A 72,089-nucleotide genomic window follows, 5' to 3' on the forward strand; every position below is an offset into this window, starting at 1 on the left:
ACCTTGAAAATTCACTGAAAAAACCATAGGTTATAGACCATATATAGTTAGGAATTAGCATTTACAAAACCTTGAAAATTCACTGAAAAAACCATAGGTTATAGACCATATATAGTTAGGAATTCGCATTTACAAAACCTTATTTTACTCACACAAAACCATTGAAATTCCATATATAGTTAGTTGCACTAACTATATATCGCGCACCCGCAATCCACTGCTGATGATGTCACATATTACATCATTCATGACATGGTCAGTGACATCACTGATGACATCTCAAATGACATCACTGATGACATCACTGATGACAACATCCAGTGACTGTATGTTTCTGTAAAGTTAAAATATGTCTTACATATTGAAGAATGAGTGGATGTATAAGTGTCTGGATGAAGGATTTAGTAGGTGCATGACTGACTGTATGAGTGAGTGATTAAATGTGTCTCACTGAGTGCATGGGTTAGTGACTAAACTGTCTTAATTTGTGCATCATTATGTCTGTTGTTCTGTAAACTGTTGCATGTGTTGATAAGTAGCTATATGAGTAACTATATGGGTTATTGATTGGTTGCCCAAGTATTTGTATGGGAGACTGAGTGTATGTGTGGGTGGCTGGGAGGTGTATGACTCTGTGCATAGAGGTGTGGGCCGTTGATTCACTAGATGTATGGGTTCAAAAGTGCATGTGGAAACAGCTGCATGGGCGGTTGACTGTGTGTATGAGTGTATTGGTGAGTGAATGGATATCTCAGTGCTACATGTCAAAGTAAGTACATATGTAAAACACAGTACATGTGAGAGTTGACATATATAAATAACTGTGCATAAGAGCCAGTGAATGTGTGAGTGGCTGTATGGATCATTGTGAACTTCTATCAGGGATTGTATAAGAGAGTAAATATGTGTTAGTATATGTTTGAATAAGTAAAGTTTGTATAACTGTATAGTTGAGGAAATGGAGGTGTGATTGATTCTTTGCATGACTGACTAGGTGTGTGAGTAACTCCATGGATGAGTGACAGTCTGTGAGTGTCTGTTTACACTGATTGTATCTAAGGTTATATTAGAGTCTGAAGAGGTTCATCGTATTATCACATGAATGATATCATCAGTGATGTGATCAGTAATGTCAAATGAGATGTCATCAGTGATGTCATTTGAGATGTCATCAGTGATGTCATTTGAGATGTCATCAGTGATGTCATCAGTGATGTCACTGACCATGTCATGAATGATGTAATATGTGACATCATCAGCAGTGGATTGCGGGTGCGCGATATATAGTTAGTGCAACTAACTATATATGGAATTTCAATGGTTTTGTGTGAGTAAAATAAGGTTTTGTAAATGCGAATTCCTAACTATATATGGTCTATAACCTATGGTTTTTTCAGTGAATATATATATATATATATATATATATATACATATATATTATATCCATTTATAAGAATCAGCAGCAGGGGGATCTTGCTTGCTTTGCATGTGGGACACGGTACCTGAAGCCTAGACGTTTGCTCTGCTCCCTGTCTTTCTGAGCCTTGCAGTCCTGCCCTCCACCTCCTCTCTGCACTCGGCCGAGCGCGTGGCAAGACCAGTGTTGGTATTGATGCTTCAGGGGTTCAGTCCATGGCTGTAACTCAAATCCCTTTTTGTTAGGTTTGAATCACTTTTTAGGTCAGACAGAGCGAGCTATCTGTTGCAAAAGATGTATTGTGGGCTTACCAGTAATATAGAGGGACCTGCAGCCTGCCTACTGCTTACTATTGGTTGGCTTTACTGTCACTCTTATTTGCTTTCTTTCTATTGGATGGCTTCTTTGTTTCAAGCTGCCCATCATGTTTTTGGCCCTCCCATAGAGCATAGCCTCTTTACCATCTATATGATTAGTTGACTTTTATGCTTCCTCTGCTCGCTTTTAGGGAACTACTTTTTTCTTTCGATTAAACACTCTAGGAGAGTGCATGTGTCATTACAACTGTCTATTTCATTTACTTTAATCCCCCTTAACATTTCTCTCTCTCACCCATGTGCTTCTCTCCCCCATCTGCACTTGTGTTGCTCTCTCTCGCCTGTGTGTGTTTCACCCAAGCACTCAACGTTGCTCTTTCGGCCTTGTTCTCTCCCTCATGTGTATTCTTCCCCACCGCATTACTTCTCCTACACTCACACCTGCTGAGTTGCTTCATCCCTCACCCGCTGCATGCAGCTCTATGTACAGTGCTTCCTACAAACCCAAAATGAACAAAATGCCTTCACCCTGTGTTTTGACAGTCTCTGGATGCACACACCAGGTAGGTAAATGGGAAATGACTCACAGTGAACTTATAATGAAGGAGACTGCATGGAGATTTTACTGGTGTCCCCCTGGCTTGTCCAGGCGGCTGCGCAGCAACTGGAGTATGGGGCACCTCGCTGGTTACATGCCGACACATGTGTACATGCGTGTGCACACGTGTAGGGGCTGCCCAGGGGAGATTCCTAGCTTGCGCAGTCCAGAAGCAGCCACAGAGTGAATGGTGTGGCAGGACTTATGCAGAATTGGGTGGTGACATGGAATAGGCTTTATACCCTGGGAGGAAACAACCAGACCCAGGCTGAGGGTTGACCTCAGCTGGATGGATTGATAACCTTTCTTCCACAATCTAAGGCCTCCTCTCCACAAAGAAGAAGATGGGTGGAGCTACAGGCTCATCCATTAGCAGCTGTCACTGGGTGCCAGGCACCAGGCTGCACCAAGGAGGGAAGGCAATGAGGGGGAAAGGAGTTGGGTTTCAGAGGTCATGAGGCCAGAGACACTGGACGACTCCATTTTGAACAACCCAGAGGCTGGACAAGAAGGAGGGAGCAGGGGCAGGGAAGTGATGTGTCACTGTTTGATAGGACACACAGAAACTTCCTGCCAGCCCCCTACTCAACTTTTATAAAGTACCTGCACAGGAAGAGAAGCTCTCTGTGGGGTGTGGTCTGCTGAGGCTGAAGGTGCAGGAGCCTGGCAATGGGCAGTTGGAAGGAGGACCCCCCTGACTGCTACTGAGGCCCCTAATAGCACCAGAAGAAGAGCCCAGGACTGGTGTGCAGAAGCAGGTGACTCTGCGCAGGGAGAAGAGAGGCGCAGGGTGCCAGTGAAGACCACTACCTGTAGAATGGGACCCTCTTGGAGACCCCGAGGGTGAAGGAGAGTGCTCCCAGTGGCTGGGGGGCGCCACCAGGAGCAAGAAGAGCCGAAAATGGAGAAGATCAGACCCCAGGGGCTGAGATTTGGCCCCTGGAAGGTAGGCGACCTTTGACCTTTCATGAGACCAGCAACGAAGCGCGTGGGGCTCCGCCGCTGGTCTGTAATGGGCCCCCGGGTGGGTTAGTCCCAGGGACTGCCCCGTGAAGCTGACCCCGCGGGGTGCCAGGAGCCCACCCTGCCCCTGCTAAACACTAAGCCGGGGAGCGCCGTTGCACTCCCCTGGAGAGTGTGAGGAGGAGGGTCCTGGGAGCCCAACTCCAGGCCCCGTGTGAGGGGGTGGGAGGTGCCATCGCGCCCCTCACGAAAAAGACTGGAGGGGGCCTGGGACCCCATCCCCGGACCCCGAAGTCAAGCCGGGGGAGCGCCGTCGCGTTCCCGACGGAAATGCCCAACCGGGGGCCAGGAGCCCACCCTGGCCCCCTCTGAAGGTGGAGGAGGGGGAGCACCGTCGTGCCCCCCAAACATATCCAGGGGCCCGGGACCCCATCCCCAGGCCCCGACGGAGAGGAGAAGGCTTGGGGAGTGCCACCGCACTCCCCCGAGGTCCCGTCAGGACCGCTGAGTCTGCGTCTGCCCACCGGAGCAGGCAGACCAGAAGTGCTGGGTCGGCTCCCGCGGCAGCACAGAAGAGTGCTGGCCACACGGGGAGCCGGAGGGGGCAGCCGGGGGTGGGCTTTTCGGGCTGCCCTCCAACGAAGAAGGCATGCGGGGGTCCCGGGTGGGACCAGAGCCCCCAAGGAAGACTTTCAGCGGTGCGAGGGGCCCGAATGGGACTGGCCCCTGGAGAAGAGGAGGGGCGGCCGGGGGTGGGCTCCCTGAGCCATCTGCACCCACATGGGGGTCCGGGTGGGATCGGGCCCCCCAACAGGCCCAAGAAGCGGCCGGAGGCCACATCGCGGCTCTCCCCGGAGCAGCGGGAGAGCCGCTCATCTAATATGAAGCAATTCCCATATTACCTTGCAGGCCAGGACCGACCTGCTAGGTAAAACCATCATTTCCTTTACTTGTGGTGGCCCCAGGAGGATGGGGTCACCACCACATGAAGGTGCAGGTGCTGGAGGAGTTGCTGGAGAAGAGCAGTCTCCCCCCTGCACGAAGAGAAAAGTCTCACCCTAAGTGTCTTGGGGATTGAAGAGAATAACCCCTCAAGGGCTCAGCATGCATTTTAAACCTTCTGGGCTGGAACATTTGTTCTTCAGCTGAGGGTGATTGAAAAGTGCTTCATGAAGTGAAGGGCTGAGGTGGTGGATGTCTGTAAGAAGGCATCTCTTGGAGGTGAAGAGGTGTAATTGCACCACAAATGCTTTTAAAAATGTTATTCCTTATAGAGGGACTGAAGGTCATGTGCGATGTGGAGTACTGGTGCAACGTAATGGCATATGCAAAGTGGTGTTATGTATCAGACATTCCTGCTAGGGTGTTTGGCTTATATGCATAATCCTGTGATCATCTATGATGCCTTTCAGGCCTGTAATTGAAATGCATCGTTAATGATATCCAAATGTTATGAGTATTGTCATTCTAAAGTGTGCGTAAACATGTATTCTTGCTGCTGCGCTTAGGTGAAGACCCCAAACTGTTAGCCCTTAAGATGCAGAGGTGCATACTTTATGGTCAGTAGGAGATGCTCAGTCAGGGTCATGTGTCACCAAGGCATGGGCACCCCTGTTTAATGCTTGTTGAGGTAATGGCAGGGGATGCCACTGGGAATGGTGCCAGTGTGCAGGGTCCTCACTCCAGGTTATGTTCAACTAATTGCATGGGGGGGGGGGCAAGATGATGTGCATACATGGGAGTGGTGGTACCAGACCCACCCCCCTGCGGGAGGGGTGGAGATGTTTTGCAATGCGACAAATTAATTCCATCAGCTTTTTTTGTATATTTGTAAATTGGTGCATAGTATTGAGTAGTGTGTGTGTTTAAGAAATGTACTCTTACTTTTATGAAGCAAAATACAGACTGGACAATCAATTATTGAGTGTTATTTTTGTGCACCTGCAAATAGCGATTACTAGCCCACACCACCTCCCTTGAGTAAGCCTCAGACTGCTCTGCAACGCTACCCTCTGAGAGTCAGGCGCTACAATTGGGTGTTTGGTTCCCAGTTATGGACAAATGTAGTCATGTTATTTGTGCAGGCCTCACAGATGCTGCCTCGTGTTCCAACACTGCATATTACCTTTTCCATATTCACAATTTCCTTATGACTGTGTACTAGTATTCAATATGTGAAAATATGTTATGTTACAGGTAACCTTCATTGTCTTTGATACAACTGACCAAGCTCATAAAAGGTTTTGCTAGGCCTGAGAGATGGCAGAGTTTGCTGAGTTCACTTTTTCTCTTCTACACTTTTTCCGCCTTGGGTGTATCCATTCACAGCAGACTTCAACCCAGATATGGATAGAACCAGAGGAGGTATAATTGGGACAACATTGAATTCCACTGCCACTAGCTTGTACCTGATTGTTTGACAGACCCCACACAGCCAGTATGAATCTGGATGTAAATCGGTTACAAGCCGTGGTGCAGGCAATTACAACATGTTAGAAATGGGAGTCTCTCGTTGGCAATGGTTTGCACCTTTGTCCAAATATAGACCCTTGCTTCTAGTCAGGGAAAGGGGGATATATTCCTAAAATAACCCCAGCTCACCCCCTTGGTAGCTTATCACGAACATACAAGCTTATCTCAGAGGCAGTGTGTAAACCATTTGTGAACACACACAGTAATACAGTGAAGACACTACAAATGGACACCACACCAGTTTAGAAAAATAGGTATCTTTATCTAGACCAAACGTCAAAAATCCAAAATACAGAATCAAAAATAGGCAATTCAATGGTAGAAATAGTTCAGTTCAATGCAAGTTGTAAATGCAACACTTTGCCCACAAAGTATCTTAGATGCGTAATGCAAAACAAACAAAAGGGTCGCAGGGAAGACGAGGCATCAGTTCCTTGCTTCGGGGGAGGCGGCGCGCCTGTTCCTTACTGCAGCACAGGGGAGGCGATGCTTCTGTTCCTTACCGGAGAGGAGGCGATGCGTTTGTTTCTTAGTGCGTTCCGGTTACGATGCGACAAGGTGGCGCCTCGATGCAAGGCGACTATCCGGTGCAATGCGACAAAATGGAGGCTCGATGTGATGCGACGATCCGGTCGATGTGTGAACGTTTGCAGCCGCACTGCAGGTGCTGCAACGTTTTTTTCGGCAATGCGTCGGGACCTGGTGGGGATGCGGCGTGCTTCTTTTCTGTGGCTCGGCGATGCGTCGGGACCAGGTGCGGATGCAGCATGCGTCTTCTCCATGACTCGGCGAGGCGTTGGAAATCGGTGTGGATGTGACACACTTCTTCCTCGTTGCATCAATATTCCAGCTCCCAACAAAAAACTGTCTCTGTAGGTCCTAAATAGCAGCAGGCACCTCTTTGCAGGTTGGAATTCCCAGCAAGGAAATTCAGGGAAGCTGGTGGTGAAGTCTTTGTGTCCCTGAGACTTCATACAGGAGGCAAGCTCAGTTTCAAGCCCTTGGAGATCTTCCTCAAGATGACAAAGCAAACAGCAAAGTCCTTTTCTCCTTTCCTTGGTAATAAGTAACCACTGCAGGCCAATCCCCAAACAGCAAACAGCACAGGGGCAGTAATCTTCCTTCAGCTTCTCTGGTTCTTCTTCTTGGCAAAGGTTCCTCTTGATTTCCCAGAAGTGATCTAAAGCTTTGGGGTCTGGGTTCCCCTTTTTATGAAGGAGCAAAACTTCATTGTTTAATATTCCCAGCTGGGGAGTAAAAATTTCAATATTATTTAATTCTTGTAAAGGTAGTGCCTGCATGATAGTAAGAGGGGACAGGTAAACTACCCAGGGGCCCTGTGTGGCCTACTGTGTAGGATAGGCCACGTGGTGTGGATTTATGAGATCTGTAGAGACAAATCTTTTGTGTTTACAACCAGCAAAGGGTGGCTAAAGTACTGTTCTAGTACATTCAACTGCCAGTACTGGCAGTGATGCTCTGTATAATATCCCCCAACTCCTTTTTGTTGACAATCTTCTCTCAAACTAGATCCCCAATCTTTGGAACCCTGACAAGAGTTCCTGGTTGCACCTTCACTTCTCCAGTGGCAGAACACTTCATGTGTTCGTTCGAACAGTCATCTCCGAAGTCTTTTATTTCCTGCAAGACATCCAAACATTTATTGATGTTAAAAGGCATATCTGTTACCATTGTACCAGGATTATCAAGGTCTCAAACTCATACCTGGACATCGAACAGTACCTCATTGGGAGTCTGGCCGCCAAGGATCTTCTAGGCAGACTATTTAAATCTCTCTGGACTCCATACAGATGATGGATCGAACTATGACCTGAACCTAATACTCGAGCTGTTAAAGACTGCTTTAAATTACAGTTTTTCCCTCTCCACTATTGAATTCACCTCATAAAGATATGGGAAGTAATAATACACAGCAGTAGCCAGGATGCCCATTGTATCCCAGTAAGTCCTAGAGGGAAACGCTAGTCCCTGGTCCAAGTGGAATGCAACTAATGCTTATGTTCCGATGAAGACTTGCAGATCTTTTATAACAGTTCAAGCATCAGCCGATCGCTGTGGCCATACCCATAGGAATCTAGAACACAAATCCACTGCTAACATGACGTATTTACAGGATCTGTCAGAGTACAGTGGTTGAGTTACACACAAGCAAAGGGTTTGTTTGAAACTAGGAGAGGTGTCTGCAGTGGGAGTGCTACTGTGGAAACGTTTATTTGTTGACAAATGTCACAGCTAGGGACATTTTGCTTAGTCTGTTTGTAGAGACCTGGCTACCAATAGCGTTGCTGTAGTACTAAAACTGTAGCTGCCACACCTGCATAGGCAGAAGTTAACCCCTCATGAACAACTATGATCAATTCTAGTCTGAATTCTGAAACACTCAATCCCCCACTCCATGAATATGAGCAAATGGTATGGTTTTACGCACTCAGTAGGTAGGAGTATTTTGCTGGATATTGTTTAGGTAATGGAGTGAGTGCTTGAAGCATTGACAGCTACCATGATGTCTCCATCCACTCTCGTATGAGAATGAGTAATTACAGCTATGACAGAAGTCCTGACTGCTGCCTTTGTGGCTTCATCAGCCAGTGAGTCTCCAGCAACATATATTCAAAGACATTTGTGACTCAATGTATCTATTACATGAGCCCGCGGCAGGCATTCTTTTAAATGTGTCACCTTTCCCCAATGCAACTTGTATCTGATAGTATTCCCTTTAGAGTCTCTGATTCCATTCAGGCACCAATAGTGTAATTGCTCATTGAAAGACTGGACACAATATTCTGAATCACACACTATCAGTGTGGAGAATTCAGGATCAGTATTTTCTAGTGCCAGAATGAGAGCTTTGAGTTCAGCCAGCTGTACAGTACAATCACCTAGTGATTGTGTACAGATTTGAAGAGGCTGGAAGACTCCAGCCCTCTTTTTTGCCTTTACCTCTGCACAAGCGGTGAAGAACCATTGTTTAGTTCCAACTGCAGGCTGTACAGAACCATCAGTTTATCCAATTAAGTCATACTAGTCAAGAGGCAAAATGTCACTGGGCACAGGGTATTCTTGGTCATAGTGTAGGAATTCTTGTGTTTGCAGTGTAGGGTCAAAGACATATACTACATCAGTAGCTGTTATGAAGGTGGCCCACTGTATATATCTAGTATGTAAGGCTTTCACGTTACGAATGCAGGTCTTTTTGACAACCTCTAAGGGTGGGATGGGAGTCGCAACAATTATGCGTTTCCCTTGAGCCAATGATCGTTCCTTTATAACAGCTGTCTGAACTGCAGTCTGTATTTTTTCAATAGGTGCAAAACACATTTCTACATTTGAACTCAAATATAATTTATTTGCAATTGGTAGATGTCAACTTCATTGAAAGTGACATATGTACAGCCTTTGGTTCTTGCAATTACGCAGATCACCAGGTTTGTGATGTTAACACATGTGTGTAAGTGTTTAGATGCAAGCATGTGTTCAAAGTGTGCTTGAGAAGTCTGGACGTATTAAATCATAAAACGGTTTTACCTTCTGTGCATAATCTGATATGCATGTTCAACCAAAGCTGAGAAAGCCCAAAAGTGAGTGTAGACTTTTTATTGTATGGTGATTGTAGGAATGCGGTGCTAGGCTTTTGCCTACATTTGATAACTCATATTCTAAGAACAGGACACTGACATAGGCAATTTTTGTTTTTGAAAGTTGAATTTGTAGCCATTTTCTGCAAATCCTACTAGATGTGCGCTTAAGCCATCATCCATAAGGTTTATATAATTGAAATAGGACAATGCCTCTGGATCAATTTCTTGTAGAATTGATGTTACATGGGCAGAGAACAAGCCTGGGCTACTCTTGTACCCCTGTGGAAGTCTGCAAAATCATTTTTGCGACCCAAGCACGGGGAACCCAGTTAGATACCTTCTTTCAGGCACTATGTTTTGGCAGAAAAAGCCCTTTGAAATGTCTAATATTGTTTTGTATTTTATGCATACAATGTTGTTAATTAGTGCTGCACTGTGTGAATTTTGTATTGCATGTATGACTGTTTAAATGCCTGTAGTCTAAGACTAAGGAATATGAATGATTTAGTTTTGCTGCTGTAAACAAAGGATTGTTCATTGGAGAGATGCAAGGCTCAATTATGCCTTAATATTCAAGTTGTTTTAGAATTTCCCCAACATGTCGTTTAGCTTCATATTTAATAGGATATTGTAAATGCACTTGCGGGCTGCACCTTATGCACCTTATAGGTAGGACATGATAAGGTGAATCTTGATCCCAGCCTACATAGTTGCGGTATACTGCCAGGGCTTGTGCAAGGCCCCACTCCGTGGGATATGCATGTTTAATTCCTTCAGGAACGAGAACGGAGAAGGACGATATTAGTATGTCTTCTTTTTGTGGACTTTTCCAACAAACCCAGGTGACTAAACCCTTCAGCCAAGAAAATGTCATATGTAAGTGTTACATTTTCCCAAACAAGGACTTTAATGGTGCAGGGTATATCACCCTCAATTTGGATGTCCAAATCATATAATCTACCTGGAGAACTAACTCTCTGATCTGGTGTTTTCACCTGAACAAAATCATTAGTTGCTCTCACCACCAGAAACTCTTGAAGATTCTGGCTAACCATCATGACCTCTGCTGCACTGTCTAGCAAAGTCTGTTCCCACTTCCTGTTCCGAAGCAGCTCCCTCAATATGTGTGACATATTTTGGCGAAATACCTTCCACTTTCTTCTGCTTGAATTGAGACTTCAGTTGTGGAAGCTTCTCTTCATTTTTTAGGATGATGTCAGATGAGCATAGTAAGTTCTTTGTTTTTGGTTTCACACACTCTTCTGATCTGCGCTCTGAATGTCCTCCTCTCTCTGAGAGTTTTTCAGATGTTTCCTGATAGGAACAAGATGGACGTGTATCAGTATACTGATATCCATCAGGGTGTTTAATTGTTTCACTGTTACGCAAATTATAGCATTTTTTAGAGGACGCCGGCTGTGGCGATCCACTTTGTGACTATATTTCTTCTTTATTTTCTGTTTATCCCAGCATGTTTTAGAAAACTTTTCGAGCTATCCTTTTCAGAATTACTCTTCAGTTGTGGTTTATAACGTCTGTCTCCCAAATTATCTCGACCTATAGATGCATATGTTTCAGCTACTATTGTCAGTAGTTTGCGCTTCTGATCTGTAAAAGAACCTGCGTGAGTCATTGGCCTACTGCCAAGAATTCTGTTTTCCCCTTTATGGTACTTACAATTATTGAGGCTACTGTGGCATAGTTGCCAATAAGTTTCATGTACCTATCTCCCGTGCACACATACATTATTAAAACATGATGAATAAATGTTAGTTAGAAACAAAATTTAACAGAATTCTTTGTTGATGTCTTGGGTTCTGTAATACTAGTTGTATAGCGCAGCCAGCCGACACGTGTTTCGTCAGGGAAAACAGGTAGTCACCCGACTCTTCAGGGCTGGGAATGATACAAACACTGACTTAAGAACTTTGCACAGAGTGAAAATTAACTGGAGGACACATATCACTCCATCACTTGTGGAGACCAAGATGCAAAGAAACCCATAAAAGCATTGTGGGCGGAAAAAACGCACATATACAATTGACTATTCAAATAAAATAATCGCAACAATTCAATTTCGGTCACACATGTTATAGAGCACACACACCAAGGAAAAGCCGCCGTAGCTGAGGAATACGTTGAGAGAAATATGGGGCGAGAGGTGCACAAGGGAACTAGCATTCTATAGGAAAAGCAAACATATTGAATAAGGGGGATACAATGAAAGGTATGGGAAACAACAGAAAATTACGAAACCTGGGCACACTCATACCCCTAAACCAGTGATAATTCCAACCCGGTGGGGCACCAGTAGCGATGTTTAGAACTTGGTGGAGGTGCTGGTAGGTGGCTGGAAATAAAGAAAGACAAACTGTAACGGCATGTCATGAGTTAATGGGAAGAAGGAACAATTTATTACAGGATGAAATAGAATGCGGACTACCTGTCAGGTGAGCCAGCAATCGGTGTAATCTGTGGACCAACAGGAGAGAATATAAGGATGGAGCCCCAAGAGGAATTAGGGACAAAAACAACAAAAGTACTTATACAAAAGTCACAAGAGGTAATCTCACCGTAATGCCGGTGATAATTCCAACCCGGCACCACTGTCCTAGGTCTTATAATGTAACCGGAATGTTTGGGTCAATCTAATTGAAATGGGAATATAACACTCAGATTGATTAGGAAAAAATACTAGATCAAGAGTCTGGTCTAAAATCTAAGAAAATCTAAGAAATGCCAGGGAACGGGACCACTAAAATCTCACCTTAATGAGTCTGTAGAGACATGAATACCGCCAGTAAATGTGTTGGTCGATTGCTAAAGTCGTCTATCTAGGGTTAAAATTACAAAAGACAGAAAAGGGCAGTTGTTAGGTAAGGAAATGTACGTCAAAATGGAAAGTCCTACTGTCCCACAGGTTGGGGGGTACAGAGACACTTACATAATAATAAAGCCGGAGTTGCCGGGCTCGTCTAGGTCAGACACGTGTGTGTGTCTACCTAATCCATCTGCAGGTTGGACAAAAGAAAAGAGGTACGGAGCCACACATTAAAGCAGTACGGCACAAAGAATCAACGATGCCCCACAGCAATTGAACACTAGGTCTGCGTACCCGACTGGGTCCGAACACTTACTTGGGAAGGTGCAAGTATCAGGCATCCTGGTGGCTCTGCAGTTTTGTAGTGAGTCACAGCGGGGCCGCCCGGAATTGACTAAATAGTCACAACATCGTAGCCACTAGACCGCGTACCGAAGTTAACGCGGTGCACATGGACCTGGACCTGCACATGGACATGGAGTATACTAGCGCGAGCGATTATGACAGTATCACATTTAACGCAATGCTACATACATGTTGTATAAAACCCCGTGTCGGATCTAAATGAATCATTGCCTAAACTATCCCGAGCATATTGGTCCATAAAATCAGTGGGCTAAAAGATAGAGACGTATCATTGATCCTGAAGTATCAATCATGAGTGTTGTGGCAGTCTTGCATGTAGTGTGAGGCTTCATGACTGTGATCATGAAATGGTCCTACACAAGAGTAGCTGAAAAATAGGATGGCCAATAAAATTCGTCTAAAGTATGAGGGAGTTCCTAATCCCTAGAGCAAATCGCCAGGATACACTGTAAGTCCAAAATGGGTGTAGTGCATCCCATTTACTAAGTTACTGCTACAAGCATAAGAAAATCAGGCTGAGAAATGAAGAGGAAGTACAGTGAGAGAGTGGGGCAATGCCGAGACCCTCTAGTCTGAGGGAAAATATTTGAAAAATCCCAGTAAAAAAACTAATGGTAGCTTCCACTGGTGTGCCTGTACACTGTACATTCTTAAGTGAGAAAGTCACAAACATCATGGAGAAAAAAAACAATGTCACAGTATTTCCATAAGAAAGTTTAAAAAGGCAAGTCAATAAGTTTCATGCCCAAATCCAGGGTAGGGACCAGCCCATATTTATTTTGAATCTGCTTTAGCACTTCAGGCAAAATAACTATGGATGGTGTACCTTGCGTGAAGGCATATATTGCAGCAAAAACTATGCCCCAAGTGGTTTAGTGATTTTACTTCTGGGCCCACTTTGGTTCTCCCTAAGTTTGGCATTTTACATGTTTTATGCTGCCTCTGCTCGCTCTGCCTAGCCACATATAACATATTTGTTTTTGTGACAGTATTTTGAAAATACGGTGAGCATGTTGTTTGTTATTCAGGGACTTTTCTTGGGATTTTGCCTACACGTTTTGTACAAAGTTGCTGGGATTACCTAACAACATGGTGTACCGTTTTTCTTTGCTTATTCAGCAACAATTTCTAATGTTTAGCCACACAACTGTATCTCCAGCAAAACTGTTTTATCATATAAACTGTGTTCCATTCCCTTGGTGGCCAGAGATGTGAATTCCAGCAGAGACAACTGTTTTACAACAACAGCAGTGCCTGACATGTTTCCCTGTGTAAACTAAGTAAGTTTACACTCATGATGCAGACCTCCTAACTGCAAACACAGCAGGTATGAGGTCCTAGGCCAATCCCAGAGATTGCAAATATATTCTGTGCTCATATAGTAAGAGTAGACCTAGATAGATATATAATTTGTCATGGTTGGGGTGTTTGTCCTATGCAGTCTGTCTGTAATGCTAATTACTTTGTTTAGTTGCATTTGCCTAATGATTGCAGCACATTTGCTTCATAATAGACTACTATGGTATACCTGTGGCCTTTTTAAAGTTAACCTTGTATTTTGGGCCCCTTACTGGAATTTGTACTTGAAGCATGCTGTAGCGTATGTTTCCTTGAAACCTGGTCAGAGTCACTTATAGTACCAATCTATAAGAAAGGAGATTAACCAGCAGAATCCATGCAACAGTGGCACATTCATCTACCACGGGAGCTGTCCCTAAAGGAATGCACGCTGTGAGAATTATATGTTTATCTTGGGGTCCCATGTGGGGAAATACTGCTTCAAGCTGGCTTGTTGTTGTGCAAACCATAATGGAATTTACTCCTATCTGATGAGAACCTTACCCATAAGTGCGTTAATAGTAACTGGACTAATTGCAGGCATTACTAAATGCGGCTGTGCAGCTTGAATATCCCTTGCTGGATTAGTCCTGTCTAAAGCGTACAAAGTTCTACTACCGTGAGTGCTCCTAATTGTGGATATGGTGTGTAGCCGGCTAAGACTGCCCTAGATTGGCCGTGTTGCCCCGTCATTGCTGAAGGGACCCAGTCATACATTTGCTAGTGGATGGGGTAGGGTGCCTTGGAACCAATTTGTTTATTCCTGAAATGTTAATGTATTTCTAAATCTTCATAAGCTCTGTATTGGCCTGGTATCACTCCTTCTTTGTATGTATGAAATACTCCAGTGTTGGCATCTGCTGCAGGAACAGTGACCCATGAATGTAATACATCTGTTGTATATGCTTCATAGGCCTCTACCACAAAGGCAATGTCTGCTCCAGTAAGAGGAAGCAGTTGGAGTTGCAACACCTGTGTTCCTGCATGTCTGCATTTTAGTGCAATAACCTCTGATACTGATTTCGCCATTTTAAAGAACACAATTCCTAGAAGGGAAAAACTATAGTGGGGTGATCCTTTTAAAGGTTAAAGCTTGAACAACCTACAGACAAAAATAGGTGTTCCCTGTTTAGCTGAGGAGAAATATTCCCTAACACCACGGACGTCTCCACATAACGTGACTAGAGGCATTTGGCACGCATAAAAACTACTCATGAGACCCATTCAATAAATACCTGACCTATAACGTTGGTGGTGCCATATCATACCGTTCCTACTAATTAAGATTGTTTGTTTGGACAACATATGCACCAAAATATGGGGACTGACTTCACACATATAATCAGAATATATTAGCCTGATTCCCGGGTAGCTCACAGTGCACCATCTGGACCCCTAAACCTGACAGGGTACCGGATGGTGTTTGCAACCTCAGAACATGACCACTCTAATTCCACCAGGAAATCGTGTAAACAGATCTACATTTTCATCGTTATCTTAGGCATGCTCAAAGGAAAACACAAGAAATACACAAATTGGCATTTCAAACATTTATTGAAACAATTGAATTCTTGTGTAAAACACATGAGCTGCAATTATTAGTAGAAGGAAACAAAGCATTGTTACCAGCATTACAAGAATGACGAGGAAGATGAATAATTTAACCATTATAATTATTGCAGTGGTTATGTGAATATATGAATGTATATCAAAATCATACCCCTGCCTAACATTACATATACTATCGAAAGCATAGTGAGAGAAGCATTTAGCCAGATCACTGGGAGCAGCCAAACTCCCTATTTACCTGTGTGTCTCAGGAAGCCAGTCTGGTGAAGAACAGCCCCCCATCCTTTGCAGAATAGTGATGGAAGACAGCAGGGCTGGCAATCAGTCATGGGCAAACATCCAGGATAATCCATGGAAGTGCTTCTCTGGCGAACAGAGTTCATAAGCAATTTATATAATCAAAAACAGTTCCATTTGCACTGTGTCGGAGGTCCTTTGCTAGTGTTATTGTTTGTCTTTCTGATTCAAAGCTGTCTCCAAATGGACAACAAAATACAAGGGCAGCGTGCTAAGTGTACTCTATCCTTGAACAGAATACACAGTGTCATGATAAAGTGCTTACTAAGAAATGTGTGTGCAAGCAGAACACTTTCTGAGCACATTATCAAGTTTAAACGTAAAATGGAAGCCTTTGTGCACGGGCCCTAAAAACCTCATTACAACAGCACTGAAACACATGCTGCCGAAATTGCTGTGACCAGGATCACTGAAGTGCGAACAATGTCAAGACAAGCCTCAGAGAGCAACTCGCTGGAAGCAAACCACATTATCGCTAAGGAGTTGGAGCCAGAGCGCACCTGATACCCGGCTAAGGAGGAGGCAACCTGAAATAGTGAGTGAGACCACCCAGTTGGTGTAACTGAAGGCAGATGGGAGATGATCTGCAGGAACTCACGGTATCCCTGAGGGAGGTCAGTGAGGCCCAGGAATTAAACATAGCGGCACAGGCCTGTATTGAGACCGAGGCCTCAGACGCCCGAATCAAAGAATGCCCTATGGTAGGAGGGAGAGGTGAATGCCGGCTTAGGAGCACGGTGGCATCCTGGTGACCTACCTTGACTTCCGATAATGACTATGTGGTATTGGACAAAGCAAGGACACAAGTAGTAAGGGTGTTAAAGAGTATAACTATTCTTTTGTTTATTGAGGAAACAAAGCAATCAACAAAAATATTGAAAGTAAAGACCAAGTCCCAAGTAGCCTCTCAGGTTCACAGGGGCGTTGAGGGGGCTCCCTTCTTCTTCATGAAGTTCTCAGTCCTCGCACGTCGTGGTCAAGCAAACAACAACAAAAAGAAAAGAATCCAAAAGAAACAATTAGAATGGGTCAGATCGGGAAGGAGCGCTTCACATGTGTGTCACTGTTACCAGGCAGGGTCGGTCATGCACAGGAAGGGATTCGAGGTGGAGGGTTGAACTGTACGCCCAACCTTCATGCACCAATCTGGTATGTCACCTGTCACCAGCGTGCTCTCTATTCTCTGGTGCCCCACCAACCCCACCAACCCCACCAAAAGCACTGTTTGTTGCAGTACTTGTCTTAGACCATGACCCGTCTCCTGGGTTGTGGTGGTTGGGACTACGCTTTCGGGACCACTGAGACTACAGTTAACACCGCAGGCCAGCTTCTCCTTGGGGTCTTCTACTCAAGGCTTCTCTCGGGACTCGGATGCCACCCCTGACGTGCTTTCCGTTCGGGTTGGAACTCAGGGGCACTCCTCTGTTCTCGTCGCCACCTTCTCTGTTCTCGCGTCTTCTTTTGATTCACCAATGCCGTCCTTGCCTCCTTCTTCCTTCTCGCGCAGCGCGCCCTCTCTGTCGTCAAGAAAGGGGTGTGGCCATCCACCCGCCCTGTCCTCCGGAGAAACTAGAACGCTCTCCTCCTCCCTGATGTACGGCTAAACTGTCGGCTGTATTAGAGTTCCGCTGTTTCTCACAGACTACCAGCAGCTAATTCTGTGCAATTGCAGCCCGGGCATGTGAACTCAACGGCATTGGCCAGGGAGGAGAGACAATGTGAACTGGTGAACCTGGGAGTTGTTAGGGCTGCGGGTGCTACAATCCCTCCTGTAAACGAAAGTAAGGGTCACTGCAACGCATTATTGACCACAGTAACGGACTGGGTGGCGCCCCCTATGATGTCTTGAGTGAGGGCTGTGGCGGCTCGGGCTGCTGCTTCCTGTGGGTTAAATACCATGTTAATAGATAAAGGAGCCAGAGGTGCGGTAGCCCAGGGCCAAATAGATAAATACACCAGAGCTCTGTCACACACTGAGCAGCAAAAGGGAGCAGATTCAGATGGCTGACCCTTTCAAATGTTCTCAAAGCAGTCCAAAAAATGAGAACCTCACTGTAAGTGTAAGGTGGACACAATGACACAATGGCAATAGACCTGAACTTAGTAAGGACGATCTCTGCAAAGTCACAGAGAGAGTTGCACAAATGGAACAGCAGATCACAGATACAGAGAAAGATCTGAGTGACATAAAAAGAGTGACTGATTAACTATTTCATAGAACAAAACAACTGAAAGCATGAGTGGAAGATGCAGCAAGTAGATCTTGCAGGAACAATGTATGCATTGTGGGCTTGTCCATACACACGGAGGGATAATGTTTGGAACTGTACCTCTAAACTTTGAAAAATAGGAAAATAGGTGACTATCACGCTATTGTTCAATTGAGAGAGCCCACAGGATGCCTTCAAACTCCCTGCTGCTGGGAGCCCCCATCTCCGAGAACTGTCATCTTCTGCCTGCTCAACTATAATGATTGACTGCTTAAGGCAGCAAGACATAGTCGTGAGCTACACATGTTGTTCCTAGATTACACACAGCATGTGCAAAAACCCTGTCGCTTGTTTGTAGCAGTAAAAAGGAAATGCAGAGATCATAATGTGAAATACATGATGTTCTACCCAGAAAAACTTAAAATCCTTCACAAAGGCAAGTCATTATTTCTTCTTTGAGTCAAACCAGGTTTGGGATTGGTGGGACACTCGTGACAGCACTGTCGGTCAGAGGGGCCAGCAACCATGGCGGGTTCTGCCACCAAATTACTGGTCGTCTGATACAGATGATGTGGCGCCGGCTCTGACTCCGCAGGAAAGCACGGTTACTCCTGATAATATACACATGCTACTACGTGCACTGGATAACTTGATGCAAACAGATATGTATTTTTGAAAGTTTACAGAGTGCATTATGCCCAAGGGTGTCTAAGTGCCAGCAAAGAGAAACTACAAGAGAGACGACCAAACCTATCCATCTCAGAAGGGAAAGAAGCCAAGTTTTCAACTGCTTGCAAAAGGCAGCATGGATGAAAAGACTTGTAATGTGAGTGGGTAGCGTATTCCACAACTTGGCAGTGGTGATCCGAAAGCACCCCCATCCCCCCACCTGGCTTATAGAAATCTGGGGGAAACATCCAAAACCACAATGCTTGAGCAATGACTCACTTGAACAACGAGAAGAGAACAACGAAGACTGCTCAATATCGAAGGCCGGAACCTCGACGGCCGGAACCACGACTTGGGTGTTCACGTGGGGCTGAACAACGAAGGCCGAAACAACGACTTGATGCCCACGTCACTTCTCTCCGATGTCTTCCGCCTACCATCCGCTTACGTTCACTACGATTGGGCTTTGTTGGAGTGATACATCACTCATCTCTGCCCAATCACAATCATTTGTCTCCCGCGATAGGTTTGGAAATAAAAGTTACCATTGCCATCGTTTCGTCTGCACCCTGGTTGGCGTTATCGGTTATACGACCTTGGAAAAGTGACCATGGAATTCTCTGACATTCAAAGGTAGGTCATTTCTTTAAATGAATGTTTTTTTTTAAAACATATAATTATTTTTTGGAGTATTATTTATAAAATGAGTTGTTTTACATTTCTATTTAATTTGACATATAAACACTTTCAATTCTTGCAACACATTATTAAGGTATTTTTGGAGGGTGTGGGGGGTTTTCCCCCCACAAATAATGACTAATTAAAGGATTTTCGTTGTACAGGAAGTCGTTCTAAAAAAAGTAGTTGTAAAGAATAGATCGTTGTTGAAACTTTCGTGGTTTAGGAGGTCGTGGTTCAGGCAGTCGTGGTTCAGGCAGTAGTTATTAAGTCATTCAACCAAATCTGGGTATCTCCACCTTCCTAAGAGAGGCAGGCCTAAGCTGTTTATTGGGAATGTACCAGTGGATGGCCGTTCTCAAGTGCAATGGCCCCCGGCGGTGGAGAGCATTTTGAACTAGATAGAGGGCTTTAAAAGTGCCACGCTTCCTGACCGTCAATCAATGAAGGGACCGAAGGCCCTCTCTGACCGACAAACGTTTTGAAACACCCAGGACTAAGTTAGCAACCACATTCTGAATAGTCTGAAATCTATTTAGGGTGGTTTTATTGATATTTAAGTACAGAGCATTGCAATAGTTAAGGCATGATGTAATGAGCGAGATGACCACTGCAACTCTGAGCTTGGCTGGAATGAGAGGAAATGCCTTTTTAAAAAAAAGTTTTGATAAAAAAGAAGCGGGAGCTCACAGTCCTCTTGGCCTGAGTGTCAAAGGAAAGGAAGGTGGCAAAAAAAAACTAAATGTTTTGCCTTGGTAATTGGAAGAGGTATGGGGCTGCAAAATTCTGGCCACCACAGTTAAGACCATACAAATTTTTGTGCTCCAAAAATCAAGATCTATGTTTTGTTGGCATTCAGTTTCTACCAATTCTCTTTCATACAGTTGTTTATATCAATCATGCAACATTTAAGCCTTTCGGCCACCACCGGGATGTCATCAGATATTGATACAATGATCTGTGTATCGTCCATGTAAGATAGTACTTGAAAGCCAAAGGACCTAATCAGTTAAGCCAAGGGGGCAACGTGTAGATCAAACAGAGTAGGGCCAAGAAGCACCCCCCATGGTAAATAGAAAGAGTCTGCCCTAAAGTGCCTGCAACTCACAGTGTGAGACCTGTTGGTAAGAAAGAAATCCATCAGGGCCAGGGCGATGTCCCTCAACCCTGCCTGGCTTAATCTATGGACCAGGCATGAGGGGGACGCTATGTCAAATGTTGCTGAAAGGTCCAGCAGCACCAAGATGCCAACACTTCCCTGATCGACCTGACAACTAAGGGCATCAGCGGCAGCCAGCAGAGCGGACTCCATGCTGTGGCCACTTTGAAACCCCTTCTGCGAAGGATCCAGAAGATTCTGGGAAGACATGAACTCCATCAGTTTGTGATTAAAATATTTTTCAAATATCTTAGCTGTCGCAGGTAAAAGAGAAATAGGGTATAGATTAATTATATCTACAGGGTTACGATTAAGCTTTATTTTAAGGGGGACAACTACTGCCTCCTTCCAGGATTGGGGCAAGATTACCGTTAAGAGAATTTGTTTATAAACTTTTTCGAGAAAGGGGGCAATCTGATCCAGTACCAACTGTAAGATTCTGGGAGGACACGGAACATGTGGAGAACCGGATCTCAAATTAAGAAGAAGCTGCTGAACATTCATAGGCAAAATAGGGGGGGGGGAGACGGATAGTGTGGCAATGAGGGTGAAATTAATCACCTCTTCATCTTTATCTGTGGAGAACCTATCCTCATTCAAATTAAAACAGGAAACAATCTTCAGAATCTTTTCCCTAAAGTGAGCTGCTACGCTGCTACAGAAGCCTTGGGAACATCTGATGACTTGCTGAGTGGAAAGATTTATAATCACTTTAAAGAGATCCTTGTGATTATTGGTGGCCGACCTTGTTCACATAGTGAAGTATGAGGACTTAGCTAACATTATGGCATGTTTATAACTAAGCATCAGTTCTTTGTGCTTATCTGTTTATTCAAGAGGGAGTATGTCTCCACCTCTGTTCTTGCCTCCTACACAGTCGTCTGAGCTCTTTTAAATCCTCTGAGAACCAAGGAGCAGATGTTCTAGTTCTAGTCCCAGTCTTAGAGTTGGGGTGGGGCAATCTGATCGATGGCAGTCTCCACCCACATGTGAAAATTCTATATAGCATATTCCAGTTGATTATTGTTTCTTTCTAAGGATTCACACAATGCCACTTCTAAATTTTCAGCTGAAATTGTATTCCATCTTTTGAACGTGGTGATAGTGCTCTGCATCTGACCTCTGTCCTTCTGTATAGTAATTTTAAAAGGTACCAGTAAATGGTCAGTCCAGCACAGCCGGAGAATATCTCCATTCCCAAAACCCCATGATTGACAAAAATACTGTCTAAGGTATGTCCTGCTGTTTGAGTGGGTGAGTTCACCAATTGCATGAAACCAAAATCCATCATAAGTTCCAGAAACCTAGTAGAGTCAGTGCAATTAGTGTTCTCCATGTAAAAATGAAAGTCCTCCAGAATGTTAAAATTGATGCAGCAACATAGGGTTCCAATGCTAGGCTCCATGCCTCAATAAACGCAGTACGAGAACTCATGAGTGATAGACCAAGATAGACCAAGTGCCCTAAAACTTGGAATTATTAGCTTTAATTCTGAAGTGTGCCATCTCATAAATATCAGGTGGGCCCAGGCAAGTAAGGTCTAGGGTGCAGTTAATAGGCTTTTTAAAAATCATAGCCAGCTCTTCTCCTCAGCGCAGGGGTCTATCCAACCTAGGGATAGCATAATTGGGAGTGAGGCTGCTACTAGATCAGGACCAGAATTCTTTCTCGCCCAGGTCTCTGTAATAAACAGACAGTCTAAGTCCTGGGAAAGAATCAACTAATGGATTTACATGCTATGCTTAACCATGGACCATGCATTAATCTTGGCACAGGAGAACTCCTTTAGGGATTCCCTGGGCCTCGCCATTGGTGGTTTGTACTGGTGAAACCATAAGCAACTCCACCACCTTTGAATTTGAACTACTGTTCTTCCCCCCACACACACAACTGGGGCCTTCCTCTTGTGGTGGGGGCCTAGCACAGTGCCCACGCAGACCAGATGGATAGGTCAGCATAAGCATAACAGCTACCATAACTATGAAAGCGCTTGCAGTTAGCATCTTTTTAGGTCTCGCCTAAGCTATCGCGTAAGCAATGCTTTGGCAAGATATTAAGTAAGGGGCTTTTAAAAGTGCTCCCAAAGGCTGCAGGCGGATCGGGTACAGTGTATGTGCACCGGGCGCGTGCACCATTTGTCCGCCTGCTGATCACTTTCGTGGCCGCTTTGATGGTCTCAGTGAGCCGCGCGGCCACTGAGAACATCAAAGCGGCCGCGAAAGTGATCACAACATTTAACTAATTGGAATCCCCTCTTGTTTGGGTCAGCCATCTGCTCAGCAGCTATCAATACCTTTGACAAATAAACACGGTATTGCTTGATTATTTTGAGACATGGACAGATTACGCCATTTGCCCAGAATCACAAGAGGTTGAGCGGAGCCGAGAGTCGAACATGCTGTCCCGGTTCCAAAGTCGGCAGCTCTGCTCGTTAGGCCATACTCCCTCATTCAGTTTCTCCTCCTTTTATCTGTTTGGAAATGCTTACAAACCTTACAGACATATCGGACACAACCACACACACAACCACACAGTCAGTGCACACTTTCAACAGGCACAGACACCATCAGTCGTCAGTGCACGCTTTCACCGGGCACAAACACCACAAGACGTCAGTGCACACTTTCACCAGGCACACACACACCACCAGCCATCACTGCACACTTTCACCAGGCACACACACACCACCAGCCGTCAGTGCACGCTTTCACCAGGCACACACACCACCAGCCATCAGTGCACGCTTTCACCAGGCACACACACCACCAGCCGTCAGTGCACGCTTCCACCAGGCACACACACCACCAGCCACACACCCACCAGCCATCAGTGCACAATTTCTACAAGCACACACACCACCAGCCATCAGTACACACATCAATTGTTAACGCATCCACAATTAACTATTGTAGCAATCGCAGTATGGTGCACTTTACTTTTAAACATATTAATCTAAAGGGCAGCATGCCACTATTGCTACAAAAATAAATACACATTTTTTTGGCCTACAATTTATAGACTTTTGTTGCAATTGATGTTGCAATATTTAGCAATGCCAAGAGCTCAAACTTAATTAATGCGAGACCTATTGCATTGCAAATGCTTGTTTTATGTTACGTTCTTACTTTGGTTTGTGTATGTTTTGCTGTTCTTGTTGGTTGGGCTATTAACCGCATCAGTATCTACAAGCAGGAGAACGTGACAAAACACACAACTTACTTGTGGAGGCTTAGGCACCTGCAGGTGTTCCCGAGTGCAATGTGGCAGTCCTTAGTAAATAGTGCACAGACAAAAGTGAAGCAGTGTGACACAGCGAAATGGGGGATTGAAGCACAAGCGACGGCTGGGTACATGACACCCATATAAGTGGGGCATGGACAATATATACAATCAAAGCCATATATAAAATACTAGCCTGATAACCCCACATTCAACCCTCTTTCCATCCGCCAACTTGCGTGTTGTCCGTTCTGAAAAGAATCATATCCCTCTTCACCTTCCTGTGCTGGTCTGAGTACATCTACCCTCAACATAGGTGGGCAAATATGGCTTAGCATCAAGTCCCACATCACTCAAAACAGCATCCAATGACAATGTACCATATTTCCCTCGGTACACAGTCAAAATATCGAGTAGGAAATATCGACCTACCATAATATCGAGTCTGAAATATCGAAGGAGCATAATATCGAAGGCAAGAATATCGTAGGACAGAATATCGACCCAAGGTAAGTAATATCGAAATACTTAATATCGATGTAAGTAATATCGAAGTTAGTAATATCGATAGCATATATATCGATGTTACTAATTTCGATGACACTAATATCGATATTTGTATTATTGCATAGTTTTTTATTATGCATGTGTTATATGTTTGATTTAATTATTTAAAATAATTACTATTATATGTGTATAAATTTTATATAATAATAAATACATTTTATGTTTTTGTACCGGAGCGGGTTGTGGGTTTATAGGGGAATAGGGTGGGAAGTAATTTAATTATGGTAAATTGATTAGTAATTAGTAGGATTTATTAATAAATTATAATTAATTGGTAATTATGTGAAAATAATAGGAAAATAATTTTAATTAATTTATTAATTGATATATATGTTCTGTAGCGGGTTGTGGGTTTATAGGGGAATAGGGTGGGAAGTAATTTAATTATGGTAAGTTGATTAATAATTAGTAGGATTAATTAATTAATTATAATTAATTGCTAATTAATATTGATTAATTGGGATAAAAATTAATTGATTAATTGATATATATTTTCTGTAGCGGGATGTGGGTTTATAGGGGAATGGGGTGGGGAGTAATTTAATAATAATTAATTAATTAATATATGTTTTTAAAAATTTATATTTAATTTATTGGGAATTAATTATTATTAATTAGTTAATTAATTATTATAATTTTGTACATATTTTAAATTATTAATTAATTGGTAATTAAATAATATTAATTAGTTACATTAATTAGAGTAATTTAATTTATATATATAATTTTTAGTTACTGTTAATTAATTAATTGGGGAAAAATAATATTAATTATTAAATTATATTAATTACAGCTAATGTGCTAATATATTTACTTTATTTGTTATTGTTAATTAATAATTAATTGCTAATTAAATAATATTAATAACGTTTTTAGGGTTCAGGGTCAGTTTTGGGTTTTTGGGTAAAGGGGTATTTTTAGTGTTCAGGGTCAGTTTTGAGTTTTTGGGTAAAGGGTTTTTTTTAGGGTTCAGGGTCAGTTTTCAGTTCTTGGGTAAAGGGGTATTTTTTGGGTTCAGGGTCAGTTTTCAGTTCTTGGGTAAAGGGGTATTTTTTGGGTTCAGGGTCAGTTTTCAGTTCTTGGGTAAAGGGGTATTTTTAGGGTTCAGGGTCAGTTTTCAGTTCTTGGGTAAAGGGGTATTTTTAGAGTTCAGGGTCAGTTTTCAGTTTTTGGGTAAAGGGGTATTTTTAGGGTTTAGGGTCAGTTTTCAGTTTTTGGGTAAAGGGTTATTTTTAGGGTTCAGGGTCAGTTTTCAGTTTTTGGGTAAAGGGGTATTTTTAGGGTTCAGGGTCAGTTTTCAGTTTTTGGGTAAAGGGGTATTTTTAGGGTTCAGGGTCAGTTTTCAGTTCTTGGGTAAAGGGGTGTTTTTTGAGTTCAGGGTCAGTTTTCCCTACTGTTGCACTCTCTGGAGTAGGAATAGAAATTTTTACCCTTACGCTATCCAACGTTTTATTTAATTAATTGTTAAAATATCAAATGTTTATTTTATTTTTTTATATTAATTACATTTTATTTATGTTATTGTTTTATGTTTGTAAATGTGTTAGTAAATTAGAATATATTTCATTAATTTATAAATTAGTAAAATAATTATTAATACTTATTGTTGAGTGCATATATATTACATATTTACTGTATATATTTAATTAATGTATTCTTAATATATGTATTATTTATTACTTTTAAACATTATTAGATACTTTTAAATATGTTTATTTTATTTATTAGTCTTATAGACTTAATTTTACATTTATATATTAAAAAAAAAAACGATATTTTTAACATCGATATTTTTTACATCGATATTATTTTTTCGATATTTTTGTACTTACCATGTTGTAGATAGGATGTCGATATTTTTGCCCTCGATATTGTTGACTCGATATTCTTGTAGGTCGATATTTCTGTGGTCGAAATTCTGTCAGTGATTCATTTCCCTCTTTGTAAGAGCCCCTGCCCTAGCACTCATGGTGGCTTATCACCAGAACGCTTGCTCAGGTCAAGTAGTAACATATTCCAGGCTGATGCAGAATCACTAACACCCATCCTGTATGGGCAATCAATGATCGCTACGTGCTTTCCTGCAAACAATTTATGATCATCCATTATCCGTCGTTGAAATACAGGGTTGACATTTGACGTTCAGGACATTTTATCCCACGGTTTTTCTAGTATCAGGCCTACAAATCCATACCTTAGCTTCTCGCATTTCTGGTGTGGAACACGACCTCGCAGGCAGGCTTTGGCATGTGCAAACTGAACCTCTCCGTTGTTATTGTGAGCATTATGGTGATATCTTCCCAGATTGTTTGATTCTCTAGTCAGGGCCAGCCCACATACACCAACATGTCTGGGGTCGATTTACACCGGCCGCAACGACTCTCTGGTGTGTGATACATCATTTCACCTGCAACTTGAGTGCAGCGAGTGTGGTAGTGATCAATAAATCTAGAATCTGTGGTATGCCTACTCTATATTCTTCTCCTTTTCTGAAAGCTCTGTCCCGGCATTCCCTACCTCCATGTCTCGCAGTTTGGAGAACTCAAGGAGCGTCCTCGCCCAAGCATGGCATGCAGTAGCCAGTACTGCACAACTAGAGGCACAAGTCAAACAACAAAAAAGCCTACGGGATAGATGGTAGTAGTGCAGCAAAAAGGAACTGGAACAGCTATAGCATGTAGGATATTTTTCCTTATGAGTAAGAATGCATACATGGAACATGGTTGTAACTCGGATGGTTAGTCAGCAGGAGATCACACAGAACAGACTGAGCTATACATCAGCCCTTTGACAGGAATGAATCTCATTCTGAGCAGCTAAATGCGCTGCAATATTCCCTTTAAAGTGAATCCCTCACTGCAACCGGCCATGATAAGGTATACATCTAATAGCAGCAGGTTGTGCTGCAGGACAACAATCTCTCACCAAAGCTATTTTACCTTAATCCATTTACCTTTAGGATCTTTGAATCAGGGCGGGAGGTAGCTGTTATGACCAGCTTTGCATGGAAATGGCTAAATCTGATACGAATAATGAGGGAATTAAATAGTCCTCTTTTTGCAAGGCTAGTGAGGGTGGATTTATATATGGAACCTGACCTGTAGTATCACCTATCACCTTAGGGTGAGTCTGGATGGGCTGGAATGCCTCACCGTTTCTTGTGTAACTGCACATGCTGCAGAATATTTTTGCCCACGGCAGGTTGTGCTGAATAGTCAGTATAAAATATTGACTTTGTGGGGTTGCTTGTTGGTGTTGCCAAAATTCGTGATTCCGAAGTGTAGGATCATACTCAAACTATACATCTGAAGATGGCTGTAAGGACGTGCAATAAACCCAGTGTAGATGAAGGGCTCAAACCCTGGGAAGGCTTGCTTTTGTGGCTGCTTCTAACGCTGGTGTGGGTGAGACTCGACTCTTTCCTTATGCACTAGGTTTCTCTTTAATGATGGGGGCTTGAGCTGCTGTGAATGTATATTTTATTGGGGTGAAATACTCTTCCACCATTCAGTATACCTGCAATCAGGAAGCTTCGGGGGTAGTGTGTCCTTCATCATATACTAAGTAATATTCCTAACATGTCGGCTTGCAGGCTGTGCAATATGGCGTAATGCATAATCAAGTACTCTATTGGCAAATAGCCTCCTGTTGTCACTGGTTTGGGCTAGAGTAGGGTAAGACTGGAAATTCTGAAACTGGATATTGAACGGGGGACTGGGCCTCCCGGATCTTCATCTCTATTATTTTTTTTTTTGTAAAAGATATTTTTATTAAGGGAACAGAAAAACAGGAACAATAGAAAGGAAAGGGGGGATGAAGACACATGAAATGCAAATCAGAAATGTACCCACGCAGGGGTCAATACAAAGAGGCCAGGCAGCAGGAAACGTTCATGAAGGGCTGAGCAGTGTCAACACACAGGGCAGAATGCAATGGTGCAAAAAAGAAAGAGTTCCAAAAAATGCAGCTCGGGAGAGCGTCAAGCCCCCCGAGAAGTCCGGAGGAGAAAGCCTGCATGGCATCGGGCAAGTCAATGCAATCCAGAGGCTAGGTCGACCAGGTCCGTGCACGCCTCCTTGCAGTGCGGCCTCAAGGAAATCAGCATACTGTGCAAAACCATAAAAGCAAATCGTCCACATCCCCTGGCAGAAAAGAAAAGAAAACCCCGAAAAAAGAAAAAAACCCTCTCCCCAGAGACTCCAACCTCCCCTGTGCGCCCACCCCCCCGATGGTGGCAGCCAGACAACAACCGTTCACACAGGCACGGATCACACTTGAAACAGATGTAAAGCACGTATAGTGGGTGGGCATACCGCAGACGGCAACCCACGAGAAAGAAAGCGGACCAGTGGGCCCCATCTGAAAGCAAAATTCTTAAAGTTGTTCCTAAAGATATCTGCCATCCGTTCCACACTCAGCAGCCTCCAGAGTCTAGCAAACCAAAGGGAAAGAGCCGGGGCCTCCTTCTTTTTCCATGAGGCAGCCAGAGTGAGTTTAGCCGCCCCCAGGCAGAGCCAAAGGATGTGCTTGTCGGCCCTGGTCTGGTGCTCCAGAAGCGGGTCCCGAAGGCCAAGGTGCACAAAGCCAATGGAATCTGGGACCGGGTGGCCCAGGATCTCCCTAACATGAGACAGTATCTCCTCCCAGTAGGGGCGTATGATGGGGCAGTCCCACCAGATATGGCGGAAGTCCCCCAGAAGTCCACAGCCCCGCCAACATCTGTCAGAAGCTGAAGGAAAAATCCTTTTCAATCGGGTCGGATATAGATACCAATCTAACATGGTTTTCATATGCGCTTCCCTAAGATCGATTGAATGATTAAATGAGTGTAGGTCGCGCCAAAGATGTGACCATTCTGCATCGGAGATGTCTCTTCCCAGGTGCCCTTCCCACAACTCCATGTATCTAGGGCGAGGTGAAACAGCCATGGTTAACAGCAAATCGTAGAGAAAGGAAATCACCCCCTTCATGGAGGATGTGCGAGTAATGTAGGACTCAAAAGCAGTGGGAGGCCTCGTCGCAGCGTCCCTCACCTCAGGAGACAGTGCCCAATGCAGGAGCTGGGCATGTCAGTAGCGTTCAGTAGGTGGCACACCATAATCGCGCATGCAGTTGTGGAAGGTGAGCGGCTCATAGCCATGAAACAAGTGTGTAAGTGCATGGCAACCTCCCGCTTTCCATCTATCAAAAGGCCCCTCAACTAGCGCCGGCGGGAATGCAGGATTAAAGTGAATAGGTGTGAAGGGGGAAGGAAAGGAAGTCCATCGCTCATCATGAGAGACCGAGTCCCAAACCTTCAGAGTGGTGCTAGTAGGGGTGCTAATGTATGCGTTGCGAGGCCGATCCCCTTTGGCCTTCCAGACCAGGTCCCAAATAGAGCGGCCCGCCACACTCCTGTCCATGTGCAACCAATGCTTCTCCGACTCCATTTGAGTCCATTCAGCCAACACCTGGAGTTGTGCTGCTTTATAGTAAAGGAGCATGTCCGGCAGGCCAGCCCCACCCTTCCTCAGAGGTCGGCGAAGTGTAAGAAAGGAGAGTCTGGCTCGGCCCCCTTGCCAGACGTAGCGCAGAATCATGGTTTTCAGTCGCCGAAAGAAACCCCCGTCCAAAGGGATGGGGAGGGCTTGGAACAAGTACAGAAGCTTGGGAGCAGCGTCATCTTGACGGCATTCACACGTCCAAGCCAAGAAATAAACATAGGCTTCCAGCGAGTCAGCTCAGCCTGTATCTGAGACAGCAGAGGAGGGAAGTTAGCCGCATACAGGGTGGCGATGGAAGAGGTCAGCTGGACCCCAAGATATTGAATGGAGGAGCCCGCCCAAGCCAGGGGAGTGAGCGGTCGGATGCGCTCTACTTCAGAGGGCGGAAGCGTGAGATTAAGAATGTACGATTTGCCGGGGTTCACACGGAACCCTGCCACCGCTTCGAATTGGGACAGCACGTCCTGCACCCGCGGGAGGGAGGTCCCGGGGTCAGTTAGCGACAGAAGGACATCGTCAGCAAACAAAGAGATTTTATGCTGCTCCCCGGAAAAGGGGAGGCCCACAATATCCGGATCCTCACGAACCCTAATAGCAAGAGGCTCTATGCTAAGAGCAAAAAGTAAGGGGGATAGGGGGCAGCCCTGCCTCGTGCCTCGAGAATGAGAAAAAAATGGAGAGACATGGCCGTTCACCATGACCATCGAGCGCGGGTCGTGATAGTTGGCCCTAAGCATAGTTATAAACGTGGGGGAAAAGCCAAACGCCTGCAGAGTGCTAAAGAGAAAGTTCCAGTCCACCCGGTCGAATGCCTTTTCGGCGTCAAGGCCGAGCAGGACAGCCGGGATCCGAAAGCGTTCGGCCTTCTCAATCAGGTGGACTAGGCGTCTAGTGTTATTGTGGGTCTGGCGACCCTTTATAAAGCCTGATTGGTCCGGATGGATGAGAGCTGGCATAAGGTCCTTAAGGCGGGCGGCCAAGATAGAAGAATACAACTTAGCGTCAATATTCAGGCGGGCAATGGGTCGATAGGATTCACACCTGGAGGGGTCCTTCCCCGTCTTGGGAATTATCGAAATCATAGCCTCCGCCATAGAACCCGAGGTGTGGCCCTCATCCCTCATGGCGTTAAAGAGGAGCACCAAACGGTCCCCCAGCTCGGATGCGAACGTCTGATAAAAGGAGGCTGTATAGCCGTCCGGGCCCGGCGCTTTATGCGGCTTGAGAGACCGAATGGCAGAGAGTACCTCCTCCCTAGTAATCGGGGCCTCCAGAAGGTCATTCCACTCTTTGGAGACCTGCGGTAGCGCCAGGTTCTCCAGGTATGCTCGTTGAGCGGACGGCACCAAGCGATCCGCCGAGTACAGAGCAGCATAGAAGTCACCAAAAAGCGCAGCCTTATCCGCGTCCTTGTGTTCCACTACCCCGAAGGGGTTCCGAATACCACCCACATATTCTCTCTCACGTTTATCACGGAGCTGCCGTGCTAAGTGCTTCCCCACTTTGTTGCCCTGAGCGTAGGAGAGGCGCCGTAAGCGTAGTAGAGTATATTCTGCTCGGTTATTATAATGCGCCCTGAGCTTCCCACGTACCGCCGCTAGAGGGTGAAGCGTTCTTCTAGAAGGATTCTGCTTATGTGCAGTTTCCAACGCGGTTAGTTCCGCCTCCAACGCCTCCCTCTCTTCCCGCCGAAGCCTATTCAGGGCGGAGTTCAGAGCAATGCACATACCACGTGTCGACGCCTTGAAGGCGTCCCATTGGGTAAAGATCGAGGTGTCGCCAATCCTATTCAGCCCAAAGAACTCCCCAATGGCCGCCCGAAGCTTCTTGCAGGATTCCTCATCCCGCGTGAGGGATGCCGGGAAATACCATTTGCGATGAGGGGACGAATCAGGGGCCCAGTTCAAGCATGTCGCCAAAAGGCTATGGTCCGAAACTGAAAGTGGAAAAATGTTGCTATCCCGCAGGTCACCCTGTAAAGATTGATGCACAAAGATATGGTCGAGACGGGAATATGTGTGGTGAACATGTGAATAGAACGTGTAGTCCCTAGTGCGGGGGTGGAGGGAGCGCCAGCTATCAATAAGGCCCAAACTTAACAAAGTATCTCGCAGCTCCGGGGAAAAGAGACCCGTCTCAGTTCTCTGTTGATGCGAACAATCAAAATCTTTATCCCAAACCAAGTTGAAATCCCCCAGCACAATCAACGCTCCCTCCCCAAAGTCCCCAATCACATTCAAGAGAGACTCAAGGAACCCATGTTGCCCCGTATTTGGTGCTTAGACCACCACCCATGTGCAGAGTTTACCCAGGAGCATCCCCTTCACCATCAACCACCTCCCGTCTTTGTCCCCCCGCACCCCCACAGGTTGAAACTGAAGAGCAGATCGGAACAAAAGTGCCACCCCACGGTGCTTAGTAGTGGCAGATGATTTATAAATCAGGGGATACTGCCTGTGCTTGAGCCTGGATTCATCTTTGCGGGCCAAATGAGTCTCCTGCAGGCCCACCACATCCAGTTGATGATCCAGAATATATTTCCAAATCTTTTGACGCTTCTGAGGCGAGTTAAGGCCTTTAACGTTCCAAGAACCTATCGTAACAGGCAACATCGAGACCAACCTCCACACCCAGCGCTTCTATCAATGCAGCCCAACTCTAAAGACATACCAGACACACCACAGCCACACCAGGTTCCAATCCACCACCACCGGGGTCCATCCCCAACAAGCCCACAGGAGCCCTCAGGAGTCTCAAAAACAAACCATAAAAAGAGGAAAACGAAAAACAGAGAAAGAACAATGAAAGTCAGACATGACCGTAAGGGTCGGGGGTAGAAGACCCAGGTAATGCCCCCCCCCGATTCCAGGGCCGGGGTAACCCTCCATTGGAGAAAAGTCCCACAGAGTACCTGAGGCGGTAGAGCCCTCCGGCTCCCACTAGCCGCTGATGACGGGGCCTAGGCCGCCGAGGAGCTGTCCACTCGGCTCGATTCAGTCACCTGGGCCACTGAGGCCAAAGCATCTCCCCTCTCCGTCTAGCTCGCTGACGGGGAGGGCCCCTCCGTTGTGCGCTATCGGCCCGCTCTCTGCCAAGGCGGGGATCGGGAGCGGCGACGTCTTCTCGGTGAGGCAGTAGCGTCCGCCGAAGCAGATGTTCCCTCCATTCCCAGCAAGTCCCTGGCAGCCGCCACAGTTCGCACTTGCACCAATCTATTCTGCCATCGGAAGATTAGCCGAAAGGGGTGACCCCAGGAATAGGACACCCCGTGTTCCCTCAGGAAAGCTGTGACTGGGCGAAAGTCCCGTCGCTTCTGCAGGGTGGTGGCCACCAGGTCCTGAAAAAGTTGGGGGCTGTGTCCGCGAAAAAGCTAATTGTTAGTGTCCCTCGCCTTCCGCATGATTGTCTCCTTCAGCTGAAAGTCGTGGACACAAGCCAAGATGTCGGGGGGCGGCGAGCGCGCGCCACGTGGCAGGCCCACCCGATGTACCCTGTCCAGCTTGATCTCATCGCGGTCGTCCTCCGCCAAGATGTGTAGAAAGAGAGCCTCCACATATTCCCGCAGATTACCACCGTCTCCATCTGAGGGCACCGCTCTGATTCGAATGTTATTGCGATGGGACCTGTTTTCCAGATCCTCGCAGTGGGCCTGGAGATCCAGATTCTGCTCACGAAGCTGGAGCAGGTCCTGCTGTAGCTGATGGACATCCCCACTGAGGCCCAAGTCATGGTCCTCCAGGGTAGCCACACACTCGCCAATGCCGTCTACATCACGACGGACTTCACGGAGGTCGGAGCCGCCCAGACAAAGCCCCGTAGGCCGCTCCGGAGCAAGTGCGTCACCAAGTTAACACCTCGGCCAAGTCCGCCGTCCCGTGTCGTAGCTCGACGGGAGAAGGGACAAACCAATGCAGGGCGCCTCAGGAGACCCAGGAGAATCACAGCCGGGGTTTTAATCGCCCCGGTACCGCTACACAAAGCTATGAAGGGCTCGGGGTGCCGGAGGAGCTCGCAGGCACGTCTTACTCCGTCGCCATCTTGGCCACGCCCCCATCTCTATTATTTTGCCGCCCTTCTTCAGTATGCAGTGGGCCCTAATGTGGAGCAGGACCTCTTGGCGGAGTGGAGGCAGGGGAACAGTCTGCCGAGGTAGCTCATGATGGGATCTCGGGCACCACTGGAGTGCCCGTTTGTGGTACGTCAAGAGTTGCTGGGGCCTGGGAGTGGGCAGTCACGTTGGTATTACATAGGGCACCATATGCATGAACGCTACCATTGCAATGGCTGTGTAATTTTTGCCAAATAGAAACCGTAATGGATTAGACAGGGCGGTTTGAAGGGGGGTGCCTAACTGTGGGTGATCTATATTGTAATGGACCTTTTCTCTCACTTGCTGGAGTGCAGGATTGCTTTGGGGTCCGAGGGGGACATTTCCTACAATATGCAGAAATCTCGCGCACTATGCAGGAGATATGGACTGACTTCCCTGAGGAACCTATGGAGTCCCACACCTTGATGGTGATCTTAGACCCAGACACCCACAGGAGATTGATATCCCTTTTATACTAAATGCTTAAGGCGGACTGCAGCGTCAACGTTTCCTGCATTCGAGATAAATGGTTGGCAGACCAACTGATACCCCTCACAGACAGAGAATGGAAGCGATAGCTGCACAGATCCTGGAAATGGCCAGCAATGCTCGATTCAAGTTCTTACAGTTTCATTATCTACACTGCACATATATGACCCCCCTCAGATTAGCATACATCAAAGCGGCGCCATCCCCGAGGTGTCCGTGCTGTGGGACAGAACCTGCTGCATTCGCTCACATGATGTGGGAACCGGCGCTACTGGTCGGGGTGTTGGAAACCCTCCAAGAGGCAACAGGCCTCTGGATGGAAGACACAATTAAACATTGCCTTCTAGGAGTCCTACCGACCCTAAAGGCGAAGACTAGGATGCAATATAGAATTGGGAATTTGGGACTGGTGCTTGCTAGGCGCTGCATAGCAATACATTGGACACTGGCAGTGCCCCCTGGACTTCCTAAATGGATAGCAGATATGTGTGAATGGGTGGTGGCTGAGGAACGACGTCTGTGTATAGTCCTCACAGACGAAAAGCCGAATGGGATTTAGAGACCTGGGGATTATTGCTGGACAAATTGCAGACTTCCGGGAGGAGGGCTGTGGGACCTGATACTCAGATGCAGGCACACAGACGAGGGGTGATGGAGGTTCCCCTAATGGTCCAGATAACACAAACTGACATAGATGTTTGTAGGCTGCTCGGGTGATGGGAGAATCAGCCCAGTTACATAGGGAGAAGAGACCTGAGGTCATATTTTGCAAGGGGATTTGCTGTCCCCCGTGGCCCAGGATGCCGCTCAATTATACACTGTATGGGACACACAGAGTTAAAGGCCCAGTATTTCATCACCAAGTACACCAACGATCCATTGGAGGTAGAGGAGGGATAGGTATAACAGTAAAACCTTATTGGTCCTTGGTGTCAGAAGATACAGAGGAGTGCTGCTCTGCCAACTGCTGCCCAGTTTAGTTTCTTTCCTTTATAGCTATATGTATAGCGATAATTTGTAGTGCTCTTGCTTAGTTGCCAAAAAAACAAGCATTTACAATGCAATGGTCTCAGCATTATTAAAGGTAGAACTATTGGCATTGCTCATGACATTTTTTTTTCTTTTTAAATAAAAAAACATAAATGGTATTGTCATTTACAATGGCAATACTGAGCATTAGAGAGTAGTAGAGAGTATTCGCGGACACAGAGCCACACACACACACACAGACAGAGCCGCGCACACACACAAAGACAGAGCCACGCACACACAGACAGAGCCGCGCACACACACACACAGACAGAGCCACGCACACACACACACTCACACAGAGCCACGCACACACACAGACAGAGCCACGCACACACAGACAGACAGAGCCACGCGCACACACAGAGCCATGCACACACACACAGACAGAGCCGTGCACACACAGATAGAGCCGCACACACACACACACAGAGCCACGCACACACACACAGAGCCACACACAGACAGAGCCACGCACACACACACAGACAGAGCCACGCACACACACAGACACAGAAAGCCACGCACACACACACACAGAGCCACGCACACACACAGAGAGCCACGCACACACACAGACAGAGCCACGCACACACACAGACAGAGCCACGCACACACACAGACAGAGTCATGCACACACACAGACAGAGCCACACACACAGAGGCCCTGCTGGCATATTTACTCTTCTGAGGTTACAGTGCCCAAAGTGTGTACATAAACCCCGACTTTCCAATGTCCTGTTGGTTTACTTATTTTTCTGACGCCACAATGTCCTGGTTGGTTACATAACCCTCCAACGTAATAAGCTACAGGGATGTACTTCTCTTACCTGGCAATGTCCAAATGTTTACTTACTTCTCTGACGTCACAATGCCATGGTTGTTTGCATGACCCCCTGTGACCAATCCTCTGCTTCTTGACGTAACTTGTGATATCACAGTGGACATGTTGTTTACACCACTGCGGTCGCCGTTGTCCTGGCTCTGCTGATGCCCTGTGTAAACATAGATCTAACGGAGAAAAGCTAGCCATGGGTGGCAGGAGTGGGCCGGGTTCAGTCCAAACTACACACACGGAGTTGGTTTAATCAGATGCTTTCATGTGTGGAAAGGACAATCGGTTTTCATAACAAGGGTCGGTGGGGGGGGATCGCCTTGAGGCACTTTGGTACTGATTATAGACTGAGAGCTCTGGGTCCTAACATTCTAAACTGCGAATGTGTCATCTCCTCCCCCAGCGTAACCGAACTATTCAGGAAAGTGCAGCGCGAGTTAAAACCTCATTCCCATACAACCACTGGCCTCTCCGCAGAGACTGCTAATGGTGGCACTAGCTGGCCTCTTCAGGTGCAAGGAAGGTCCAGTGCCGAGTAAAGGCCTCCTTGTTTCATTCTACTTGACAGGGAGATCTAGACAACCATAGTCTATGGTTTACATAATATAAATAATTATGCTCTACCTGAAATTTCCTCATTTAATTAACTACCTCTGCCCGGAGAAGTTGTACCTGTGGCCACTATCGTGAAGAAGATGCCAGGAGGAGCCTTGCAGCGTTGAAGAGCAGTCAGCGGCAGAGTAACGGTCTGGAGGAGTCAGCGGGAACCAGCTGCGGAAAGGTTGGACCGCGATGCCGACTGAAGTCCCCTGGCAGAACACATCTAAGGCCAATGGGTGGCGGCGTGTACACCAGCACCCAACAGAGTCTGCTTCGCTGCTGGATTGTTCGGGGGGCACAGAGTGAGGGAAAGCACATCCGCCTTTCTCCGAGGTCAAGAAGAAATGCCTCGGAGAAAGGCACCGTCATTTTGGGATTCGGGGGCGTGTTTTTAGATTTGAATGACAGATGACGTCACTGTGAAAAAGAACGCAAAAAACACGCCCCCGAATCCGAAAAAGACGGGGCTTAAAGGGAGTGACGCCCCTCTCGTCCAATGGATGGCCAGCATTTACGAGGCCAGCCAATGGAGAAGAGGGGCGGGTTCAAGCCCCCCTTACTAAGACACATACAATCTCGGAGCTCAGCCCACACTGCTACGCAGTGCGACGCAGTCCTCGACCTAAAAAGGGATGTGCAGTCTGTTTTTCAACATCTTGACTATAATGCATGTTTTGCACTGAAACTGTCTCATGTTTTAGAAATTCAGTGAACTATGAATATGAGATATATGCTTGTACAGTATACTGCTGCTAAATATATCCCGAAATAAAGAAACAAGTGTAAAAAAAGTACTCTATTGGCATAATGTGGCGGATACTCTTTTCCTAATTTCAAAAACCCTATAAGAGCTTGTAACTTTTGAGGAGTTAAAGTGGCACATTTATCTAGGAATTCAGATTCCAGTACCTCACCTTTATTCAAAAATTCAGTTCCTAAGGATATCACATTCAGAAAGGCAATCGCTGGCTTTCAGAAATGTCTTTTTTACTGACTTTTTGCTAATAAATCAGATTTGTTGCTAACGAGCTTGTCAGCCCTATTTAGGCGTTTTTCTAAATTGTAATCAGTAAAGGAAATATCCCCTCCATATGAACTTGATTTGAGGTCCTCCTCAAGAAGTTCTGTGATTCTAGCTTAAAACAATCCATGGCCATTCTTATAATTTTGGGGGGTGCGGGTATAGATGTACTAAATGTTACATAAGTTAAAGGCGGTCAGATACACTGATTTGGGCATTACATTTTGATTGAAGAAACCATTACCTCATCAAGAGTTGTTTTGTATTTTTTCCGTACCCTGGGTTATCATACTTCCAGTACTATGCATGTTCTAATTGTGATTGTGAGGATTTAAATGCCTATATTCCAATATGGTCTTGTTTGACCCATCAGGTTTAACCATAGGAAAAATAGGGTTGTCTGCTGTAGACTGACAAGGCACTATAACTCCTTGATATTGAAGTTCTGTAACAATCACTTGCACATCCCGTTCAACTACTGGATTAAAAGGAAACTTGGCTTGAGCCTGTGGCGCACTCCTAAGAGGAATTCCATGGGGAGATGATTCCCCGTGGATGTATGACGTTACGACGCGTACTTTGACAACGCGTACCGTTACAACGCTACTTTTACAACGCAAGTTGTTACAATGACTTGCGTTGGGGGGCGCTGGATAGTAAATAGTTGTATTTACTATTCCAACGCCAGTCCCCGTGGACTCTAGAGAAGGAGTTGGATAGTAAATTAAACTATGCACTATCCTGGAGCGCCCCCCAGCTCAAGTCGTTGTAACGACTTGCGTTGTAAAAGTAGCGTGGTAACAGTACCGCGTTATTAACGTTTTGTCGTAAAGGATGTTCCCCATTCCCCGTACTACCTCGTTTCCGTATTATCTAGAGAAGTTTCTTGCTTAGAACCACCACACACTCATAAGCATCTCTCACGAAAGGCGGAGGCCAATCATCCTTGGCTAAAATTATATTATATGCAATAATAAACACAAAATTGCGTGAATAACTTGTGGCTTTTCACCTTCGATTGATCTGCTTTATGCATTCGATCTGAAGAGTTAAAGCGACAATCAGGGGTTTCCACTAGAATATACTCATCAGCTGCTGTTGTGGCCAGAAATGGCTGGGGATTCTTGGAGGCTGGTGCTTTTGGTCGTATTGTTGTACCACCAAATTAATTTTAGTCCTAGAGTCACTCCTGAGGATGCATCATGTTCATCTTTCGTTGTTTCAGAACTTCTGGTATAACCACACTAGATAGTCCTGTGTGTGATAATTCATGTATTAGGAAACACTTGAACTAAAGACACTCTTAACCAGAAGGCACCTATGAAAAGCACATGGTTAATATTCTGTTTCTCTTTGTGTGCTGCTTGAGGGTATGCCGGGTCCTGTTCATGGGTCCTACTGGTGATCCCCACTAACCTAGTACAGAGCATTTAGGGGCCAGACCACCTAGAACATAAACCACAAAAAGTTGGAGCGTTTGTGGAACCTCAAGTCATAAGCAGATTCAGGTGATTCCAGTTCAACCACACCTACTCAGGGCACCACACCTCTGCTGTTTCTATGCGCGGTGAATAACAGGTGTGCCTTCTTCACAATCTGTGCACATCTGCAAGGAAAGCTTTCATTATGCACAGTAAGCAGGCGATCACTTTAAGGAGGAGTAGGTCTCTTATTTATGAACAGCAGTGCATGTAGGGTCATGAATAGCACCTCAGAGGGGCAACCAGGATCAATCACTGCCCAGTCTCCTTGGTCAACCCTCTGAATGCCAGCCCCCATCAATAGCGACCACAGCGCCATTGCAAAGCTGACCTGGAATATAACCCCCCCCCCCCCCCCCCCCCCAGAAGACAGACTACTACATACGAATATTCATCACAGTTTACTATCTCTGGAACGATGTGCCAAGGCTTACAGATCAAAGCAGATGTGAGTGGGGAGCGTGTCACTTAGCCTGGCACCTGCCAGTGATACCAGAGCCTGTTCAGGTTACTTCGCTTTGGGGTCTCTGTTGACCCGTGTCTCACAGACACCCACGAGTGGAGTCAAGGACGTCTAATCTCAGAGGAGTGTCAGGATGGACTCGGTATACATAGCTAGTCGAGTGGAAATACACATTATTTGTTGGCAAAAAGCGCAGCCTAGGAATGTCACTGGGAAACCGCATTGAAAGCGTGCGGGTTTAAATTAGAATGTACTTCAATTTTTTGCTCATCAATTTTCTTCAAGCTAAGACCTGCCCCTTTATGAGTTTAGAAGCTGGGGTTGCAAAATCGATTCGTGCAGACAAGGTTCATTGCCACTTCATCCAACTTCCTCGTTGCATTTACGGTGGATTACGCACGTTAAAAAAAAAATTACATTTCAGGTCCGTTTACAATTCCGTTTACGATTAACTCCAGTCCAAAATCAAGGCTAGCGTTTTTAATTTTGTTATTTTATACTTTCAAATGTTTGATAGGCGTGAACTTGACTTCCAAACCCACCGGACTCAGGACAGGAAGTTGCTAATTGTTAGACTGGAAATTACGTTTAAAGGAGCGACTGGCCCTGACACTGTGAGTACCTGATAGTTGTACGAAACTGACACCTGGATCGCTGAGTATGGAAATATCACCGAGGGTTTTAAATGCAGTTCACTGCACTTCTAACACCAACTGCAAAATCCCCATCATTAACTTTCCTAATGTATCCCAGCTGGGACATCATTCTTTCAATAAAACTTTTACTTCTGTTCCAAATCCTCCAAATCTCGCTTCTGTGGACATTTGGACTCCGGGCTCTCTGGAGCACTGCGAATTACCATGACTAACTGGTCAGCCATTCGCAATCTTATCACTGGATCAGGTCCGCACCATTGTGTTTTTCGGCTCGGTCCAAAGTCACTAGGCCTCAGGCTCCGGTACAAGCAGGGAGTAACCAGCCTGCAAACTCAAAGGGCCGCACCTTCGCTTGTCTGCTCGACGAGCTCTCGGGCGATCTTATCAGCTCCTGTAAACACCCGTGGCCTGGGCTTTCCGAGCGCGTCCTTCCCCGCTTTCCACCACTTTGGCGCCATTTCTTCACAGTGTGGGTCTGCAGGAGATATTACTACACCCAGCAGTACTGAGCCGATAATGGTTTATTGACTGCTAGCTGTGCACCAGTGATTGTTTACACAGTGCCTGCTACATTGTCTGTAATTTCTAAGGGTTTAGCAGTAAGTCATGTCATCAATTATATTTTTTTGTTTATTTAGTGTGCTGTACTGACACATCTTTTGAAAGTGTGGTGTTTGTAGTTACAGAGCAACAGCATTGGGTAAAAGATAAGCGTATTCCAGTTAGAACAAGGATAAGCTATGTGGTTTTACATTAAGCGCATACATTTCGGCCTTCGTTTAGAGTACCTACGCATGTTTGTGCCCATCACTTACCGGTAATCTGCATTACTCTTAGTCTTAGTCGTCCTCGTCTGAGTTACTACTCGAGAGGGGATCACCTTGAGGTAGAAAAACTCACAGGCGTGCAGGAGTGTAATCCCCGCCCAACCTGCTGGGTGCCGTATCAGGTCTAGCATTCCAAGCATTCCTCCCGACACACCAAATCCACACCGAATACCAGGCAGTCAAGGGAGGGGTGGGTGGGTCACATGACTGGAATGCAGATGAGTAGGGCCATGAGTAATGAAAACTACCAGGAGATTATTGTTGCGTGAGCACTATGTCCCTTGTCGCAGTCGTTACGCAAGAGGAATACAAAAGTTCCCCATTGGTCTTTGGAAACCAATAGAGACCCAAAAAGTCATCCAGCTAAAAACAACCAGCATCTTCATTAGTGACAAGCTCAAGACAGCCTGGCACTGAAGCCCCCAACACCAAACGACATCTCCTCAGAAACCAAACCCTACAGATTCTAATGGAGAATAGAGGCGACGGAGAGGGCCCAAGTTGTCGCTTGACAAATCTCTGCCAGATGGACACCCTGTAACGCGTCCAGGAAGCAGCAAGACACTAGAACCCAGATTTACTAACATGGGGCGCAACGTAGCAAGGCAACTTGCTAAATGGGGAGAGTAGGAATGCACCATATATATATTAAACTATGGTACATTCCTGCTCTCTCGCTGCACTGGCGCACCGCGTGCTGCCTAGCGCCAATGCAAGCACCCTTGCGCAATGGTGCAAGGATGCCTGCGTTACAGGCAGGATTGTTTTGTGCAGCAAGGAACACCTTCCTGCACCAAAAAAACTCATCAGAAGCATTTTCCTCTTTTTAAGTGTGCTGCAGAATGCTGCACAAGTAGAAAGAGGAAATAACAAGAAGTAAACATATTTATTCTCGTTACACCTTTGATGATGAAGGTGTTGCAACTTTGACACATTCAAAGGTTTACTATTCCTAGTAAATCTGGGACTGCGCCAGAATCCATGGGTCAATGCATGGGAAGGGCCACAATCCACCATGAAATGCCTTTCCAGTGTAGAGTAATGGGCTGTGCTTTAATGTTACACTGCCTGACAGTCTCTCGTGAAGGGGTCTCGACAAGCACTGGGCTTCCTTTTTGCAGAGCGGGGAAGTATCCATCCCTCCTCTTTCAAAGTTAAGTGCCTAGTGACGTAGTTAGTGGGGGGGGGGGCAGACCACACTGGGCAGCACTGTTTATGGGGGCTGCGGAGGTGAGCAAATTGTGTCTGTCAACTACCATCATCTCCCCTGACCCAAGAAAAAGTAGTCCGCCGGCCACCAGGCATGCGCCCGCTGGAGAAGTCGTCTGTCGGCTGCCTCCCCACCCCGCTCTCACCTGCACCGTTCGGCAAGCTTAGGGTCCGCCCCGGGTGGCAATAGATCTCAGACATTCCAAAAGAGACAAGCAAATGCTCAGAATGGCAGACTGATTGACAATGGTCCCTGCACACCCCTAAAGAATGCAGCATTTCATTCCTCCTGAAGATGAAGGAGAGGGGACAGATATAGGAAAACCCACCTCCTAAGCCCAATGAGTCGAGGTAGCAGATTTGGGCAGAAACCCTGAGTTAGGCTGAACCTCAACTCCTGAAGGTTCCTGAGAAAAGGAGGCCTGCACCTCAGGGCAACCGGCTCAGTAACCAGATGAGCAGAAGTGGCAGTAACCAAGAAGGCTGCTTCGAGTGCTAAGAATGTAAGGTCCACTAACTCAAGGGTCTTAAAAACAAGCACCTGAAGGGCTGGCAGGACCCGAGGTAAATCTCAAGAAGGAACAAGGAGTAGAGCCACTGCCTGAAATAAGCAAAACTCTTCAGAAGATGAGTAGCAATCAATTTGTCCGTAACAGGAGTTCTCGGAAAGCCTTGGTAGGAGGCCATGAAGCCTTCAAAGTCGAAACAGTGAGAGTCAACGCAAACCCCTCTGATGGACATTGCAGGAGAGAAGAAAACCTTTAATCCACAGGAGAAAATTAATGGGATATGCACCACCACTGAAAAGCTCCTTAGAGGAGAGAGTATGATTTCAAGGTAAAGAAATGTTGGGACCTCTTGATTACCTCATATATGTGCCTAGGGAGCCTTCTGTTGTTCAATCCTACCCTCTCAACCTCCACACCAAGAGGCAGAGGTGCCTCAGCGACAGACATCGTGGAGACCGAAGTTGTGATGGGAGCAAAGGAAGCATCCTTTCTGGACGCAGATGGAAAATCACAGCTGGTGAAGCCAAAAAGGGGCCACCCCAGTCACCCTGCCTGTTTATATCCGAGTACATAATAGCAACCTTGCGATCAAGGAGAAGAGAGATAAGGCAGTCATAAGATGATGTGACCAGGAAACGGTCATTGCCTTGAGCCCCAGGCCTCTATCCTGAGATAGGAAAGTGGCCCCAAGTGGAGCTGAGCATTCTCTGGGGAGATGAACAGAGCTGGAAATGGCATCCTGAACTGACAGCAAATGGCCATGAAGATAGCTGGAAAAACCAAACAGGTTTTGGCTCTAATCAGCACGGCTGAGCCCAAACTCATAACAACATAACCAATTGCCAATACTGATCTATAGTTCAAATCTTCAAAAAACAGTACATTGAGAGGAAACAATGTCACTACATACCTCTTTTTCGTATGAATTAAATCTCAATGTATTACCATAAAATTTACAAAAATAAATCCAGACATATTTGAAAACATTTAAAACTGTTGGACAACACCAAACATTTTTTGGATCCACATTATTTTGGAAAAAATGTCATCCCTCTAACTCAAAACTCCTCATTCATCCCCTTCACTCAAACCCATTCTTACAGCCAATCTACTCATGCACTCATTCTGTTCATCATACAAATCAGCACACCCATCCACATCCCGCCCTACCATGTGTGATATTAATTTGAACAACCTTGCAAACAAATTTCAATTCAAAATATTCCTACGTCCAAACAAACAATATTTTCTTAGCTTCACAATCTTATATTTTATCCAAATACAACACTTGAATGGCCTCAAAAAAGGTCTGCGCATTTCGAACCCCACCAAGTATGGGGTTCTCTTCAGGACCAGAAGACGAATATTTCGAATTGAAATTTGTTTGCACAGTTGCAGCGGCAGGGTAGGTTGTGGGCTTAACGCATTCTGAAACGATGGACCCAATTGGAGTCCATCTCACCTGCTGGCAACTGTTGCAAATAAATACTTGAGAACAGTGTAGGTTACCAACCAGACAATGTGGTATGTAGATTTTTACGGTATACAGTCATAATATTGAGAAAAAAATATAGAATAGGCAAAATATTGAGTTAAAAATATAGAATGGGCAAACTATCGAATGGACAGAATATAGACTACAAAAATATTGAATCGAATAGCAGTAATATCGAATCCAAAAATATAGAATGTACAAAATATCGAATGGACAGAATATAGACAACAAAAATATTTATGGACAGAATATAGACATCAAAAACATCTAATTTTAGGTAAGTAAGTTAATATTTATTTTTTAATAATATGTAAGTGTTTTTTATGTTAGTATATGTGTTAAAAGTGTATTTTTATTTTATAATTTATTTTAATTAATTAATTTTATAGTATTTAATTTTTGCGTAATGTAGTTCTGGAGCGGGTTGTGGGTTTATAGGGGAATAGGATGGGAAGTAATTTAAATACAATTAATTAACTATTTTAATTTATTGGTATTTATTTCGAATTAATTGTTACATTTTTAATTGGTAATTAATTCAAATATAATTGGTAATTAATTTTTATTAATTGACAATTATGTTAATTTTATTTATTTATTTTCCGTAGCGGGTTGTGGGTTTATAAGGGAATAGGGTGGGAAGTAATTTAAATATAAATAATTAAATATTTAATTTATTGGTATTTATTTAGAATTATTTGTAAATTAATTTTTAATTGGTAATTAATTACAATATAATTGTTAATTCATTTTTATTAATTGATTAATTGATAATTATGTTAATTTTATTTATTTATTTTCTGTAGCGGGTTGTGGGTTTACAGAGGAATAGGGTGGGAAGTAATTTAATTATAATTAATTGAATATTTTAATTTATTGGTATTTATTTTGAATTAATTGTTAATTAATTTTTAATTGGTAATTAATTAAAATGTAATTGGTAATTCATTTCTATTAATTGATTAATTGATAATTATGTTCATTTTATTAATTTATTTTCTGTAACTGGTTGTGGGTTTATAGGGGAATTGGGTGGGAAGTAATTTAATTGTAATTAATTACATTTTTAAATTTATTTATTGGTATTTATTTTGAATACATTGTTAATTATTTTTCAATTGTTAATTAATTAATTGTTATTGGTAATTAATTTGTATTAATAGCTAATTATTTTTTAGTATTTTTATATTACTTTTAATTGATTAATTATTATATTATATTAAATAAGTAATTAATTTTAATTACTTTGTTATTGGTATTAATATCTATTTTTTTAATCATATATGAAGTATTTACTTTCCCTACTGTTGCTCTCCTTGGAGTGGGGATAGTAATTTTTACCCCTACGCTAACCCCCAAACCTCTTCCACAAATGTCCTCACTACCACACTTCACTAGTGACCCTCATCTCTCCATAGCCACTCTCTCTCTCTCACAATCATTTCATTTGTTTTATAGCGCTACTCATACCAGTGTAGGATGTCACAGCACTTTAAATCACACACACACATCATACAGAGCCAATGAATCATATGTGCATAAAGCAGTCTATATGAAATGTTACATCAGACAATGCAGACTAAAAGGTTTAGGAGTCACATGTCACATACACTAGTAGGCAGTATATTTTAAGAGTGTTTATTCGGAAGAAGCACACATTCAGGATTTAACAAGCATTAGAAATGCAATAGGTCTCGCAGCATTAGAGTTAGTGCTTTTAGAATTGTTTATGGGTTTTTTTGTAAATCTTTAGCATGAGGTTGAGGGTGAGTGAGGGTGAGGGGTTGAGGGTGAGTGAGGGTGAGGTTGAGTGAGGGTGAGTGAGGGGTTGAGGGTGAGGGGTTGAGAGTGAGGGTGAGGGTGAGGGTGAGTGAGGGTGAGGGGTTGAGGGTGAGGGGTTGAGGGTGAGGGGTTGAGGGTGAGGGGTTGAGGGTGAGGGTGAGTGAGGGTGAGTGAGGGTGAGTGAGGGTGAGGGGTTGAGGGTGAGGTGTTGAGGGTGAGTGAGGGTGAGTGAGGGTGAGGGTGAGGGTGAGGGTGAGTGAGGGGTTTTGGGTGAGTGAGGGGGAGTAGTTGAGGCTGAGTGAGGGTGAGTCAGAGTGAGGGTGAGTGAGGGGTTGAAGGTGAGGGGTTGAGGGTGAGTGAGGGTGAGGGGTTGAGGGTGAGTGAGGGTGAGGGGTTGAGGGTGAGTGAGGATGAGTGAGAGTGAGGGTGAGTGAGGGGGAGTAGTTGAGGCTGAGTGAGGGTGAGTCAGAGTGAGGGTGAGTGAGGGTGAGGGGTTGAGGGTGAGTGAGGGTGAGTGAGGGTGAGTGAGGGTGAGTGAGGGTGAGTGAGGGTGAGTGAGGGTGAGGGGTTGAGGGTGAGTGAGGATGAGTGAGAGTGAGGGTGAGTGAGGGGTTGAGGGTGAGGGGTTGAGGGTGAGTGAGGGGTTGAGGGTGAGTGAGGGGTTGAGGGGGAGTGAGGGGTTGAGGGGGAGGGGTCGAGGGGGAGGGGTTGAGGGTGAGTGAGGGTGAGTGAGTGAGAGTGAGGGGTTGAGGGTGAGTGAGTGAGGGTGAGTGAGGGTGAGGGTTTGAGGGTGAGGGGTTGAGGGTGAGGGAGTGAGGGTGAGGCGTTGAGGGTGAGGGGTTGAGGGTGAGGGGTTGAGGGTGAGGGGTTGAGGGTGAGGGGTTGAGGGTGAGGGGTTGAGGGTGAGGGGTTGAGGGTGAGTGAGGGTGAGGGGTTGAGGGTGAGTGAGGGTTGAGGGTGAGGGGTTGAGGGTGAGTGAGGTTTTGGTTCCCCAGTCCTGCCCTGACAATCAACACTTTACTTTGGGACAGAAGATCTGTTCGAAGTCTCCTCTGGGTGGGGTGATGAACAGCTGCTTGGCTACACAAAAACACACCCGAAAGAAGCAGTATTCAAATATTCCAGGAATTTCCCGATTCTGTAGCAAATACCAGGATAAATAAAACTGCCAAAATGCCAACATTTCCCAGAGAACCTCCTGATTACAGCAAAATGTAACTTTGTATTATGTGGGTAGACTTCAAAATCCACACAAATTAAAAGAGCAGACTAACTTGCACAACAGCCGGTAACAGCATTTCACCCGAGCTTACATGCGTGAAGAGATATTTACAAACAAGGAGGCAGATCAAGAAAGAAGAGAAACACCTGACCTCTTCAAAAGAGCTGGACAAAGCAGAACTGATGTAACAAAGAAATTACTGTGGAAATAGTAAAAGGCGCTTTAGGCGGAGATGTGCAAATTACAACGTTAAAATTATCAGAACTTGACCTCGTGTGAGTGTGTACCACGACAATCGACAACACGACAAATGCACTTGCAGGGAGGGGAGGAGGCGGCAATGTGGCAGGAGACTTTAGAAACCAACTCAGCCCTGTGCTTTACCTCATAGTAAAGCAAAAAGCAACAAACAGCAAAAAATGCGTGAGCAAACGCAGTTCAACCTCAAATCCGAACAAGAAAGGGTGGAGGGGGCAGGGGAGGAGGGGTCCGGGGAGGAGGGAAGGGCCAGAGGGACTTGATGGGAGTGGTGGGGAGGAGGGGGAGGGTATAGAGAGAGAGGAGGAGAGACAGGACAGGGGGAAGCAGCAGAGACACGGCGGGTAAAATAAACAAATAACACGGCGGGCAGGGGAGGGGGCGGAGAGGGGAGAGGAGAAATGCGACACGGAGGGAAGGGGAGGGGGCGGAGCGGGGAGGGGACGGAGAGGGGAGAGGTGCGACATCAGTGTGCATCACACCCTGCAGGTTATAGCGAGAGTGTGGGGTGAATTTAGGAGAAAGAACCAAGTGTGCTTTTATGGCTCGCTGAACGAATCCAGGGTAGACCATCATGTTGTGTCGGCACAATGGAGTCTGCAGATTATAGACCTGGGTAGTGAGCGATGAGACCCCTGGTGAGGAGGAGACCTCTGTTGGATGTTTAACTGTCGAGGTTTTGCATTGGTTTGGGTCCGCAATTTCAATGAGGAATCTGAATGCTCTGGGGATAATCTCAGCGTTTATTTTCCTCTCCTTTGGGGCCTGTGTGCACTTCAGATGCCTGCAGGCCAGCATAGAATCGCCCTGTCATATTTTGCACCAGCTGGCATTTGAAAGAAGGATGTATGGAAAGGCCTTCGAACTGGGCACCCGTATAATTCAGTTTGGGATTTATGGAAAAGCTGATTGCTGCAGTATGGAGCTTGGTGGAATAAACAAATAACACGGCGGGCAGGGGAGGGGGCGGAGAGGGGAGAGGAGAAATGCGACACGGAGGGAAGGGGAGGGGGCGGAGCGGGGAGGGGGCGGAGAGGGGAGAGGTGCGACATCAGTGTGCATCACACCCTGCAGGTTATAGCGAGAGTGTGGGGTGAATTTAGGAGAAAGAACCAAGTGTGCTTTTATGGCTCGCTGAACGAATCCAGGGTAGACCATCATGTTGTGTCGGCACAATGGCGTCTGCAGATTATAGACCTGGGTAGTGAGCGAGGAGACCCCTGGTGAGGAGGAGACCTCTGTTGGATGTTTAACTGTCGAGGTTTTGCATTGGTTTGGGTCCGCAATTTCCTGTGTGCACTTCAGATGCCTGCAGGCCAGCATAGAATCGCCCTGTCATATTTTGCACCAGCTGGCATTTGAAAGAAGGATGTATGGAAAGGCCTTCGAACTGGGCACCCGTATAATTCAGTTTGGGATTTATGGAAAAGCTGATTGCTGCAGTATGGAGCTTGGTGGAATAAACAAATAACACGGCGGGCAGGGGAGGGGGCGGAGAGGGGAGAGGAGAAATGCGACACGGAGGGAAGGGGAGGGGGCGGAGCGGGGAGGGGGCGGAGAGGGGAGAGGTGCGACATCAGTGTGCATCACACCCTGCAGGTTATAGCGAGAGTGTGGGGTGAATTTAGGAGAAAGAACCAAGTGTGCTTTTATGGCTCGCTGAACGAATCCAGGGTAGACCATCATGTTGTGTCGGCACAATGGCGTCTGCAGATTATAGACCTGGGTAGTGAGCGAGGAGACCCCTGGTGAGGAGGAGACCTCTGTTGGATGTTTAACTGTCGAGGTTTTGCATTGGTTTGGGTCCGCAATTTCCTGTGTGCACTTCAGATGCCTGCAGGCCAGCATAGAATCGCCCTGTCATATTTTGCACCAGCTGGCATTTGAAAGAAGGATGTATGGAAAGGCCTTCGAACTGGGCACCCGTATAATTCAGTTTGGGATTTATGGAAAAGCTGATTGCTGCAGTATGGAGCTTGGTGGAATAAACAAATAACACGGCGGGCAGGGGAGGGGGCGGAGAGGGGAGAGGAGAAATGCGACACGGAGGGAAGGGGAGGGGGCGGAGAGGGGAGAGGTGCGACATCAGTGTGCATCACACCCTGCAGGTTATAGCGAGAGTGTGGGGTGAATGTAGGAGAAAGAACCAAGTGTGCTTTTATGGCTCGCTGAACGAATCCAGGGTAGACCATCATGTTGTGTCGGCACAATGGCGTCTGCAGATTATAGACCTGGGTAGTGAGCGAGGAGACCCCTGGTGAGGAGGAGACCTCTGTTGGATGTTTAACTGTCGAGGTTTTGCATTGGTTTGGGTCCGCAATTTCCTGTGTGCACTTCAGATGCCTGCAGGCCATCATAGAATCGCCCTGTCATATTTTGCACCAGCTGGCATTTGAAAGAAGGATGTATGGAAAGGCCTTCGAACTGGGCACCCGTATAATTCAGTTTGGGATTTATGGAAAAGCTGATTGCTGCAGTATGGAGCTTGGTGGAATAAACAAATAACACGGCGGGCAGGGGAGGGGGCGGAGAGGGGAGAGGAGAAATGCGACACGGAGGGAAGGGGAGGGGGCGGAGCGGGGAGGGGGCGGAGAGGGGAGAGGTGCGACATCAGTGTGCATCACACCCTGCAGGTTATAGCGAGAGTGTGGGGTGAATTTAGGAGAAAGAACCAAGTGTGCTTTTATGGCTCGCTGAACGAATCCAGGGTAGACCATCATGTTGTGTCGGCACAATGGCGTCTGCAGATTATAGACCTGGGTAGTGAGCGAGGAGACCCCTGGTGAGGAGGAGACCTCTGTTGGATGTTTAACTGTCGAGGTTTTGCATTGGTTTGGGTCCGCAATTTCCTGTGTGCACTTCAGATGCCTGCAGGCCAGCATAGAATCGCCCTGTCATATTTTGCACCAGCTGGCATTTGAAAGAAGGATGTATGGAAAGGCCTTCGAACTGGGCACCCGTATAATTCAGTTTGGGATTTATGGAAAAGCTGATTGCTGCAGTATGGAGCTTGGTGGAATAAACAAATAACACGGCGGGCAGGGGAGGGGGCGGAGAGGGGAGAGGAGAAATGCGACACGGAGGGAAGGGGAGGGGGCGGAGAGGGGAGAGGTGCGACATCAGTGTGCATCACACCCTGCAGGTTATAGCGAGAGTGTGGGGTGAATGTAGGAGAAAGAACCAAGTGTGCTTTTATGGCTCGCTGAACGAATCCAGGGTAGACCATCATGTTGTGTCGGCACAATGGCGTCTGCAGATTATAGACCTGGGTAGTGAGCGAGGAGACCCCTGGTGAGGAGGAGACCTCTGTTGGATGTTTAACTGTCGAGGTTTTGCATTGGTTTGGGTCCGCAATTTCCTGTGTGCACTTCAGATGCCTGCAGGCCATCATAGAATCGCCCTGTCATATTTTGCACCAGCTGGCATTTGAAAGAAGGATGTATGGAAAGGCCTTCGAACTGGGCACCCGTATAATTCAGTTTGGGATTTATGGAAAAGCTGATTGCTGCAGTATGGAGCTTGGTGGAATAAACAAATAACACGGCGGGCAGGGGAGGGGGCGGAGAGGGGAGAGGAGAAATGCGACACGGAGGGAAGGGGAGGGGGCGGAGCGGGGAGGGGGCGGAGAGGGGAGAGGTGCGACACGGCGTTAGAAGGAAGGAAGAGAGGGGAGGGGGGAGGAGAAATGCGACACGGCGGGAAGGGGAGGGGGCGGAACGGGGGCGGAGAGGGGAGAGAGAGAGTAGGCAAGGGTAAACAAACACGGACGTGCACGCGCCCGTGACTTTTACGGTCAATGCGCATGCGCATAAGCTTAATGCGCATGCGCATTGACCTTAAAAGTCACGGGCACTGCAAGGAATCGCCACGATTCCTTGCAGTGCAGATAAAGAGTGGATAACTCGCAATACTCTCGCCTTGCTCGATGCGCATGCGCATCGACAGGCGAGACCTAAAAAGTACCACAGTGGTTAGCTTTACTAATAAGAATGTATTTCTACTCAAATGGACCCTAGCAACATTAGGATAATCAAAAACTGCAGAAAAATACTTAACGTTCTAACCTATACCATGCAGGTTGCATGCATCTCTTTGATAACATTTCATAGCTCATTGTGCTTTATTAAAGTTGTAACTTATGAATTACAAGTAACAAAAGATGCACTGTGGCAAAAGCAGTAATTTACAGCAATATCTACATAAAATACAGTTAATTGATCTGCATGTTACACATTCTTTACAGCAGACATATTAACATTCTGCACTACTTTATGATGAGTCAAAAGTGCCACTAGACAAAACTCAGATCTCTCTTCAGCAGGAGCATTGATCACCAGAGTTATCTTGACATTTTTATTGTTGCCTAAAAACTGTCCAGCACACAAGGAAGCCTGCAGCAGGAGCTTTTTAAACCTGTATTATTTCTAAACACAGCACCCCCCAAGCACAGCATCAGGTGCGAATGCACCCATCGCACTGCCCTAAAGCCGGCCCTGATCTGTATCCACTACTCCATGTAACATGATGGATGTTTAAAAACAGTAGAGGGGCATATATCATGCGAGTGTGGGACACTGCTGTGATGGGGAGAAGAGATGTCTCCACACCATGAATGGATCTCCCGCTGTAAGGAGAAAAGCTCTCAGCACAGTGGATCTGACTAGAGTTGCACAGGTTTCAGGAAGTCTGGCAGCCGGTGGAGTATCCCAGCCTCCCACAGAGAAATGTAAACGCTTCACACACCATTATAAGAGGCAAGTAAATGTCATGTCTGCAATCACACAAACACATTTTTTACATTTTCAAAAGCTTTATTCAGTTTTAATGAAAAAAACATCAAAGCGTACATAGCATACCGCAAACACACACAAAAATAAAATCAAGCAAACAGTTAATATCATTTAAAATACAGTGATCATTAAGTCATACAGTTTTACAAAACCATAATCAATCTCTCAGCGAGTTCCTTGATCTCACAGCAGCTTTTAAGAAACTAGCCACATAATAAACAATGTCCATAGAAAGCATCGTAAATACAAGAGAGCAGGCCGTGCTTGTTTAAAATGTCACGCCTTTAAAAGAGGAACTAAATAGAACTTTCTTGGAATCTTAAAAACAATTACAGAACAAGGTGCAATGCATAGTGCCCTGCGGAGAAACCTGGTCGCAGCCGCAGGGTGCTAGGGAGGATACCTCTTGCCAGCTTGGAGATGCTATTAACTGGGGCAACAGGTTTCACCTAAATCAGGTCAACGGGACACGAACAATATATTCATTTCACCATGCCCTTTGGAGGTTATACATTAGAGTGGTCCATGGAGGGACCTTCAGCAGCTAAGGCAGAAACACCACACCCTGCCACCAGCAAGCACGGTGCACAGGCCCCTGTCTCCCTTCTTTCAGCCTGGCAAGACACCATTGCCATCAGCAGGTAGGCTGACGTTCATTCACAAGACATCCTCCATTCAGAAGACATCCTGCAGAAATGGGCAACGGAGATGTGGCATAGAACGACAACTAGAATGATATGTTCCCTGCCCCTTTATCTCATTCTTGCATGTTCCTGTCCGCTATCAGACACTCCATGTATTTCACTCTTGCATGTTCCCATCCTTCCACTCTTCATGAGAGAAGGTAAACACTTTCATTTGTAGGCAATATATCTGTATCAACCTAAGAGACAAGCAATTTCCTTACCCCTCACAATATTGGCCATGATAAGGTCTGCCTTACTTTAATGGACCAATACAAAAGGGGGTGATGGACGGAGCGTTTGAGCAAATCAAACACTCACCCCAAGTCAACTGATCTGGGTTTAATCCATCACCAAGCATGGTGCATCGAGCAAAATAACGATGGATTAAACCCAGATCTGTGACAGGGGGTGAATGTTCTGCCATTGTGCAACATTCCGTCCATCAATTGTTGTTTTTGCATTTGTCACCCCGAGTGGGACGGGTATGCTCAGACGTGAGTCCCGTGCTCTCCACACCACTGGAATCAAGATATCCTGGCTGATGACGGCTGAAAGCCAGAAACCGGTCCTAGGATGCTTGGTTCCGGTCCAGGAAAGACATGGCTTGGAAGTTCGGGCTGGACTGCTCCCATGAGGCACAGGGTCAAGACTGATTTGCATATGGCCATGTCTGAAAAGGGGTGGTCTGGTGAGCAAAATAACGATGGATTAAACCCAGATCTGTGACTGGGGGTGAATGTTCTGCCATTGTGCAACATTCCGTTCATCAATTGTTGTTTTTACTTTAATGGAGACACTTTAGTAGATCTTTCTGAGAACAGATGACACAAATCGTATCATAAGTCTGGGCCAATTAAAGAAGAATGCCAAGGGTGATGCAACATCAGTGGCAAAGATCAGGCTGGAGGCTAGACCGCATATAGGGGCAAAGTGACAGGACACGACCTGCCTAACATGCCTACCCTGTTAATCATTTTCCGGATGGTAGAATGCAATGATGTCATAGCAAGGGAGTAGCTAGAAAATTAAACTAACCCCACTTTGAACCAAAACTCTAATTACCCAAATGAGAGACTAAGCCTGACACTTTGTAGATTAGTTCTCTTTACCTGTACATTCTTTGACTTGTCCATTCACCCTCCCACCCTGTCAACCTCCATTCTTTGATCCTTTATCCCATCTTTTCATTATTTCAACAATCCACTGATATTTCTTCCATCCATTTGTCAATTCATTCATTCATCCATCCTTTCATTTATGTATCCACCCTTCCATCCTTTCATCATTCCATCCAGTCAATAGCCATTACCTTCACACATCAGTCATCCATCTTTTCATTCTTCCATCCATTTGTACTAACAGCCTTTCGTCCAACCTTTCATCCAGCCATCCGTCCTTTCAACCTTCCTTCAAACCTTTCATTAATTTATTCTGTCACTTTCTTTGTTGTTTTCAGCTTTCCTTTCTTTCCCTTCTCCTTTCACCTTTCCTTCCTTCATTTCAAATGTTTTTCTTTATTTCACTTCTTTCACCTTTCCTTTCCTCTTTTCACCCTTCACACCTTCCCCTTTCCACTATTTTTAGGTACCGTATGTTTTCAATCTTATCTTCCCCACTCCTCCACCCACACTCTGTTTGCTGGTCATTGTGTTCTTTTTAGATTTAGATTTTCATAATTTCTTTTTCTTTCTCTGTTTCTGAACTTGGCTCATACAGAAGCTCTAGACCTCCACCTCTCAGCCCTGACCTGCTGTTCCCTTAGATCGTTTTATTAGCCTCTGTATGCATACCTGCAGTAATAAGATGTCAGATATAAAACAAATCAATATTTCTTAGGACCCAGACTACAAGGCCATAGGGTGTAGTGACTTCTCCCACTCAAGACTTCAGCTGCTAAGCTGCTAAAGTTGGGGGGGGGGGTGTTCTTTACACCCCTTCATCATAGCACAGTTATTGAAGACTTTGTGGAAGCTATTTGTGCCAAGTGATTGGCTTGCTTCTCCCAAATGTCCTTCTATGTGCTCATATCCCCCATCCACTGTGCCACAAATCATCCATCTCAACCCTCACAACAATTTCCACCCGGTCTAGGAAACACCAAAACTATTCGCCCTTCATTGCCATTAATAAAGAAGAGCCTTCAAGAATTGGTCTCCATTCCCACCGCCTCCAGTAGTAAAGCGGAGACTCCCGAAAGACGAGACACTCATCCCAATATCGTCATGGGGTTGGAGTGTAGTGGGAGGTAGAATGTTAATGGGAATTGTTAAAGGTGTGTTGAATATAGGGAGTGAGTTAATGTGTGGTCATCCCCAAACTTTTTGCTTCTTCCTCCCTTATTTTTCCTGACCCGTGGCCGTTGGCAATAGGACTCTGCGCACTTTACCACTGCTGATCAGTGCTAAAGTGCATATGCTCTCTGTGTAAATTGTTATCATGATTGGATATACATGATTGGCATATTTATATCACCACGAAGTCCCTAGTAAAGTGCACTGAGTGTGCCAGGGCTGGTGATGACAAATGCTACGAGTGGGCCTGCAGCACTGATTGTGCCACCCACATGAGTAGCCCCAAAATGGTGTCTCAGGCCTGCCACTGCAGTGCCTGTGTGCAGTCTCGGAACTGCCATGTCCTCCTGGTGAGTGTCCCCACTGATCAGGCCTAACCCTTCCCTTTTTGTGCACATTAGTCACCCCTATGGAAGGCCCAAGGTACCCCCCTGGGCAGGGTGCAGTGTATGTGAAAGGTAGAGCATGTACTGGTGCAGGTGACATGCTGTGGTAGTGAAAGGCAGCCATTTTCGTTTTTCACTATTGTAAGGCTATCTTGCTCCATAGATTAACATGGGGGATGCTGGCTACAGTGGCTACCAGCATTTCTTCCCATAGGAACAAGATAGGACATAAGAGTCTAGTATCCCTGAACTCGGAATTTAATAGCACATCTTTTAGGAAAGGTTGTTTTTAAATCCTGTGTTTGAGAACAGCACTTTTAGAAAGTTGCTGTTCTCTTGTCTGACCCTTCCGTGTGCCTTGGCCTGTTTGTGTATTGACTGTCTGGTTTGAGAGTGACAGGGGCTGGGGATTCCCCAGGAGGCTGGCTGAGTCAGCCCTAGGCTGAATGACTGCATTTGCAACCTGAGTGGTGGGAGGAGTTAGCACCTGGGCCTGAATAGGGCTGTGCCTGCCTGCCACAATGCTGGCTCCACCTCCTGCTGGGCGGCTGACGACCCTGCCCCTCACTCTGAAAGGAAAGGAGAAGCCAGGAAAACAAAGTACTCAAGAAACACGCAGAACTGGTTCAGACCGGGCTCAGGGCCCACATGCAAAAAGAGAACAAAGACTTTTAGGGGTATAAGTACAGGACCCCTGACAACAGAAAATTAGATCATCCTGGAATCAAGAAGGAACCTCTGCCAAGGAGAAAGCTGAATCTGAAGAAGGAAGACTGTCCTGCTGTTTCTCTGCTGGGCTGACCTGTTGCTTTGCTGCCAAGGAGAGGGGAAGGACTTTGCTGTTGTGCTGTGTCCCCTGTCTTGAAGGAATCTCTAAGGGCCTGAGAAGAGCTGGCTCCCTGTTCTGAAGTCCCAGGAACAAAAGGACTTCACCCCCAACTTCCCTGAAGTCTGCTGAGAGAGTTCTGTCCTTCCTAGAGTGCTTGATCCAGTTGTGGGGCCTCTGGAAGTTGTACCTGTGCTGGGAAGCTTGAAACTAAGCTTGAGAGACTTTTGTAATTGAAAAGTTATCGCATCGCTCGCTGCGAAGGCCATCCCCGACAGTGCGACAAGTTTACTGCCGCTACGAAGGTCGAGATCGTCGCAGTGCCTGTTGCCGCTGTCAGAGCCGTCGCATACTTCGTTTCCGGGACACACCCGATCGTTGCGGGGAGCCTAACATCGCTGTGAGTGTCGTCGCAGAGCCTGTCGTCGCTGGGTGAGATCGCCGCACTGCTTGCTTGCGGACCGCATCACATCGCTGCGAGTGTAGTCGCAGAAGCCATCGCATCAAGGAGCGGCAAGAGAGAAGATCACTGCTGGTTCGCGCATCGTCGCCCCGGAGATCGTCGCAACTCCAGAGATCGTCGCATCGTGCCTTTGTGAGAACAAACTTCCTACGGAACCTACGCACCGGAATCCATACAAGTGGCCTTCCTCCCCATACAGACCGGATTCGTCGCAACACGCCCGCTGCTGCAGCGGGGCTGTCGCATCGCCTCCCCAGGGTCTCAGGAGCAACGCATCGCTTGTTTTCCACCGCACCAGCTTCTGCTTTTGGAACTTTGTCGCAACTAAAAGGTACTGTGAGTAAACGTGACGCAACTGTGAACTTTTCACGCATCTGTGGATTATTTTATCGCAACCTAAAGAACTTACATTACAACCTTAAGAACTCTTTTTGAAACCATATTCTTGAGTTGTGTATGTTGGATTTTTGTCGTTTTGGTCTTGTGTAGTTTAGAATAAATACCTTTATTTTTCTAAACTGTTGTGGAGTCAGTTTGTGGGGTTTTCACTATGTTACTGTGAGTGTTCGTACAAATACTTTACACATTGCCTCCTGAATAGCCTTGACTGCTCGTGCCAAGCTACCTAGAGGGTGAGCAGGGGTTATCTCAGAGGGTTTCCTCCTTACCCTGACTAGAATCAAGGGTCCCTACCTGGTACCTACCTCTGCCAACTAGAGACCCCCAGTTCTAACAGTGAGTGAGTATGTGGATTTAGCATTTTAATAGACCTCTGCTGAATGGATGGTTGGCATTTATAAGTTGGTTTGTCCTCAGTTCGACATGTCTTTACCATTTGCCCCCAGCTAGCAGTCTCATGATATATCACGTTCACTGTGATGGGTCTCCCCCATACAAGACTTTGACCCCTGTTTCGTAAAAATGTTTTAGTAGCTCTGCAGTCAAAGTGTTTTCGGGGTTGCTGTGTGGTTTATTTTTGCCTTATTTTGTCCATTGTAACATCTTTCTTTTTTGATTCTGGACAAGGTTGACTAGAGACTCTATTTTACACAGAGTGAATGGAGAAGCTGAAACATGTTCCCTGTGTGTCAGGGTCATGTCAAGAGGGGCCTCTCGTGAATGTGAAGTCAAATCCCCCCGTCAAATCAGATCAAGAGTGTAACCCCTGCCGTGGTTGGGGAAGTCCACATTTTGTTTTATGTTTAATTTGGTCATAGTTTAAATATCCATAGTAGCAATGATGGGGTAGGGCGTTTGTGTGGTTGTTGTTATGAAGGGGGTAGAATGCTAAAGCATTTGTATTGGATTTAGAGAGGCAGTAGGATGTAGATGGATATTGGTCATGGGTATGTTGTGTTAGGAAATGGTTAGACTGTTGAAGGAGAATGTTCATGTGGTATGTAACTCTCAGTACACGAGGGCCCATAAACGAAATTTTAATTTTTGACATGAAACGTAGACAACTGGCCCCTTACTGCTTCGACAAGTTTTGGACTGAACTCAGTGACATCCGTTAGCAGAACGACGAAGGGACAGTTTTTACACACGTTTACAGCTGTTTTTATGCTTATTGTTTATTGTATATGCTATTTTAGCTTTGTAGTAGCTGCTCTAACAGTCAAATAAATTCATAATTGAATTTTATAGTATTTAATCTACTTTCATAAGACTTGTTAGCACAAGTAACGGTTTTGATTAGTCAAGCATGACAAATAAATAACTTACTCTTCTTTATAACCTGGTGGTTGAAAGACCATCCAGCATGGGTTTTGTAGGAAAGTGCCCTTTTTGACATGGTCACCCCCACGTTTTGCTTGGTTCATGATGAATGTGGAGAAGAGTGGCTCAATGGTTAGAGAGGCAGACTTGGTCTCAAAAATTCTACGGACCTGATAATTCTCGCCTCGGTGCCTATTCCAATCATGGAGTCCCACTCTGCAACTCTGGGCAATAGCTTGCTTAATCTCCACAACGGCCCCCACAACGCTAAGGATGCCTGGCCTCCACCTTGGGGGTGCCCAGGAGTGGACGCCTCACAGGGAAAGCCAGGATGGGTTCCACAGCGGTATTCGTACAAGCGCCTTGAGACCCTTACGGGTGAGTAGTGCGCTATATCAATTTACATTTATGTGATTTCGACTGGAAGTGCACTGGGTGCCAGATCTCTTTCCCCAAAACTGTGCAAGTGTACCTAGGGCCTGAGGCACTAAAGAGGGTGCCTCAGGGCTGCAGCACGAATTGTGCATCCCCTAAAGGACCCCTCACTAAGCTCATGCAAACTGCAGGCTGCGCGTCTTAGTGCAGAAAAAAGTAAAACACAACATGACACAATCCTTGTGCGCCATGTCCCCTAACACTGCATGTAATATTTACAAGTCACCTCTACAGCAGGCCTTACATTCCGAAGGCAGGGATGCCCAAGTGCTGGTCAGTTTCATCACTGCCAGTACAAGGAAACAGGGAAGCTATTCTAAAACATGCGCTAGAAACTAGTGAAAATGAGTTTCCCAGCTGCATCATTGCTTCACTGTAAAGAGGGATGTTTGGTATCAAACATCTAGTATTAATAAACCTGCATTGATGCCAGTGTTAGATTTAGTACTTCATGCACACAGTGGGTACCTTAGAGGTGTCCCCTGAAAACCTACCAGCCCCTGGTGCTGACTGACTGGCTTTCATCAGCCTTCCACCTGACCCCCAAGGGGGAGGGCCTCTGCTCTCGGGGGCCATAAACCAGGTCTGCTGGAGCAGGAGATGACTTCCACCCCTGCCCACTGGATTCCCTGTCGTTTAGCATTCCGAGGCGGGGAGCTTCAAAGAGGCCCTCCACCTTTGGTATGCAAATCTGGTATCTCTCAGAGGAGAGGAAACCAACCCCCTTGTACAGCGCCCTTGGCACCTGCACAGTTGGAAAAATTAGTGAGACAAGACAGGCGTTTCCATCTTCAGGTGAGTACCAACCCTGAATTTGGCTACTTGAAGGGGATGTGATATTTTTCAGAAGGGCCCATCTTTGGTGGTAATACAGGGGGTGTAGTGACCCCAGGGGTAAGTAGTCCATTGAACACTACCCTATACTCCCTTAACGCCCTTATATTCAGTATTTAGTGGAGCCCAGGCACAAGGAAATCAGATCTCGATGACCTATGAAGAAAAAGGGCACTGATAAGACACAAAAGTCAAGACTAAGGAAAATCAACTGACTTGTCCCCACCCCTGCCGGCCTGTCTGCTGTCTCCCCGTTGAATTGTGCCAAAGTCATCTCGTCCTACAAGCTGTCGTGCCAACAAAGCCTGGGAGGACTCTCTGCCTTCAGTAAAGACTCAAAGACTCCCATGAGCAGCAGCACACCCAGTAGAAGACTTAGAGACTCTGGAACCATAAAAGTCTGATGCTGCAAAGCACTACTGCACACGCGCTTCCCAGCTGAAGTGGGCCAACAGTGTCAGCGTGGCCCTCAAGAGACAGAGTCTACTTTGGTTGTGCCCCTTGTGAACTCTCTGCCACTGCCTGCAACTTCTGTTTGCAGGCCCCCTCTATGGTGACTGCTCCCAGTGGTGAAAATCCGACATCTAAAGACACCTTTGCCCCTGTTGCCCCTGGTCCATGGATAAGAGGACCAAAGATGTCCTCAAGCACCCTAGCATCGTGAGAGCTGAACCCACTTGTTGGTTCAGCCTGACTGGCTTCCCAATCCAAGCACGGCAGCCTCTTTTCGACTGGACAGATCTCCATATGCTAACATTGGGCACTCAATGCTGAAAAGTACCTCTGCACCCAGCCGCCCCAGTGCTGCCTGAAGTGACCTGTTGGTGGCGCCTTTCTACCTTGCCCTGTACTCACCTTAAGTCCAGGAGGTTGGTCCCGTAAGACGCTGCAAAGTGCACAAATGCAGTTTATGGTTTTACTCCATAAGATAACATTGGGCCCCGATGCTGAAAAGCAACTCTGCACCTGGCCTCCCCAGTGCCGCCCGAGGTGACCTATGGGTGCTGCCTTGGACCTTGTCCCATACTCACCATGTCGCTGTACTGTACCTGGATGCCGTATTTGTTTTTCCTCCCATCGGATAATATTGCAGTGTCTGAAAAATGCACTGTTGACTTATTAAATGCAAAACTATTCATCTTTAAAACATACTTACCTGATTGAATTGATTCTATTGCCTAAACATATATAAAGATTCGTGTTATTTTTATATATTGGTCAGGATTTCCTTATTGTGTCGTGGGCATCACCAATTGACTATTGTGTGTATTTGCAGATGTCTAACTCTTTCTTAAGCCTAAGGCTTCTTGGCCACACTACGCTCTAAAAGAGCATCTTGGAATTGGTAGAGCAAGCCCTTGTCTTTGACCGGTATACCTCTTTTTGGTATACCATATTATGAGCCAGCCTCCTTCAGGTTTACCCATCCTTACTGCTGGGTTGTGTAACATGGCATTAGAACAATGCCCCGTCCCTGACATTTCCTTTGTATCTGTGTGTCCAAATATGGTACACAATCATTGTGTCCTTTGGAGTCTGGTATAAACATGTAGCTGGATATGCGGAATTTTGTAAGCAATGTTTATTGAATGGCCTTCATTCATACTCTGATTAGTGTTTTCTGTGTAATCATCGGAATTATTGTGTGTAGTGATATGTACTGTTTGTGTATATTTCATCACTATTTTTACGGCGTGATGCTAACACAATGCTACTTGGAGGTCTCAGCCCCAGTCATGCAAGGTCATTGTGTGAGTTGATAAGCTGTATTAGATGGTTTGCAAAACCAAGTGTGTGTTTGAGAGAGTTTGTGTCTGAAAGTTGGAATTTGGCGTGGGTATATGGTAGTGGTGCCAGAAGTACTGACAAGTAAAATTCTGTGGGGTGTTGTTTATTTGTAGTGTGCATTACCCTGATATTCCCCAGGATCACTTCATCATGTGTGGGACTGTGGACTCTAGAGCAGCAGTGCACTATGCAGAGGTCTCGGTAATGTATCATCTTGACATTCATAGAGTCCTGCATCTTATGGCCTAGTTCACTTGCTCTCTGGTCAGTGGACCAGACAAGAAGATGTTTGAGTAGTCAACATTCTCTATTATGTCCATAAGGCCTGCAACAACATATCATTTGGCCTTAGAAGCATCACTGTTTGTGAGTTGGTACCGACTATGATGTGCTGTTCCACATGCTTTAGCAGCACATCCATTAACTGTGTCAGGATTGGGTAAAAGGTCGCTATGGACAATTTCCGGGCTATGGCACCTTTGAGAAACAATGATGTACTCTATAGATAGAGAACAATCAGCAAATTCATCGGTATAGATGTTTATGTTGGGTTGGAGGATCTTCCCCATTATCACCTGTGATCGTAGGATGGTGACCATGTTCAAATCGTGCATGCTGAACACATATGTATTACCTCCTCGTTACGTTTCCCCCCTAATTAATTACTTAATGAGGCTGCCGCGCTTCAAACACACACAGTTCCCTTTCCAAAAAGTTGAAAAGCCCACCACCCCCCTCAAGACCTCCTGTTTTAGTTGACGCAAGCTTCCACCTAGTACAATTGACCTATTCCCAACAGGCGCTAATTAGGGTGAAAACGTATTTGGAGTAATGCAATTACCGGTAAGTAATCGAAGCATTCACAATATATCCGAGTCCTTGATCCAGGCCCTCCTTTTGTGTTATTGCCTTTTGTCACAGAGCAGCTTGCTTCTCTTCCACCTACCGCAAGGCGTGTTCCAGTAGTTTCATATTTTGCAAAGAAGTGTTCACCAGGCGCTTACATGGCCTACATGTATCACACGCTCTAAATTTAACTTGCGGTGCTCAAACTGTTTCCTACCATGAGCCTGATTGCCCGGTACAGAGTAAGTTGTGCATCACAATACCGAATGAATATCACCCTGCAGGGATATAAAGGCCAGAGATGTAATTTACCATAATATCCAAAAGGTAAGTCTAAATTTACTTTCTTCATTTGATATTGACATACTTTGACGATGTCTATTGTCAATGCACACATAAGTGGAGTTAAGCATAGTATAGCTACAAAATACTGTTATATCATTACTTTCCACAGCAATATGGTAGTCGATATTTCGGTCATGATATTCTGTCAGGATGAAATTTAAAGGTAAATATTGTGTGGGGATACTGCACAGCTCAGGTGTGCTGAACTTACAGGGTTCGAAATCACTGATTCTGGCTGGTATTTGCATCTCTGCAATGCACTGAGCAGTTACCAGTGTTTGTCTCCAGAATGGAGTTTAACTAGGGAAACCCAAACTGACTGGGTCCTTTTCCACCTAGGTATCCCTAATTCCAGGGAGAATTCTGCACCGAATTGCAACTTGATTTAACACATCCTTGATCCACCTCCCTTTTGTTAGGATAGATTTGTTGGAAATCTAGTTTCAGCAGTCATCTTTCATGTCTTGCATCAGGTTTTTCCTTTTTTTGGGATTTCTTCAGGTTATCCAGGTTTTACTGTGAGTGGTTGGATGCTGTTTTGGTCTTCTGTGCCTCATCATTCCTTCTTCTTGCCTCCCCGGGAATTATAAGATGAACATCTTTTACCTTCTAGAAGTCTACCATGTCCTCTCCCTTCTAGTAGCAATGCTCGTCACTGATGTGCTTCCCTGAGACATCAGCAGAAATGTCAGCTCTTGCAAGATTTGGACAAATCTTAGACCTCATTATGTGCCTTGCTATCTCCTGCAGAAAGTCTTCTACAAGCCTGGATCTTGGGAGATTGTGATGTGGTGTTTATACTCCACCACAGCTTCGTCTTTATTAACAGTATATGCTGAAGAAATTAGGGAATATCACGACTGAGCGACCATGAGTTTGAAGGAACGCTCCTGTTATCTTGAAATTGGCGTGGATCTAAGAGGATCATCGGCAAAGCATCTGGTATATGGTGCTCAGAGCATCAATAAGTGGGTTCAGGAATTTTCTTTTTTTTAATAATAATTTTTATTGAATTTTTTTTAATTAACAAGAAATCAACCAGTTCCTAGAGCACGGGGATAAGAATACATAACAAACATATCCAGCAAGCAAGAAGAAAAAAGAAAAGGAAAAAAACAAGCTTTAAACGCAAAACAATATTAATAAACCAATTAAAGGATAGCAGACATAACAATTACATGAAAATAGACTTGAAAAATGAGACTTAGACCTAGGAGGAAGAGAGCACCAGGATAAAACTAATAGGAGCAATATCCTAGACTAGGCAGAGTCTGTAAAAATAGGCTCATGTGCGTTACTGGCTCTTGCGGCACAGGCCTTCTTTCTCATTGTAGTTATTGTTGACTCGGACTGAGAAGTTCTGATGTTGATCCTGGCCAGTTGCAAAATATTCAACCGATCCTGGTTTGTCAGCTCTTTTCATTTTGCATTTGTGGACCATAATTAATACGTTTCTAATTATGTGTGCCAATGAGAAGGATGGAGTGGGATCATCATAAGCACGTTTCCTGCCCGCAGTTAGTAGTCGGAGGGCGAGTTGGTCTAGTCAGGTTTAGGTGAGAGCCACTAACTGAATGCACCCCATTTCTTGGTGAGATAAGGGTTGTAACTAAGGACCCCCGCAACCCCTGCGGTGCAGGGTGGCCCCCAGGCTTACCCATAATGGAGGGGGCCTCCTAAATCCCCACCGATGTGAGTGCGAGGAGCCCCTTCAGCATATCTTGCAGGGGCCCCCTCACGTTTTGTTATACCACTGGGTGAGATTATGTGAAAGCAAAAGAACCACAAAGTAGTATAGTATTTTGGGAAGAAAAGAGGCCTTTCTGGAGCATGAATTCTGGTTATAGCTCAAGCAGTAGACATGTAGGGGATAGGGCTGTGTATTGGTCTGCTCAGATGTAGGGCAAGTTTGAGACGTGATGGGCCTCCACTGCAACTTAAAAGATAAAAACGGATTCTTGGTTGTTTAGCAGGACATGCCGGTCTTTAGCTTTTTTGCGTGACTATTGGTTTAAAAATAAAATGTATACATAATATACATACATAAAGGGGGTTTTGGTCAGCTGCCTTCATCTATTGGTCTGTTAAATTGTCATTCACATTTTGCTTCCACCCACCACAGCCTCCAGCATAGAGCAATAGGTTAGCCCACTTTACCCACTGGCTCCTTCACTTTAAGTGACTGCACACAGCCTGTGCACATTGTTCATATGCACTTAAAAAGAGACTTCCTTTCTCTTCTGTAACAAAGCTGTCTGATAGTGTGTTTTTTCAATTGAATTTCTATTAATTTCATATGCCAGCTACCTATTTTGCCTGTAGTTTGGTTTTTCGGTTAGATGGTGATTTATTTTCCATCTCCTTTTTAAAGTTACTGTTGTAAAGCATTTAAGTGACCTTGTAACATTGTCTTTGCCTGCGATATGGGGGTTTGGCTGGGTGGTGCTTTCATTTGGTTTCCTTCAGAAATAATACTACTACTAAAAAGCATGGCACAACTGAACGGCATGCCATTTAAAAACCTCACTAGTATAACGGCCACATCAGTGAGTGATTTTTTTATTTAAATTTGTATTACAGGTGTACAGTAGTATCTTTGGATGACGAAGTGTTGACTTTTTTGTCTTATTCTCGTTGTATGTGCTTACAATAAAAACATGAATCATAGAACCAGCTTGCCAAGTCGAGATGTATTGGTTTGTCAATGCATGTTTGAGGTTGTAGCTTACTATGGGCACATTTTGGTTATAAGCCTTTTAGAAAAATGCCCGGTTATTACAGCGTTCAACTTTTATGGATGCAGGCCAAGAAAGTTACAAAACGCACATTTTCTACAAAGGGTAGTGTTTTTGTGGCCAAAGTAAAAAGGGAAGAATGGCCATTCATGAAAGGGCAACTGTTTGCTGCTTCCGCAAAAGGGACATATTTTGGAAGCAGGATGAAGACAACAGCGAGCCAGAGCACAGGGGGGACAACACTGACAGCAGGGGGCTACCCTGTTAGGAGGGTTTGTTGGAGTGATGATAAAGGATTTGAGGAGAGGGCGCGCTGGCAGCATTTAGCCTCACTCTGAGGGTGTGCTCGAGTAACAATTAGAGGCATATCATCAACACCCGGCGATAATTATCGCTAAGCGCACTTAGGGCTAGGATAATTATCGCCGGGTGTCGCTTGTTTTTATCGCAGGGATAGCGCGCTATCAGCGACACTTATGGCCAGAGCGATAAAAATACCCGAGTTACCTGCCAAATGTGCAATTATCACTGGGATTCCAGCGATTATCGCACAGCGTTTGGCGCTATGTTGTTGATAGGGCATGGCATACTTAACCAGGTTAACCAACCTGCTTTTAATTTGACCTAAGTCAAATTAAAAGCAGGCGTAAGGAAAGTAGCGATAACCCCGGTTAGCGCTACTTTTCTTATCGCTATGCTTGTTAGCGTGCCCATTGATAATTGGAGAAATGTCGGTTAGCGACATTTCTCCAGTTATTTTCGGAAGGAACGCCCACTTTGCATCTCATTAGAGATGCAAAGGGAGGTGTAGTGAAAAGGGGTGCTTACATGCGATTTTGCATGTTAGCACCCTGTTGTTGATAGGGTGATAGTTTTATCTCCGCTATTTTGGCTTTTAAAGCCAAAAAAGCGGAGATAAAGTCCTGGCTGATATGCCCCTAAGTATTTTGTGAAGTTTTACTTCTACAGCTTGGATGATCCACTACCCGACGCCCATCTTTTTCCTGTAGGAATCCTCCTTTTCTTAGAGGCTATAAAGGGCCCACCTACTTCTGCTCCTCCTGTGTTTTGTTTGCAACATAGAGAACGATGGAGGAAACCCTGGTGGGCCACTGGGGATTGTGACCATAATAGGTCAGGGGCTGGACTGGGCGATCTCAGCACTGTTCCTGGCACGATCAATCAAGCAATCGGATTTGTAGAGCATGGCTGCATCACCCGTGAGGTCTCGAGGCGCTGGGAGAACAATATTCCAGCTCTCCTATCAGTTGAACACCCAGGTCTTGAGGTCTTGCCATAACTGATGGAGTGATGGTGATTCTCTGAGGTGCAGCGGGAGGTTGTTCCAGGTCTTAGACTCCAAGTGGGAGAAGGAGAGGCCTCAGCTGTTGGTTCTGAGGATGCGACTTGTGGTTGCTAAATCGAGGGATTCAGAGCGGAGTTTCCTTGTTGGTCGGTGAAACTTCATTTGAGTGTTGAGGTACGCTAGTCCTTTGTTGTATAGTGCCTTGTAAGCATTGGTGAGCAGCTTGAACTGGCATCTCTCCGCAATCTGGTAGCCAGTGGAGTTTCCTGAGGGTGAGCGAGATGTGAGTCTGCCTGGGGAGGTCGAGAATGAGTCTGGCTGCAGTGTTCTGGATAGTCTAGAGTTTCGTCATGAGCTTGGTGGTGGTTTCAACATAAAGAGAGTTGATATAGTCTAGTCTACTGATGACAAGCGCTTGTGTGACACTTTACCTGGTGGTGGGTGGGATTAATCAAATGCAAAGTCAAATTTAGACTCAAAATTCAATCCATGATGCACCGTGCTGCCCTAGAAATGTGCAAAGTATGGCCTTGTGAACAGTGGTTCAAAGGTAGGGATTTCTAATTTTGGGTGCAGGGCTGCAGTCAGAACTCTGGCCACAGGACTGGGGGATTATGCTAACAGTGAGGGTATGCAACGCTTACAACGCGCGCGTTACCACGACCTACCATTACAACGCGGTCGTAACAACGAAAGTTGTTACCACGCATTGCGCTGGGGGGCGCTCAAGGATAGGAAATGATTTAATTTACTATCCCAACACCTTCCCTACTATCCAAGGGGTGCTGGTGTTGGAATAGTAAATTAAATTATTTAATTTTGCGCCCCCCCAGCGCAATGCGTGGTAACAACTTTCGTTGTTACGACCGCGTTGTAATGGTAGGTCGTGGTAAACGTATGCATTCTAACGTCAAACATCCAACAGTGAGAGGTACACAAGCAGAAACGGGTTGCAGGGCAAATACCCACTGCTGAACATAAGCTCTAGGGAAACAGAACAGGTGCAGGCTTCCTTACCTGAGGCAGGACATGTGGTCCAACTTTTTAGCTTGAAATCAAGTGGAATGCAGTTATGGTGCATACAGAGTACTGCTCTGTGATGGCATAAGAGGACACACCACCATCTGGTCAGGAGGGAGAAGAGCGGCAGACATGCAGCTAAAGTCCTTGGTATGTTTGATGCTTAGTTTCAGACCCTCGTCTGTTCATCGACACATGTTCTTGAGAGGTGCATAGGGCAGGAGATTACAAAGGACGGGCAGATTCATCATTGGGATTTTTTGGGGTATTGCAAGTTCTGTTATTTGCTTCTTTATGATAACTTTTTTAGCCTCTGAACAAGGTGGTCCTTAGCTGGATGTGGAATGCTGTCATGCCAGCTGTCATAGGTCTTCTGGCTGCAAAGGAAGAGATTCAGCCAGTTTCATTGCCAGCCATCTGCCAGACCTCCAAATACTTAAGATGCGAAGGAGGAACCTGCGTCTGGGTAAAAGAAATATAATTAAGGGGCCGATTCAGGAAACAAATCCGTACGACGATTCGAATTCGTAGCCGTTTCCGTACGAATCGTACAAATCCGTCCGAATCGCGTAGTACGATCCGTAGTAAATAAATACGTCTGAATCGTTGCGAACCGTATGAAAAGCAAGGGAAAATCCGTAGATACAGACCCTGAAAGTGAACCGTACGAATCGTTAACATGCCGTACGACCCGACAAGTACGATCCGGACCGGGGAATGAGTAGGCGATTCGTATGGTAAACGTTGCGTTTGAGCAATTCGTACGGAGATCAACACAATCACCTAGGGTACGGTTCGTACACCCCATGATCGTAGGGGTATGGTTCATACACCCCATGATCGTAGGGGTACGGTTCTTACACCCCATGTTCGTACACCCCATGATCATAGGGGTACGGTTTGTACACCTATGATCATGGGGTACGGTTCATACACCCCATGATCGTAGGGATACGGTTCATACACCCCATGAATGTAGGGGTACGGTTCATACACCTACGATCATGGGGTGTACGAACCATATCGGGGGTCTGTTTTGCATGCATTTCGAGTCAAATTCTGCTTTTCCTGACGTTTTGAGCTCTCGTAAAAAAAGACTCGTACGGAGTGTTGACTGGGCGAATCGTACTTGCTGGGTCGGAAAATGATGCTTCGATCCGTACGGACATCGTGTACTGCGCGTTCCGAATGCGATTCGTACGGATTGTTGAGTTGTACGGGCTTTGGTACGATTCGGACGGAGAACTGCTTTGGGTACGCATCGTACTACATCGTACGTACGGGGACGTTCGAGGAAACGATTTGTACGGGAAAAATGTTCCATACGGCTATTCATATGGGATTTTACCGAATCGGAATCGGCCCCAAAATGTATATTTGAACAAAATGTAAAAACACACATATATATAATTATACATATATAAAACATATAAACTAATATTTCAATAATAATATAATTTTAAAAAACTTAAATAGCATAATATTATCCGAAATATATGTAAACATATTTAAATATACCAAAAACATAAAATATTAAAAAAGGGTATCAATTTAATTTTAAATAAAAGGTCAAATAAAAGGTAAACAACACACATATTTTACAATTTTAATAAAAATAAGTGGCAAACAAAAAATATTGCAAATTATCAAATTATTATTAGAATAAATCAAACACATCATTATATAAATTGCAACGTAAAATACATTATTACAAATTAAAATAAATATATACATTTCCCACCACATTAAAAAAAAAAAAATTCCTACTAAATATAAACATAATTACTCCCACATAAAACAACATAACAGTAACGAAATATTTTACACCACACAAAAATAAGACTTACTATTTTAACTACAATAAATATAAAATTGCATAAAATGTAACATTACAAAATACTGCAACTTACTATTCCCACTACACTTAACACAACAATAAAATTCATAATTAACCCAAAAAAAAGCAATTCCCACTTCAGTCAGTGCAACAGTAGGGAAAGCGTTGGATTGCGGAGGGGTAAAATGTACTATTGCCACTCCAGTTAGTGCAACAGTAGGGAAAGCATTGGATAGCAGAGGGGTAAAATGTCCTATTCCCACTCTGGTCAGTGCAACAGTAGTAAAAGCGTTGGATAGTGGAGGGGTAAAATGTACTATTCCCATTCCAATCAGAACAACAGTAGGGAAAGTTTGGATTGCAGAGGGGTACCATTTACTATTCTCACTCCAGTCAGTACAACAGTAGGGAAAGCGTTGGATTGCGGAGGGGTAAAATGTACTATTCCCACTCTAGTCAGTACAACAGTAGGGAAAGTGATAGATTACGGAGGGATAAAATGTACTATTCCCACTCCAGTCAGTACAACAGTAGGGAAAGTGTTGGAGTGTGGAGGGGTACAATTTACTATTCCCACTCCAATCAGTACAACAGTAGGGAAAGCATTAGATTGCGGTGGGGTACAATTTACTATTCCTACTCCAGTCAGTACAACAGTCAAGTCAAGTCAAGTCAGAGAATTTATATAGCGCGCTACATACCCAGAGGGTCTCAAGGCGCTTGAGGAGGGGAGGGGAATTACTTGTCAAATATCCACGTTTTAAGTTGCTTTCTGAATTCTAGGTGGTTCTGGGTAAGGCGAAGGTAAGTGGGAAGTGAGTTCCAGGTTTTAGCTGCTAGGTAGGAGAAGGATCTACCTCCCATGGTGGTTTTGTTGATGCGAGGTACAGTGGCAAGGGCTTGGTTGGATGATCGTAGCTGGCGGGAGGGGGTGTAGAAGGACAGTCGTGTGTTGAGGCATTCTGGTCCGATTTCGTAGAGTGCTTTGTGTGCGTGGGTTAGGAGCCGGAAAGTGATCCTCTTATTAACGGGAAGCCAGTGGAGGTTTTTCAGGTGGCCAGAGATATGTTCTTTACGCGGGATGTCTAGTATGATCCTGGCTGAGGCGTTTTGGATTCGTTGGAGTTTTTTCTGGAGTTTAGCGGTAGTACCGGCGTAGAGGGTGTTTCCATAGTCCAGTCGGCTCGTGACCAGAGCGTGGGTGACCGTTTTCCTAGTTTCGGTGGGTATCCAACGAAATGTTTTTTTGAGCATGCGAAGAATGTTGAAGCAGGATGAAGAGACGGCGTTGACTTGTCTGTTCATCGAAAGTGAGGAATCCAGGATGACGCCCAGGTTCCGTGCGTGGTCTGTCGGGATGGGTGCTTTTCCAAGGGCTTCTGGCCACCAAGAGTCGTCCCATGCTGAGGGGGAGGGACCTAAGATGAGGACTTCTGTTTTATCTGAGTTCAGTTTCAGACGGCTGTGTTTCATCCATTCGGCTACTTCTTTCATTCCTTCGTGAAGGTTAGTTTTGGCGGTGCTGGGGTCATTGGTGAGTGATAGGATCAGTTGAGTGTCATCCGCGTAGGAGATGATGTTGAGGTTGTGTTGGTGGGCGATGGCCGCGAGGGGGCTCATGTAAACGTTGAAAAGGGTGGGGCTGAGTGAAGATCCTTGTGGTACGCCGCAGATGACTTCAGTGGCCTCTGACTTGAATGGTGGAAGGCGGACTCTCTGGGTTCTTCCGGTGAGGAACAAGGTGATCCATTCTAGTGCTTTTCCTTGGATTCCGATGTTTCTGAGGCGTTGTAGAAGGGTGCTATGGCAGACTGTGTCGAAGGCTGCGGAGAGGTCGAGGAGGATGAGGGCGACTGTGTCTCCATTGTCCAGTAGAGTTCGAATGTCGTCTGTTGCTGCGATGAGGGCGGTCTCCGTGCTGTGTTTTGCTCGGAAGCCGGACTGTGAGGAGTCGAGGGATTTGTTGGCTTCGAGGAAGGCGGCGAGCTGGTTGTTGACAGCTTTCTCGATGACTTTGGCCGGGAATGGAAGGAGCGAGATGGGGCGGTAGTTTTTGAGTTCGGTGGGGTCCGCT

Source organism: Lissotriton vulgaris, chromosome 4_1 (assembly GCF_964263255.1).
Source record: "Lissotriton vulgaris chromosome 4_1, aLisVul1.2, whole genome shotgun sequence".
NCBI classification, from domain to species: domain Eukaryota; kingdom Metazoa; phylum Chordata; class Amphibia; order Caudata; family Salamandridae; genus Lissotriton; species Lissotriton vulgaris.